The sequence below is a fragment of the Haliotis cracherodii genome, unplaced genomic scaffold (genome assembly GCF_022045235.1).
Source record: "Haliotis cracherodii isolate W230 unplaced genomic scaffold, xgHalCrac1.p SCAF_6, whole genome shotgun sequence".
Lineage (NCBI taxonomy): Eukaryota > Metazoa > Mollusca > Gastropoda > Lepetellida > Haliotidae > Haliotis > Haliotis cracherodii.
The window spans coordinates 28,372,175-28,444,263 of record NW_027266319.1 but is presented as its reverse complement, the minus strand read 5'-3'; the positions used below and the strand labels follow the sequence as shown (position 1 = coordinate 28,444,263).

The 72,089-nt window shown below is 39.6% G+C and overlaps 1 protein-coding gene across 2 annotated transcripts; it reads left to right on the top strand.

Moving 5' to 3' along the window:
- Positions 1-20,278: 20,278 nt before the first annotated feature.
- On the top strand, positions 20,279-59,670 carry LOC139446088 (serine/threonine-protein kinase PAK 1-like). 2 transcript variants are annotated; one of them, XM_071227366.1, is made up of 7 exons: positions 20,279-20,367; positions 50,029-50,239; positions 52,768-53,017; positions 55,908-56,058; positions 56,902-56,965; positions 57,579-58,058; positions 58,800-59,670. In XM_071227366.1, exons 2-7 carry the CDS (start codon positions 50,058-50,060, stop codon positions 59,116-59,118), a joined length of 1,446 nt encoding a protein of 481 aa, XP_071083467.1. In that variant the 5' UTR covers positions 20,279-20,367; positions 50,029-50,057; the 3' UTR covers positions 59,119-59,670. The 2 variants fall into 2 exon arrangements, with proteins under 2 accessions (XP_071083467.1, XP_071083468.1); XM_071227367.1 differs by lacking the exon at positions 20,279-20,367 and adding an exon at positions 28,746-28,884.
- Positions 59,671-72,089: the final 12,419 nt, after the last annotated feature.

The following is a 72,089-nucleotide window of genomic DNA, read 5'->3' as shown; positions in this document are numbered from 1 at the left end:
ATTGTTGGAAAGGTTTACTCTCACTTTGCCAGCAGGCTGGGGAGATTAACTTGTACGGTCCAGTGACTTGCCAGCTATAGTCTGTTCTGATTATCTGAGCTCCTTGGTGACTTACCTGTGACCCACTGTGAGCCAAACTAAACTTATGAAGTAAACTGTGTTCAGCTTAACAGATATGGCGAAATTATTTGATGTGAACATAAATCACTGATTACTATACTTTTCCAAACAGACAATTTGAGTGAGTTTAAAATAACTGGTATATACACTGTCTATATATGGAGGTGCCATTTGAGAATTTATTGCAAAATGGCAAATGCACAGGTAAACGTTAAATTCATCCCTAATTCGCGAGGTGGACAGAGTTTATTGTATGTTGGACATAAGTTCAGAGTCAAGACAAGAAGACGAGACACAGTGCACTGGAGGTGTTGTAAGGCCGGATGTCCTGCAACCATCAACACTGCCAACAATCTCATCACCACCTACAGGAACATCCATAACCATCTTCCCGATGAAGCCAAGTTGAAAGTCGACGTCTTCCTTGCCTCCATGATAGATACAGTTCAAGTTGACCCTAGGCCGGTGCCTAGTATCTATCAAGACGAGCTGAACAGTAAGAGTAACAAATGACATTTTCAGCAATTTTCAGTTTCTACTGTAACTATCTGGTGATATCTTTGTATTTTGTTTGTGTTGTAGCTTCCATTAAATCAATTATTGATTAAATACTTTTATTTTTAGAGCTGAGATGTTCCGAGGTCGATGAGGTACTTCAGACTGTATCAACCCTGTACAGTGTCAGTGCCAGTGCTAAGACTTTACCACCTTTACCCAAGCAGCGTCACAACACCAACCTGCCTGACATCTACCAACAGACCACCAGAGGCCAGAACTTCCTCCTCCATGCAGAAGATGACAACAAGCTCCCGATCGTTTCAACATGCGGACAACATCCGTCACCTTGCTACATCAGAAATCTATTACTGCGACGGAACTTTCAGCATGTGCCCAGTCCTTTTCCATCCATGCTTTTGTCAACGAGAAGATGTTCCCCTGGTGTATGCAATTTACGTACCAGAGACTGTTCCATATCCATGAACAACTAACCACGTCGAGGGATGACATTCCAAGATGTCGAAGCTCGCTGCCTGCCACCCGAACGTATACAAGTTCATCAACATGATCAAGAATGAACAAAACTTTACAGAAGTGACCATCATGCAGTTACATAACGGTGGCACACTGAGACCAAGGAAGAAGAAGTACCGCCAGCTGGAAGACAAACTAGACAGAGAGAAGAGACTGCTCGCAGCTGGTGTTAAATCTCCCATCGAGTATGGTGATGCTGTATCTCACCTTATCGGACTCTAAGTGATTTTGCTGTAGCCAGACAATTTTGCAAGCTATATTGTATTAGATTGTCTTGAAAATTTGTACATCTGAACATAAATGGAATTTTTAATTAATAATTAATAAAAACCTATACTCTTACATACATTTTTGGTATCAATACAAACTACTGCATTATATTGTCTTGAAAATATGTACATCTGTACATAAATGTAATTTTTATTTAATAATTAATAAAAACCTATACCACTACATACATGTTTGTGTGTTACATCTTGTGTTATAGCAGTCTGGCTATAGACAATGAAAGTGAAACAGTCTATAGTGTTAATCCCAATGTTGTAGGGATCATCACAGGCTACAGATTTTTTAAACTAAAACAATAGCTGCTGGCAAAGTGAGAACACCCCGTTGGAAAGTGTGTCGTCTGCTACCCCAGCTGGAGCCATCTGGTAACAATTAATCACAAGCTGTCAATATACAATACCTTATAATAAATCAAGATGTCAGTTTCAATGTAACGATTAAGTATTTCTAAGCAACTTAAAGATATGTACAATATCTATATATATGTATCTTTAATTTGCTTAGAAATACTTAATCATTACATGAAAACTGTCATCTTGATGTATTATTCTGTTTTGTATATATATTGACAGCTGGTGATTGAGCCGTGATTGCTGCCAAGGGCGGTCACACGAGATACTGAGTTCAAACAACGGGTTTGATATCAGATATTTGTAATAAGTTGGCTTCACAATCACATGCATGGTGCTTGCGGTGACAGATTTGAGCACAGTTCCTAGTAGTTCACTGTATGTAAAATATGATTCATACCGTCTCATACGGCGGTTTATGGTTCTGCATGGTTTATTGTATTGACAGTTGTTTTAACTTCCTGGAGAGATTATACACCAGTATAAGATCTTTGCTTCTGGATACATTAGAATTCAACATGTTGGCCCTTAGTTTGCAATTATTCTCCTGAAAAATAATTCGGTTGCATGATATATTCACGATGTTTGGCTTGAACATAGTAACATTCTTCTAAACATACTTCAAATTTAAGCCGGAAGTAATCACAACACAAACCCAGTTAACTAAACGGAACCGTACACAAGAGTAGTGAGTGAGTGAGTTGGGTTAAACGCCGCCTGAATAGTATAATTCCAGTTATATCACGGCGTGTCAGCTTGATGTGGAAGGAAAGCCCGAAGTGATGCAGGTATTAGACGTTCACAACTTTGGTGAACCCATGAGCACGGGTATAGTGCTGACAACATAATCGGGGCGAACCAGGATTCGAACACACTGTCATAGGTTTCTGGCGTGCCCAAGGGACACAACTCTGCATAGGCGAATTGCAGCGTAAACGGCGACTTTGGCCAACCGTGCCCCCGTACACAACTGAAACAAACTATTTGTAACCAACTGCTCCTGTGACAGTGATGGAATTGGTTGCATGTAACTGTTTTAACAAGGGCTTAGAGGAGAGCTGTACCGGCCTTCAGTATAACATGAAATAAACATACCTTTGCAAATTACAGACTGTAGCAATCACCAAGTTAAGGACGAGGTTGAATTTGAAGCGAGTGATGTTGATGATGGTCCAGATGATGAGTAATCAACAGTGTCATATGTGACCACCCTTGTTTCGGTCTACAATAATCAAGACTTAAGTTTCTAATACTAATGTGATAAAAAAAGTTTTTGTGTCTAATTGTGTGATCTTATCAAATATTAATATTCATTATGCAATGCAACAGATAACTGCATTTTATGTTATTGCGGTTACCATATCCTATTTGACCCCTATTTTATCTTCAGTTTAATCTTGTGAGCCAAAAAAACGAACAATGTATCTTCAAAACATCTTCTGACTAAATCTAGCACATGGCCTTTATAATTTGGAGTTGAGAGTTATAAATTCATGTGAACCTATTTCAAGCAGCCCAACCTCATACAATTTTTCATCTTTTTAGCGCATGATGACATTCTTTTTAAGATGTACCAAAAACAGTTCTGTACCACACCATAAAAAAAGTTCCTTTTATCAGACTTTAAACAGACTTAGGTACTGCTTGGCTTCAATCATAGCCCATTTGGGTTAAGAAAGTCCCATTGGTGTGGCATCTGCAATATGTTTTCTGGTAGGTCGTAATATTTTAAGCAGAGGTCAAATGTTGTGACCTTTAGACCTCTCGTGACCTACATTTTTACTTCTTAGTCCTATATTACATACCAACATATAGAGCATCAGGTTACCAACATTTTGAGTGGTCATACTTCACCATATGACTATTGCTTGTAAAGTTATTCCACTTTCTTGTTTCCCCTACCCTGAAATCTAGTCCCGTGGATTCGACTCTGGGGTCCCCCTTTATGTGGTGATTACTACCACTAAGCTGTGAGTCCCGGATTGCTTTCAAAGTTTTTTTTCATCTATTGATATATGACTATCAAAAAATCATACTGAGATTTTGCCACCCCAGGTGGTACCAATATCTGGTCTGGCTCATGGACTAATATATTCTGTACAATGTCCCTCATTCAGTCTTGCTTGACAACGGTATAAGGATCTATACCGAAACGTTTTATTTACAGTATTAAAGAAGATGTTATCCATAAATTGTGTCTACTTTGTCATTCGTCAACTTCTAAGTAATGCCTGTCAAACAATTCATAACATGATGAATTGAACTTTTTAAAGATCTTAAAATTTTCCAGTAGCACCTCTTTGCTTGTAAACAAGCGCTTGAAAGGAAGAAAGAAAAACATTACTCTGGAAAGGAGCTAGAAAAATGATGGTGTGGGATTTGTCACAGACTGTTGCTATTGAAATATCGATCGACCGATCGACCTACCTGTGGTTTGAAGTATGTCGGTCACAAGGATTCATGAATTTCCTATCGACAATTTTACTGGAGAAAATTTCGAACGAAAACAGTAAGTTCGGATTTGTTCTAAGTCCAATGATGGAATTCAAATATGAGCACGTGACTTCGTTATAATGATAATAACGAAGTCTTCACAAAATATCTAATCCACACAAAAGAAATCATATTGAGAAAATTCTATATGTGCATCTTCTAAAATAACGAAGTGACGCTGCGTTTGTTTTGTCAACACTGCTCCAATGATGCATATTACATGAGACTTGCATATCCATATCCACGGTACTCGATATGGAGTCTGTATTAGGAAAGTTCTTTACACTTTAGAGAGGTAGAGGGAAAACCATTTCTTAGTTCAGATTTAGCGCGAATTACCGAACTGCCCAAGCTATGAGGTTTTCAATTCATACCATCAAGTCTAAGGATTGATTAACAAAACAAAAATGTTTAAGGGTGGTCTCAATAACGAAACCGGGGCGTAAACGGATATAGTGTACAGTGGGTGAGTGAGTTAAACTTTAACGTCGCATTGGCATTATTTCAGCCAGATAGCGACAAATATAGTGTACAGGCTTTATGAGCAGAAGGTAAACCCGATACAGTTAATGTTTCCCGGACTGCACTAAATATTGCCGATTTTTATAAACTGCGCGTGGCGATGACCGAGCAGTTTTCAGGGGAAAATATTCCATTCATATGTGCTGGCGGCACAACACGGTCACGTTGTCTTAAGTACGCCAGTCAGATATTGTGAGCTCAAACCTATTGTGCCTATCATGGCTAACTACGAAGGGTTTGTGACAAGACAACCCAACATTCAAACTCACACATGTCAAAGGGAGGATCAACGCAGTCTTTGCTAGACATCAGCCTTGTTCAAACCAGTTACTATACCTTTGGGTGATAGTACAGATTCATCTCCGACATCAGGGGAGAAGATAGCTGTTACCTCAAGAAATCATCTCTAGAACAACAAATACTTCTTGATTCAACACCCCAAACTTCCAATACTCATCCCATTTCACAGCGTTTAACTATTCCATCATTTTTCCAAGCTAATACAATGCAAGGCATATCCTTAATTGCTACCCCATCAACGCACATGTCAATAACAATAACAAGTACAATAACAGAAAATATTTTGAGACTTGGGTGACATTTGCACCTGTGAGAATGCAAGGGCCGGTGTGAGGTCATCACCTCGGGACAGATGATGGGTAATTACGTCAGGTTATAGGCCGTTTCATACATGCATATCATCATTTTACCTGTAAAAATACATTTTAAGGGTAATCACAGTGTCAGTTAGGATAGGCTAGATTAGGTCAATTTACGCTACTTTGATATATGCTATTTTCATAGCCCTATGACATGTATTTATTAAATGAAGCCAGAAAAGCATTTTTCTAGCATATCCGACAGTACTTTAAATAATGAGTGATTGTGGCTCGCATTTCGGCAAACCTATGCTAACCCCTGGTTCTCGCAATCTCAAATTATCCGCACTTGATTTCCTTTAGCCACTTTGATTGGCTACGCAACTACACAACTGGGTCTAAAATCAGAATCTAAACCAATCAGAACGCGAGTTACAAACCAGCCTCAATGTCGGGTTGGCAGTATCAACAGCAATGCGGACAGAACCGTTGATTATGACAGTGTTTGCAAGAATTCAACGTTGAAAAACTTTTTGACACGCAAAATAAAAGCCCTCAAAAACCATTTTGATTGAAAGGATGCCTTCGTGTCCATCAAAACTGGCGGTGCCTTTGGTTTCTTGGCGATACGAGTTACCTCCCTTACCAATTTTCGTTTCCCTGATCTCGGCGTTTGATGGGTCAGTAAAATGTTAATGAAATCAAGGGCAGGTAATTTAAGATTGCGAGAACCACGGGGATGAGTTCAGGGTCAGTATTGGTTTACCGAAATACGAGCCCTGGAGATATAAAGTGAGGTCATGTCACTTGTATTTGCTTCAGATAAATTGGCGTCGCCCAGTCTAGACGATCTGATCGATAATCAAGATATATGTTGTAATAAAACGGGTCTTACTTCGCAAAGTGCATCAGCCACGTGAACACCTTTATTAAAAACATGACTAGATCTGGAAAATATATGTTGAAGCTAAGTTGTCGGCACACGTGCTTTGCAAGTCCTGCAATCGACCGAAACCCGCATGGCAGTTGACGAACCGGATGTTATGCATTAACTAGTTATCCAGCCAAAATATAACTCCCCAATTCGAGCCTTGTTCGGCAAAGGTGGAAACTGGACTTTCTATAGTCAGTTAACGCCCCTGCCTCAGGAAGATGCTGACCATAAGTATAAAATTGACAGTTCAGGATCAAGACGATGTTGCAATGATATTATTGGCTCACCTGAGAGAGGGCATCTGATAAAGTGTCAAAGCCTTACACAGTGAGGGCCTTTCGTAAGGTATCAAATAAAGCGACAAAACCCTTTCCATGTCCAATAGAAATCTCTGCATATAGCAGAAGTGTAGTACAATTCCGACCATATCATGAGCATGTGTTTATGAATCACTATCTTATAGTTGGTTGGTTGGTTTGTTGTTTAACGCCGCACTCAGCCATATTCCAGCTATATGACGGCGGTCTGTAAATGATCTAGTCTGGACCAGACAATCCAGTGATTGACATCATGAGCATCGATCCACGCAATTGGGATAAGATGACAAGTATCAACCAAGTCATCGAGCCTGACCACCCGATCCCGTTAGCCGCCTATTACGACAATCATAGTCAACTTTCACGGCAAGCATGGGTTGAAAATAATTCATGTTTTCACATCAGCCATATTTCAGGCAATAATGCACCCAGGTGCATGTCATGTTAATAGCCACCAAACCTTTTCACTAACAAGAAATAGTAAGTGTAAAAGAATTACCTATTCAGATGCTTTTCGATAGATTTCCCAATGAGAGTGTGCAAACTATTGAACGCCTCTACCTTTAAACGGGCAACGGCTGCTTCATTCGCTTAATGTTGTAACAGATGTTTGAGCCGCTACAGCGTCCGTGACGTTCGGTGTTAAACATACATTCGCTTCTCAAAATTGTAATGTGGCAAATAACAACTTCGAGATAATTCAGTCTGCCATATTTGCTTCTAATCTTAAAGTGCACGATATAGCTCCCTCTCAAGTGTTTTGATCACCTCCTTGGCAAATGGTAAGGTCAGAGGTATATATACATATATATTATGTTTAACTAGTGATAGTCACGATATGGCTGAAATATTGTGTGACTTAAAGGTTTAACTCACTCACTCACTTCGAGATAAATGTACAAAATGCTATAGCAAAGTCACAATTGTGACCGAGTCCAATTTTTGAGATAGCACGATGTCTTTTTATCTCGATTTCGAGATAAGTGGGCGAATTATATGTTTTTAAATAGTGAGGCGTTCGGGACCGGCAGATAGGTTCGAGATATCGGTACATTCGAGATATTGGTCTTCGACTGTGTTTATGTTCACGAAAATGTGAAAATGGATTAGTAAACAAAAGAATCACTTATATCACCGCTCCATGACACATTATATATGATACTATTAATACATCATTGAAATTTGAATGTAATGTTTATGTGATAAATATATTTGCAGCTTATATCAATCAATGCATTTACTTTTAAATGAAAATCTGTCAGTCTTTATTAGGTTTGTTTTTAGTAGAATCTAATATTACCAACTTGGTACTTGGGATGCAAGCGTGACATTTCAAAAGCGAGGTTCGCATATTTGCCATGTATTTTCTGAATCTTGTCAATCACATAAGTGTCCAAAGGGACAGAAAATTCAATGATATAAATCATGATTTCATTGGATTTATCAAAAAGGACAAGATCAGGTTTGTTGGCATGGATAGGTCTGAGGCTGTAAACGAAGTTTGTATTTATTATTTTCCATGAACCCCATCTACATATTCCGGGTCGTACCTCTGATGGACCTCTGTGTCAAAACCACAAGCACTGCGAAGATGGTAATAAAATGATCGAGCCACGCCATCATGTTGCTTAAGATACTGTGTCTGTGCCAAACCTGGGCATCCACTGACAATGTGTTGGACAATCTCATTAAATTCATTGCATTATCTACATTTTAAATTTACATTTTGATGCAAAATCAACACATTGACATTGAGTGGGAAGTGACTGTTCCTGAGGAGCAAAAAGAAAGCCTTCTGTTTCACTTTTCAGGCCAGACGACTTCATCAAAGCGAAGGACTCTGCAGGGTTGCTTACAACACACTGTACATTAACTCGATGCAGTGGTCGTTTAGATAGCCTCTCCTTGAAACGCTGAGTCTGGGCAGATTTGATTCATTTCTGTACTGTCAACATTGACGGTAAATCAACATTGACATTGAGATAATGTCCTTCATCCGTCGGGCTCGATGACTTGGTTGATACATGTCGATTGCGTGGATCGATGCTCATGATATCCATCACTGGATTGTCTGGGCCAGACTCGATTATTTACAGACCGCTGTCATATAACTGGAATATTGTTGAGTGCGGCGTTTAACAACAAACAATCAAACAAAAAATATTATTAAACACCTTCCAACAATGAGAAATTAAACTTTTATTTTCTATATAGTTAGTTTTATTCATAAAATAATTTGATTCATAATTTAATCATTGCGTTGCCTTTTTGTCTGTCATTCAATGCACATGTTCAAACCCCTAAACTTTTAATATATGATTTTTCACAAATGGTTACGTTAGTGAGTTGCCTCGATCTTTTGTTACCTACTCACACGAACAGATTAAAATAATTTGTGTGTACTATCATATTTCAATTTATTTAACTCATAATACGAAATTAATAATTCATTTATCACAGTATAGGTCATATTCGTAAAATATAATGAATTCAAAATGTAGAAAGATACAAAATTTGCCATGATTTGAAATGCAATATTTCTCAACTTTTAAACTATACAAAGTATAATATAATGATTTTATGTAACAGACAGTGTTTAAGAAAGAAATATTAGTTGATTATTCCCATTTTTCAGATATGCCCTTCAGTTGTGTTATTGTATATCTCCAGATAGACGTTTACATTGTAGTTCTCATTATTTGTGGATAATTAAAAAAAGCAACATAGAAAATATATATTCTACCATAACGAAAGAATACAGAGTATACAATAACTCGCAATTGTTCAAAAAGAGATTTCAAATCACAATAACATATCTGATATAAACAGTGGTAGTGATGCTTTAATCTCTACATTGTGCTCTTGTTTGTGAGCCATTGTTCTATTCAGCAAACAGCCCAAACTTGAAACTCCACAATATATCCGATTACACTGACCCAGGCTTGCCCCAGCTGGATTCTCCCAAACGTCAGTTCTCCATGCGATACTGACACCCTTGTACGTCTCCCAGACCATAGAGAAAAAAGTTAAAAGGAATCCAGCTCAAGTCTAGAACGATTTGGCAAGCCCAGATTGCCTCAATGCTATCCATGGAAGTAAGCATTAATAAAACAATATTGTTCTTAGCTCCTTTAGATTATATTTTGTAGATACATATTTTTAACTACGAAACTTTTACCGACACCGGAAGCTATTTTCTAGCTTGAATAAGAATTTCGAAATGTCGTCCATTGTTCAGTGTCAATACATTGATGACAAGTAAGGATATCATATAGTAATCGTTGATGTCGTGCTACACTATAATAAACATTATTATCAAGTTGACTAGTATGTACATTACAACAGTGAACATGTACCTGATCACGCCCTTCGTAATATCAAATACTAATATGTTATTGTGTGATGAATTTAACTGGATCATTGGTGACATGTGATATTAATATTCAATCAATTTCTTTCCTGGTTGGTCTATCCATGTCTACAAAATAGAAATTAAAAATTAAAAAGGAGGACAGAACAATTCTTAATTTCAGGCTAGAGCTGTGGAAATCTAGACTTTCCAAATCATTGTAGCCTTGCGTTGGTCTCATTTTTTACTTTATTTTCTTTGGTCTATGTCACAACTCATACCACACAACAACAAGACCAGTTTGGACTCGCTGACTGTTTTCAATTCAAGACGCACATGTATCAGGTTGAACTTCTACGACAGATATAACTTGGTTACCGCTCCCTAACTGTAACATTAACTGAACTTTACGCCTTTTATACATATTTGTGATGGGGCGACAATGCTAGACATATTTTGACATTGAAAAATGTCGCGTTAAGGCATTGTAGCCCTTTTGTAAATATAGAAAAAGATTATTCAAAGAGCAAAAATGCGACAACGCGACAATGCGACAAATGGCCAAAATGTGGCGTTGTCGAATTGTCACGCTTTGGTTAATTTTGACACGTTTTGCTTGTTTTTGTAAGGGCGTCAATGCGACAATACGACTACGCGACAATGTCCCTTCCAAGATTCCATCGTGATCCGTGCAAATAGTTATGAAATAGAAGTTTAACATGCCAATTAAAAGATAAAGTGTAAAAATGCGCTGATGAGTTCTTCTGCATGCCGAGTCTATACGCTGTGATAAACAATAATGCTCTGAGTCAATACATTTTGTCAAGTGTCGCAATCTTGCATTCTCGCATTTTTGAAAATAGCTGCATATGACTGTATAGGCACGAGAACGTCACTAAAGTAAGCAATAACAACTTTATCGTCAGTTTAATCAGTCAGTGAGATTATCTGTGGTTGCTAGAATAGGTATAAATACGGATGACAGACAGTAACATATCATTCTGTCCTGCGGAATTCGGCGTCATTTTGCTTGTAACGCGTTGGCCAGTTGTTGAGTGTCTGCGGCGGTTCTGACGTTGACGTACACGTCGATCGAGTTCATCCCAGAGTTGTTACATTGGGTTGAGATCTGGAGATCTCAACGGCCAGGGCAAGACGTTGATGTTGGCATAAGGAGGTAGTCTACCGTGACACAAGCTGGGTGCAGTGGAGCGTTGTCCTGTTGAAATAGCTCCCTCTGGCGGTCAATGATTGGAAAAAGGTGAGGTTGAAAAATTTGATTCATGTAGCGATTTGCTGTCAAATTTCCCTGAACCACAACCAAGTCAGATCTCGTGGTGTATGTATATTTATAATTTATATAATTTATGATGTAGCTAAGGTATGTGCACGTGTAAAAACTGTATTTTGCTGTCAACCAAAGAAGATCTTCAACACCTTATAATTCTAGACTGTTTTGAAATGTCTCACCTCATGAACACGTTCCTTATTTCAATATTGTATTCAGTTCCACACATGGCTGTACACAACATTTATATAATTTACATGTATACGATGGCTACATGGGCAAGCATAACGGTAAACACAAACGTGTGTTTGTTTAACATTTTTGTGTGTTGAAACACGTATTATTTTAAAGGGAAATATAAATATTTAGTCTGGTTCTTCATGTGTTCTTCACTGACTTTGTTGCAGGCTTCAATGCAGGGTTGGAGTACGCAAAAACTATTCAGAGACAATCAATTCAATTAATTAATCAGTATAACTACCAGCGCAAATGAAGAATGTTTATCATAACATGTCATTGTGTGTATATATGCGAACTCTGATTGGCAAGCGCTGCATGTTTCGACTCAAACCGTAATAAACGCGACAATGCAAGTTCGCAACACCTGACCAATGTTGCTATCTCGCGATCTCGCATTCTCGTGCTTTTGTGTCAATTGCCTTTTCAGTCATATGCAACTCTTTTAAAAAACGCGAGAATGCGAGATTGCAACACTTGACCAATGTCGCGATCTCGCGTTCTCGTGCTTTTGTGTCAATTGCTTATACAGTTAGATCTAAGGGACATTTACAAATTTTCGGCAAAAGTGACAAATTGATGTCTGATACAATTCCATTGTTTGGCTTGTATCATATGTTCCCGTATTTTATCAGGTAAACACACGACTTGCCTTTGCATGTGTTTGTTGCGGTTGCCACAAGTAGGACAACGCTTGATATCACCACTAATTGACAGGGATTCATAACAGATGTTTATGATATACAGTCAACTGCGTTTATAACGAACACGTTAAAAACGAACTGTTTTTGTGGCCTGTTCATTTGCTGTGTAGAGGCTGTATATATGCTTATAACGAACTACTGTTATAACAAACTAAAATTAGTGGTCCAGTTTAGTTCGTTATAATCGTAGTTTCCTGTATGTGGAAGCGAAAAGTGGACTCTACTTTTAGCAGAGATTTTTTCTGATTATGGAAATGGGTTTCTCGCTTTAACTTAAAACGAACAACGCGCCAATTTTCGCTTTTGGCGTTAATGTCTTTGTATGTACTTTGCAGTGACCAAATGTCTTGAAATCTTTTGGAAACATTGAAACTATGCAACAATGTTAAAATAACCACCATGGTGTCGCGCATGCGCGTGCGGTAACACCCTAACAGAGGCCTCTGACATCAATTTGGACGCTTTCAAACGCTTGTCTTTCCCTAACGACCCCTTATAGGTGTATCGGATGTGGTATCAAACGTCTTAGAATTTGGAGAGCTTTCCAACGTTCCATCATGCACTAATCTCACTTGAGATTTAAGAAACGTGTGTTCTCAAGCAAAAGTACATCCAAGTCAACAAACGGAAAAAACCTTGTTCTACATAGGTATCGTCTGGAAGTTAATTTAAGGTACCGACGTTTACTACAATATCTGAAAAACTATTGGACCTACTCCAGTCAAAGTTAGTATGAGATTATTAAACAGTCATACATAACTGGATATTACATTTAAAGACAATCGGTGCATGAATATAAAATCTGTCTATTTAGCTATCACTATATTTCATCAACAACCAGACATGTTCGTCACGGGTGGAACGAGCATTCATTATAACAGCCATCTGCATAATGCTACCCCTGCGCCACCGGGCCATATGACACAGTTGAACGAATCAACTCAACTCGAAAGGTTGCACTGGAATCACGCACGCATGAATACGGTGTTAGCGTTGGGCGTCTCAAACAGTTATTTAATAATTTATCCAATTATTTTTGCATTCTTTTTCAGGTCAGTGTTATTGACTTGAATGTATCATTCATTGCAACATTATTATATTTCATGCATCATGTTATTAGGTGTAATATATCATACGTAATTATTCATTTAGACAAATCATTGCTGTATGGTTTCGAAGAAAATATTTTAATATTTTCGTAATGATTCGAGACTTTCGGGGCTGTTTCGGGTGAAAGAGAATCAAATTCTGAGCCAAGAATTGCACAAAGTGGACAAGATCCGATTACGTCATGTACTGCAAATACAAACCTGAAATTCGTAGACGATTCCTAGAAATTCTTTGATAAACAATTTTTTTCTCACGAATCCCACGAACTACAAGAATGTTTGGGAATAAAATAAGATATATCTAAGATTCTTAAGAAATGATTAAGAATATGTACGAATATGTAAGAATTCATATCCGTGGTACGAGGGGATATCAAAAAGTTTTGAACCTCACCCAGTATTCCCGGTCGAATGGTACAATGCGCTACACCTGATGTACATGAATGTCTTAGCTACTGATGCTATGTAGAAACATATTGCTGGCTGCAAATATTTTGTCACAACACTTCGTGGAAGAGACCTACCCCTAGTGAATTGGCAAAATGGACAAATCTGAGTACAGAGCGGTGATAAAGTTCCTTGTCCTAGAGGCTCAATCTGCCAAACAGGTGGGAGAGCGATTGACTGCAGTTTATGGAGAGTCTGCCCCATCGTCTGCAACTACCAAACGGTGGGTGAAGGAATTTCAGCGTGGCAGAGAGAACTTTACAAGATGATGCCCGGTCCGGACGGCCATTAACCAGTACCAGCCCTGAAAACATCATATGGCCTATCATCAGGATCCATACATAATATAATTCATGGCAAACTCCACATGTCCAAAGTGTGTGCCAGATGGGTCCCGAGAATGCTTACAGATGACATGAAGCTATCAAGGGTCACCATCAGTGGAGCCTTGCTAACTCGGTACAACGCCAACCCAGATGATTTTCATTTTAGGATTGTAACCAGTGATGAAACCTCGTAATTCGGGCTATTACATGTCGTAGTGAAACAGGGGTATATGTATTGCACTATTCTTGGTCCCACGAAATGCGTTTCCAATTCTCTTCCTCAACTTTGATAACATGTTGGACACAGTTTGCCCAACGTACATCAGTAATTTCTCCCATCCCTTTAAAGACAATCTGCTTGACGTCGGCAAGCTTGAAGGTCTTATTTTGCCGTGCGACCATATTTTTCAAATCACCCCAGATTAGTTTGATTGGATTCAAGTCACAATGGTAAGGAGGAAGTCTAAGCACTTCGTGTTCTCTCAACATGTTGTCAATCAAATAAGAGGGCGGGGGTTTGTTCTGAAGAACCAGTTGGTAGTAGTCAGTTTTTTTTACTCTCGTGGGCCGAGCAATGCGGTTGTTGTCCAACCACTGACATATCTCACCTTTGGTGGAATTTGAGGTTGGACAACGGTTAATAGGATCTCGACAACTGTGATAGGGAGCATTGTTCATAACCACCAAGGATTTATCAGGCAGTGCTAAGAGGAGCTGCTCCTCAACATACGCAGTGAAAACCTGACTATTCATCTCTGTATGGTAGTCTCTGCCATCTGTAGATCTGGATCTGAACACTAGATCACACCCTACTGAGGAAACCTCTGTGGGAGCCTGCATGGAGGACAATCAGGCGCTCCCCTTTACCAGGGGAGAGGGGGGGGGGGGGGGGGGGGGGTCTTGCGCTTTGGCTCTCTGGTATCTGGGTGAGACCATTGGTAAGCCGCTGTGTGGCAGGCGTTAACCCAGGTTTCGTCCAAATAGACAGGTTCGTAGCCTTCTTCTCGTTTCTTTTTAATAGTGCGCAAATAATTGATACGCAAACGAATGATATCTGGTCGTTCACACATTGCTAGTTTCGACCCTTTCGTCTTTTTGTACTGATACCCAAATTTGGAAAGGAGTTTACAAATGGTCCATTTGGAAATATCTAAGTCATGCTCTGTAAGGAGAATTTGTTTTAGTTTTCGTGTTGAAATAAATTCATTTGCTCGTGTTAACCGCCGAATCACGTCCCTGACAACTTTCTTATCAAAGGAATCTAACTTTAATTTCCTATCCTGTTTTGAGATGCCCCCTAAGGGATGTGCAGGGGAGCATGTGTTTTTATGAGCGTTCAAAATCTTAACTACGGTTTGTTTGGGAAGCTGTAACGCATGAGTTGTTCTTTTCATGTACTTTGAAATGTCAAAGAAGGGCGAACGTCTTTCACTTTCAGCCTTAAAGTATTCAAATATTTTAACAACGAAACCTTTCGCATCAGCGGAAATATGCTTGCGCTCAGACATTATGAAATCTAATGCTAACACCGTATTCGTGCGTGCGTGATTCCAGTGCAACCTTTCGAGTTGAGTTGATTTGTTCATCTGTTTCATATGGCCCTGTGACGCAGGGGTAGCATTATGCAGATGGCTGTTATAATGAATGCTCGTTCCACCCATGACGAACAGGTCTGGTTGTTGATGAAATATAGTGATAGCTAAATAGACAGATTTTTTCTTCATGCTCCGATTGTCTTTAAATGATATATCCAGTTATGTATGACTGTTTAAAAATCTTATACCAACTTTGACTGGAGTAGGTCCAATAGTTTTTCAGATATTGTAGTAAACGTCGGTACCTTAAATTAACCTCCAGACTTATAGATAGCTTGGTGTGTTTATTTCACAGTGACCCGAGTATTACAAGTGTATTATATGCATACTGATCTGTTGACTGTGGTTAAAAAACCTCCTACAATTTGAGATTTCTGTTAGATTTTCTTTGCGAATTGAAATTGTAAACAGGTGATATGTGTATACATACCTACACCGTGCGGCGATACGGTTCTATGTATAAATGTATGGTATGTTAAAATATGAACCGATATTCAATAGTCTTCCCCGTTGTTTGTTAAACTGTCTGAAGCGTTAATAAAATAAACGCCATGTGACCTTCGCGAATATGCCTGGTTATTTTTTTCTGCGGAAATAGATACCTTGTACTTTAACTTGACACTGGGTTGTTTATTCTCGTGAAAAGACCTTGAAGGTGACAGTGTGGCCTAGTTCGTGTACACATACAGTTGTTTAACGCAGGCACTACAGTATGAAGAAAGTATTGGCTTGGTAAGATAGCACAAGGAAATACAAGATAACGTTTTATCATGCCTCGAGAACCTTTGTTCAGTTAAATCAATATCTATTTATAGTTTAATCCATGTACATACAGGCACAAACACACGTGAAATATGTGTAATTGTCATTATTACAGCACATGTTATTTGTTATCAACACAACCATTATTCAATCATTTGCCGAATGCTATTTGAAGGTCAGCTATTGACGGGATTGTTAAGTATGGGATATATCTGGTACTGTGTCTGGGCTGTGTTTGGCGGTAGTCAGTAGCCAAGGGGCGGGAAGTCAGTAGCCAAGGAGCGGGGTAGTCGGAGGCCAAGGGGCGGGAAGTCAGTAGCCAAGGAGCGGGGTAGTCAGAAGCCAAGGGATGGGAAGTCAGTAACCAGAAGCGGGGTAGTCAGAGGCCAAGGGATGGGAAGTCAGTAACCAAGGAGCGGGGTAGTCAGAAGCCAAGGGATGGGAAGTCAGTAGCCAAAGGATGGGTAGTCAGTAACCAAGAGATGGGAAGTCAGTAGCCAGAAGCGGGGTAGTCAGAGGCCAAGGAATGGGAAGTCAGTAACCAAGGAGCGGGGTAGTCAGAAGCCAAGGGATGGGAAGTCAGTAGCCAAAGGATAGGTAGTCAGTAACCATGGGATGGGAAGTCAGTAGCCAGAAGCGGGGTAGTCAGAGGCTAAGGGATGGGAAGTCAGTAACCAAGGAGCGGGGTAGTCAGAAGCCAAGGGATGGGAAGTCAGTAGCCAAAGGATGGGTAGTCAGTAACCAAGGGATGGGAAGTCAGTAGCCAAGGAGCGGGGTAGTCAGAAGCCAAGGGATGGGAAGTCAGTAGCCAAAGGATAGGTAGTCAGTAACCATTGGATGGGAAGTCAGTAGCCAGAAGCGGGGTAGTCAGAGGCTAAGGGATGGGAAGTCAGTAACCAAGGAGCGGGGTAGTCAGAAGCCAAGGGATGGGAAGTCAGTAGCCAAAGGATGGGTAGTCAGTAACCAAGGGATGGGAAGTCAGTAGCCAAGGAGCGGGGTAGCCAGAAGCCAAGGGGTGGGAAGTCAGTAGCCAAAGGATGGGTAGTCAGTAACCAAGGGATGGGAAGTCAGTAGCCAGAAGCGGGGTAGTCAGAGGCCAAGGGATGGGAAGTCAGTAACCAAGGAGCGGGGTAGTCAGAAGCCAAGGGATGGGAAGTCAGTAGCCAAAGGATAGGTAGTCATCAACCAAGAGATGGGGAGTCAGTAACCAAGGGGCGGGGTAGTCAGAGGCTAAGGGATGGGAAGTCAGTAACCAAGGAGCGGGGTAGTCAGAAGCCAAGGGATGGGAAGTCAGTAGCCAAAGGATGGATAGTCAGTAACCAAGGGATGGGAAGTCAGTCACCAAGGAGCGGGGTAGTCAGAAGCCAAGGGATGGGAAGTCAGTAGCCAAAGGATAGGTAGTCATCAACCAAGGGATGGGGAGTCAGTAACCAAGGGGCGGGGTAGTCAGAGGCTAAGGGATGGGAAGTCAGTAACCAAGGAGCGGGGTAGTCAGAAGCCAAGGGATGGGAAGTCAGTAGCCAAAGGATGGATAGTCAGTAACCAAGGGATGGGAAGTCAGTCACCAAGGAGCGGGGTAGTCAGAAGCCAAGGGATGGGAAGTCAGTAGCCAAAGGATAGGTAGTCATCAACCAAGGGATGGGGAGTCAGTAACCAAGGGGCGGGGTAGTCAGAGGCTAAGGGATGGGAAGTCAGTAACCAAGGAGCGGGGTAGTCAGAAGCCAAGGGATGGGAAGTCAGTAGCCAAAGGATGGGTAGTCAGCAACCAAGGGATGGGAAGTCAGTAACCAGAAGCGGGGTAGCCAGAAGCGGGGTAGCCAGAAGCCAAGGGAAGGGAAGTCAGTAGCCAAAGGATAGGTAGTCAGTAACCAAGGGATGGGGAGTCAGTAACCAAGGGGCGGGGTAGTCAGAGGCCAAGGAGCGGGGTAGTCAGTAATAAAGGGATGGGTAGTCAGTTACCGGGGGATGGGTAGTCAGTTACCGAGGGATGGGTAGTGAGTTACCGATGGATATGTAGTCAGTTACCAAGGGATGGGTAGTCAGTTACTGAGGGATGGGTAGTCAGTAACAAAGGGATGGGTAGTCAGTTACCGAGGGATGGGTAGTCAGTTACCAAGGGATGGGTAGTCAGTTACCGAGGGATGGGTAGTGAGTTACCGATGGATATGTAGTCAGTTACCAAGGGATGGGTAGTCAGTAACAAAGGGATGGGTAGTCAGTTACCGAGGGATGGGTAGTCAGTTACCAAGGGATGGGTAGTCAGTAACCAAGGGATGGGTAGTCAGTTACCGAGGGATGGGTAGTCAGTAACCAAGGGATGGTTAGTCGGTTGCCGAGGGATGGGTAGTCAGTTAACAAGGGATGGGTAGTGAGTAACCAAGGGATGGGAAGTCAGTTACCAAGGGATGGGTAGTCGGTTACCGAGTGATGGGTAGTCAGTTAACAAGGGATGGGTAGTGAGTAACCAAGGGATGGGTAGTCAGTTACCAAGGGATGGGTAGTCGGTTATCGAGTGATGGGTAGTCAGTTAACAAGGGATGGGTAGTGAGTTACCGAAGGATGGGTAGTCAGTTACTGAGGGATGGGTAGTGAGTAACCAAGGGATGGGTAGTCAGTTACCGAGGGATTGGTAGTCGGTTACCAAGGGATGGGTAGTTAGTTAAAAAGGGATAGGTAGTCAGTTACCGAGGGGTGGGTAGTCAGTAACCAAGGGATGGGTAGTCAGTTTCCGAGGGATTGGTAGTCGGTTACCGAGTGATGGGTAGTCAGTTACCAAGGGATGGGGTAGTCAGTAACCAAGGGATGGGTAGTCAGTTAACAAGGGATGGGGTAGTCAGTTACCAAGGGATGGGTAGTCAGTAACCAAGGGATGGGTAGTCAGTAACCAAGGGATGGGTAGTCAGTTACTGAGGGATGGTGTAGTCAACCAAGGGATGGGTAGTCAGTTAACAAGGGATGGGGTAGTCAACCAAGGGATGGGGTGGTCGGTTTGCCAATGGTTGGCCAGGTTTGGTCAATGCTGCAGTCATATCAGTCCCTGTATGGAAGTCAGAGATCAATGGTACCGGTTCCGCATAGGCCTACAAATATTCAGTCTTGCCTTTTTTTCTGTTGTTGGCTATTTGCAGCGTTGTTAACTGCTAAATTAAACACCTCCCTTATAAGGGCTGACACAGTACAGTACGTCTGTAGACGTGAGGGAGTGTCATCTGTGGGTATCCGTTGTAGGACAGGGTCTTGTCTTGATTGATTTAACATACACGGCTAGCAGTACAGGTGTCTTATTTTACTCCGACGGCAAGTCACAACAGACTTGTTAACTTCGTTGTCAAGGCGCCAGCAGAAAGAAAGGTCCAGTAGGCGTCATGTGACGCCCTGAAGAATGTTTCTCCATAAGTGTGATGCATCGCATAGTGTATAGAGGCAGTGAGGTGAATTAAAAAATCCAACTAGTTTAACTATGTTTACTAACTTCCGCGTTAGAAAATGTTTCTATACGTAGCCTTATCTTCATCAAACATAGAGCCTAATACAGTTAATTTAGTTTTTGAAACAAAATCAGATTATTAGTGACGACTTTGAATTGCTGTAAAAATTATGGCTTGAATAGATACCTTGTGAGACTCTATAATTTCCTGTTAAAGCATCTTCCGCAAGCAGCAGGTGTGTGTGGACGTGACCGCCAATACAGCTCAATTGGGATTATATATATTACGCATGGGCAAACGTTTTATCGGTACATGGTTACTGCATAATGGTGTTACCTCCCTTGAGTTCGCATCATTGAGCCATATTTTAGTGTTATACTCTGGATAACTGAATTCCGAGGGGTTGTATTTCCTGTTGAAGACGGATCATACCGAAATACTTATGTTGTCTTAACAGAATACTTTTCGTAAGTATTTCACGACTGCATGCCTGATACATTTGCCATTTTACGTATTTACAACTTTTTATGTGGTTTATTTCTGTTGAGAAACGCCCTCCGATCGCAGCAAGAACTAGTGTCCAACAGGTGCCCGTCCGATGGACGGAAGTGCAAATACGAAAGTTGTCAGCTAGGTTAATTCATCAGATAGACGTGTTTAAGGCATATCTTCAGTAAATGTCCGATTTGTCTAATTCACCAATGACCATGTCACACTGTATGCAATTTAGAGTATAATGGAAATTAAGATCTTGATCAAATGTAACTGGGCATCTTGAAATAATTAAATGATGTTCTTATTCCCAACACGGAAGTTAGCGGAATGCTGATGATTAATTATGAAGTCACTATTTATGAAGAAGGATATATTAAATTTCATGATTTTGAATTATTCTAATAAAATATGTTATATACATAATTTCTATTGTATAATTAATCTAATTTAGAATGTTCTTATCACAGTAAGTGATTACCATTATTTTATCCACAAGAAGTTCTACTCATAGCTGAGTGTACATATGCAAAATATAGATTTTGAAAACTCATATCTTTTACCATTACTTCAGCCACTAGTCCAAAGCCTGAGTCTAGTAAACATGGTAAACATTTATGAGGTCTAGTAACCTTATCCACATATCAAAAAACCCTAAATTCTACTGAATATTATGTTAAGATCAAGCCATGTGTGTGCTAGTAGACTAAACCATTTGGCAAAGACTGTTTCATGTATGCCTATGTTGGTGCATCAGGAAGACCATGTATATTTCAGCATGTTTAAAAAATTAAAATTTTACGCAGAGAGTTTTTCACAATCTGGTAATCATGATACTTATTTCCTATCTACATGATCTAATTCTAGATGTTGTGATTTGTGCCATGTGTGAAATAGTGACTGTCATCTTCCCGAGGCAAGGGAGTTAACTGACTATTAAGTTTCCACCCTTGTCGAACTTAGCTGGAATTTTGGAGTTTTGCTTTGGCTGGACTATCAAGTCTATGCATAGGTCAATCAAAATGTTGTAAGGAAAATGTGTGGCTCGTAAACTGACATACAGATTTTGTTCGATTGCAGGACTTTCAAAGCATGTTTACTGTCAACTTTGCAATGACAGATTTTTTCCAAATCTTTTCATGTCTTTTAATCAAGGTGCTGAAGTCATTTGATGCACTTCACAAGCTGAGAACCGTTTTAATACAACCTGTCAGTGCATAGCTGGCACATTGCCAGGTTACTTGTACGACCTCCTGACCTTATACCAGCAATTATTGTTGTTGTTGTTGTTGTTATTATTATTATTATATATCTTGATTATTGATCAGATCGTCTTGACTGGGCACTGCCATTTTGTTTGAAGCAAATGCAAATTATATGATAGGTTGAATCTGATTGGTCAGTAGGAGAGACATAGAAGGGACCTAACTCATAATAGCCACTAGTGGCACTACAATGAAGCCACAAGATTCCAGCATATTTCAGCATGGGTGGAAACTGGACTTATATAGTCAGTTAACTCCCTTGAATCAGGAAGATGAGTGACATAAAATTAACTAAAGCAGACGCTTATCATGCATATATAACTGGTATATAATGATGTTGGAAACATTAAGTGTGTGTATGTTTGTTTGCCTCACTCAGCAATATTCCAGGTACATGACAAAGGTCTGTAAATAATAGAGTCTGGACCAGACAATCCAGTGATTGACATCATGCATCAACCGAGCCTCTGAGCCTGACCATCCGATCCCGTTAGTCGCGTCTGAAGACCATTTCAGACAATCATGGGTTTTCTGAAGATCAGTTCTAACTGCGCTTTTCACAGGTCTATAAAAATTAAAAAGTTTGGAAATGTCAGCTTCTTGAAATATATGTTGGGTTTTGTAATTGACCATATTCACAGCAAGATCAGTTATTGAAATTGAGACTTACATGATCAATGTGACAATTAATCCCAGTGCAGACTGCCTGTATAAGTTGCAATACAGGGTCCTACATTTTCGTAATTCATTTAGCTCCAGTTCACACCGTTTACCTTTTTCATGGTTTGTTTATTATGATGCTTTAGTTGGGGGCAGTTTCAAATGCTACTTTCAATAAACTATCAACTTGAACATACTGTGGGCAAGGTCAAAGTTACCTGAGTTAGTTGGGTTAAACACCGCTTTTAACATTATTCCAGTTATATCACGGCGTGTCAGGTTAATGTGGGAGGAAAGCCCGAAGTGATGCAGGTCTCAGACGTTTACCACTTCGGTGAAACCCATGAGCACGGGTATGGTGCTGACACACCTAGAAACATAATCGGGGCGAACCGGGATTCGAAACCACAATCATAGATTTCTGGCGTGCCCAAGGGACGCAACTCTGCACAGCGAATCACGGTGCCTTAGACGACTGGGCCACCCGTGCCCCCCCCAAGGTCACATGAACACAAGACATCCTACACTATGAGATCATAGGCAGGCAGTGTTCCAAATTAAGTGCACTTGGCAAGCAAATTGGGACAAAATCATGATATTGTTCAAAATTTGATTATTTTAATGTTCTTATTTTGAAAAATTCTAAAGAATTGGGAAATGTTTAATTTAAACTGTGAATTTTTACTATCATTTGTTGCAGGCTTTGGGCCGAATATATAACAAGTATTGCCCTGAACTGTTATACAGTCGTGCCCCGCTTATACGGACTTCAGATATCCGGAAACCTCGGTTCCCGGACGATTTTCATTCAAAACGAAATAATTACTATATAAATTTACCCGTATATCCGGAAATTCAGTTTCCGGAACCGGACGGTCATTTTCATACACAAAACACTGAAATGCACTCAAAATTGTCTCACTTATCCGGACAGTACACTTCCGCTGGTGGTAATATCTTTGATTCGTGAGAAGTCAATTAACCAGTGACACTGAGTTACGTTGTACTTCATTACGTATTACGAGAACATTACGAGGCATTGTTTTATATCTAGGGATTACCTTGTGTATTTTCTCGTAAACTAAGCCGGAAACAGCAATCAGCTGTACACACGTTTTCTTGGAATCGACCGGTGATTCGGTAAAGACACACCCAATGATATAACTTAAATGGATTTTTAATGCAAGGATCGACAACAATTGTATCTGAAACTATTTTTTTTTATCAGGAATAATATATTCCATTATTTTCTTAATTATATGCAGCCTTTACTAAACATATTTAAAATAATAATAACCCTAAGCGAAGCAGCTGATCGCTATTCTCGGGTATTATTTTTTACATGGAACCAGTCTGACCAGTCACCGTCAAGGCTCACGCGCACGTGATCGCGAGAATTTCATGTTGACATAGAATCGTCAAACAAAAACAAATATGACTTTTAACGAGTCAAAGTATGTCATTTATGATATATGTATCCATTCTCTGTCAACTAAAGTTCGTTTCAAGGCGTCAATAGCGGTATTCTGACCGTGGTTGCTGTTAATAACGGTGAGTTGTGCGATCTTCAGATCGCTTCACACACGATTTCGCCGAAATTAATAAAAACAATATGTATAAGGAATTTTGTCATGAGTTGCATAATTGAAGGGAAGTAACTCTTCCAGTAAGAAGCTGGTTTCAGTTATACGGAAATTCGTTTATACGGACGAATTGTGAAATGACGCAAGTGTCCGTATAAACGAGGCACGACTGTAGTTAAAACATGAGTATGCGTGCATCTAAGTGCATTGACGTTATAATATTTTAAGGCAAAACTAGGCTTTTATTACACTACACATAGGAGTAGAGCAACCTTTACTACTTTTCTAAGATGACGAAGACTAGCCTTGGGATATATTGGAGCTGGGTTTAAGTCAAACCTGTAATGACCTGTGATGTAAATTGAAAATCTTTGAACAGGGCTAACTGACGCGCTCTTCCACTTAATTGCTGGCACCCTTGTGGTAAGAGACATAGTTACATTTTAAGCATAATACAATCCATAAACTTGGTAGATTATTAAATATTTAAATAGGTCACATTTCATTATCTGTTTAGTGTGTGGTTATTCGTAATCCCATGCACCTATAAGTAGAATTAAAATTTAAGTTTTTTTATTAATTTGCTGGAGTTTAATCATGCGACTCAAAACATTCCACACATGCATTGTGGGGCTGAGGTTACGCATGTAAATATGGCCGTAGTTTGGTATTGCTGGTTATTGTGAGTTGAAGTGTTTTCTGTCATCCAAGTTGCAACTTTGTTTCCACACTAATGTTAGTAGACTGGTGCAACTGCAACCCATGAAATAGAGTGCTTCCTGAGATGGTCCCACTACAAATGTCGTAACCGACCTGAATCGAGGGCCTGGGTTGGGATATTGCGGCGCCACGGGACGTAAATGGCGGAGGAAGAGCAACAGCGGTTTTGTTTGACCGTTGTATATTGTTAAATGCTGTACGTTGAGCAACAGGTGAACATGTGGTTATCATGGTGTTGCAGCATTTGAAGGAACGCTCATGCCTGTGTCCATAGACAAACCAAATTCTTAGGGCACCAACGTCCGCCTCAGGCAATTTTGTGACTGCTGTGCCGTGCACGTAGTGGTTTGAATATGTTTGACACCATCTTACCGATTTTCTTCTCAGGTAAAACATATTCAAATTGTCGACAAGTTAAAAGAAACCATTTCACCAAAGGTGCCAGATTCGCCATCTTGCGTGACAGTAATGAGTGAGTGAGTGAGTGAGTATGGTTTTACGCCGCTTTTAGCAATATTCCAGCAATATCACCGCGGGGGACACCAGAAATGGGCTTCACACATTGTACCCATGTCGGGAATCGAACCCGGGTCTTCGGCGTGACGAGCGAACGCTTTAACCACTAGGCTACCCGACCACCCCTTGACAGTAATGAAAGAGTGATGTTACCAAGGATATGTTAGATCACGGGGGATGTAATTTGAAAAGCGCTATGATGTCAGTCCATTATGATGTAACTCAAAAAGTGTACTTTATCGCCCGATAATGTACAGTCGCACCTTTCATCTTTTAGTGAAAGATGTTAGTTAGAATCATCAATAACATCATCATGTTCTTTAATCATCATCTTAATTATGTAAATTTTAAAATTGGGTGGAAGAAAGTGAATTTTTTTTTAAATTGAGATCATTTTTCCCTTGCCCTGTTTATGCCTATGTTCTTAGCATAACTTTTGAAAATCAACTTTTCGTAGCATTAAACTCATCCCCATCTCAATTTGGACTAGTGGATTACTTAACATGACAGATTGGACTGACAGACTAGTGCCTGTATCTAACCCTGCTTTAGCTTTGATAGTTGCTAGTGAATAAAACAGGTACATAAGTAAACGAATATTCATTGTTAGAAGATTTTGTAACTGGTAGTGGTTGCAGACATCAGTAACAGTAAACAGCCTCTGCAAGAGAGACATTCACCTGTCACCAGGTGTGTAGATGAGATGAGTTTGCATTATCCTCACAGGTGTGTAACATTGCTGTCCCTCCTTACTACAGGGTCTCAATGAGAGATGGGTTGCCACCAGGTAACACTAATTGCCGTTTTATAGGGTATATAGAACAAGCTGGTGTGTTGTGAGGGGGGGGTTTGGGTATATCAACTGTATGAAGGGTCATCTCCAGTGATGTGTTGGTCCCCCAACGCCACCTGACCACACTATTCATTCAGTTGCCTCTTACGACTGCCATTTTCGTGTTGCTTGGGACCTGTTTGAATACCTACACTTTCCAAATAGCTGCTTCTTACGACTTACAGTTGATAGCTGGGGATGTTACCTAATCATCAGGGTTAGAAGTGTGCCCAAGTCCAGGGTTAGAAATTGGCACTAGTCCTATAGTCCTTGCCAAACTGCCAATAGTAAAGGTATCCTAAGGACTAGTAGAAATTTGCCATTTTTAAAGGTTTTGCTATTTGTTATCATTTTAAGGACTAGTGGACTGAAACTGTTAGTTTCTACCGCTGCAAGTCACTACTTCTTTTCCCAGTACAGGCCTGTAGAGTACCTCAAAAGCTACCAAATTTAGAAAGTTTTAGGACAGAATGTGGTTGCTGAATGTGGTTGCAGTTTCATGAATCGCAATTTTTATTAATGTATGTGTGTTGACGTGACATAGTCCTACTGTATGGCCCAAATACTTGTCATCCTGAACTGCCCAGTATTAGAAATTGGCACTAGTCCTATAGTCCTTAACAAACTGCCCAATAGTAAATACTAGTAGAAATTGGCCCATTTTAAGAGTTTTGCTATATATGTTATCATTATAAGGACAAGTGGACAAAAACTGTTAGTTTCTAACCCTGCTGCCACATGTTTGTTCAGCAAAATATTTAAACAGATGCAAATACATATTTAGTATGTTTAGATAAGGTATTCTTTTTCTCCTGAACTATGTTCTAAAATAAAGTTAAGGATCAGCCGATTCTTTCATATTTTGACAGTAGCGGTTGACCTCACCTAGATAAACAACAACCTAACTCAGTAACTGTCGTTCCTTTCCCGATGAATGTCAGTATGTCATGTGATTACGTTATCAATTGAGTGAAAAGATACAGAACAACTTCAGGGAGTACAAAAGCGTCAAATAGAGACAGAATCATTAAATGACATTAAGTTCACCGAATGCTCTACTTTCTCACCAATAGAAATCTATAAGCTCCACACTGTTGTGTGAAAAAAACATGTTGTGATCTAAATACATCTTCCCGAGGCAAGAGAGTTAACTGACTTTAAAAGTCCAGTTTCCACCCTTGCCTGACTAGGCTGGAATTCCTGGGCTCGATCGTAGCGCCACCAGTGGCTATTACGAGTTATGTACTTTCTATGCCTCTCCTATTGACCAATCAGATTCCACCTCTCGTATCACTTGCATTTGATTCAAACAAAACGGTTGCGCCCAGTCAAGACGACCTGATTGATAATCAAGATCTATATTGTGATAAAACGAGGCTTACATTGCGAAGTGCATCAAATCACGTGAGCACCTTGATTAAAAGCATGAAAAGATTTAGAAAATATCTGTTGACAACGAGTTAGCAGTGCACATGCCTTGCAAATCCTGCAGTCTACCGAAATCTTCACGACAGTTTACGAACCGGATTTCGATTTCGGTGCGCTATTTGGATCATGTTGGATTGGACTATGCATAGACTCGTTAGTCCAGCCAAAATGTAATTCCATAATATCAGCCAAGTTCGGCAAGGGTGGAAACTGGACTTTTATAGTCAGTTAACTCACTTGCCTCGGGAAGATGTCGAAATATGAATGAATGAATGTAGTGAAAGTAGTCCTGTAAAGGTCAGCCAATCAAATGCTTAAAATAAATGAAAATGATATGTCATTTTTTCTTGTTCCCCACCTATCAATCAGGATTTTTTACTCAAAATCCTTCAAGCAACAGTGACCAAGAATTAAAAATAAGTGTAGTCTTGAACTAAGGGACTGCCCCTTTGATATTTAGGCGCACAGTTTTAATTGAAAGATATCTGGTTTTGCAGTTTCTAAACAGAATCACACACCCCTCTTCCCACTCCAGAATATCAAATGATCTGTCCCTAATGTCCAAGTGGCCATGTTGAACCCTGAAAGGATGAAGATGAAACTTGATGTACACTCAGACCATGTAGACAGCTCAAGATTGAGCCAACTGAACATCTGTATGCCTCATCAAATGACCTGATCCTCTCATCCCTACATCTCCCCCTACAGATCTCTCTGTACCCCTTCAAGTTCCTATTTTTCTATATCTCACCTACCACTATGCCTCCTCCCCCCTTGCCTCTCTCCCCCCCTCTCCATCTTTCCCCTTCTCCATCTTTCCCCCTCTGCCTCTCTCTCCCCTTCTCCATCTTTCCACCTCTGCCTCTCTCCCCCCTCTCCATCTCTCTCCTTCTCCATCTTTCCCCCTCTGCCTCTCTCCCCCCTCTCCATCTCTCCCCTTCTCCATCTTTCCCCCTCTGCCTCTCTCCCCCCTCTCCATCTCTCCCCTTCTCCATCTTTCCCCCTCTGCCTCTCTCTCCTCTCCATCTCTCCCCTTCTCCATATTTCCCCTTCTCCATCTTTCCCCTTCTCCATCTCTCCCATTCTCCATCTTTCCCCCCTCTCCATCTTTCCCCCTCTGCCTCTCTCCCCCTCTCCATCTTTCCCCTTCTCCATCTTTCCCCCTCTGCCTCTCTCCATCCCCCCTCTCTATCTCTCCCCTTCTCAATCTCGCCCCCTCTGCCTCTCTCCATCCCCTCTCCCCCTTCTCCCCCCTCACTCTCTCCTCAGCAGACTTATCTACTGTCTACAGCTTCCTGATCAGAGTAGGAGTAATGCTGCTTAGGAAAGTTCAGCTGGATGTTGTTCATGTTGTTATTGTCTTTCATTAACATCGCAAATCACATTCATGTTCTTGTATGAGTCGCAGATAAAAGATAACAGAATGTGAGGATATTTAGGCATGCTTTAGTTCATAATGAGTCATTAATACAAGAATGGATGGGCAAGGTAAGGATTTGATAGTTTGTGTTGCTAACACTGGTTGTGATGGATGCTTGTCATTGTTGTCCGAATATACCAGTCCAGTGTCTGTGAGAGGTTGGCCTGTATGCTTGTCTCCGTACACCACAGAGAGCCAGTACTGTGCCTGTGAGAGGTTGGCCTGTATGCTTGTCCAGGTTGGCCTGTATGCTTGTCCAGGTTGGCCTGTATGCTTGTCTCCGTACACCACAGAGAACCAGTCCAGTGTCTGTGAGAGGTTGGCCTGTTGGCCTGTATGCTTGTCCAGGTTGGCCTGTATGCTTGTCTCTAAACACCAGAGAGAACCAACAGGTTGGCCTGTTGGCCTGTATGCTTGTCCAGGTTGGCCTGTATGCTTGTCTATATACACCACAGAGAACCAGTCCAGTGTCTGTGAGAGGTTGGTCTGTTGGACTGTATGCTTTGTCCAGTTTGGTCTGTATGCTTGTGTCCATACACCACAGAGAACCAGTCCAGTGTCTGTGAGAGGTTGGTCTGTTGACCTGTATGCTTGTCCAGTTTGGTCTGTATGCATGTCTCCATACACCACAGAGAACCAGTCCAGTGTCTGTGAGAGGTTGGTCTGTATGCGCTTGTTTTATAACACTTTTATCAATATTCCAGCAATATCATGACAGGGGACCTTTGCAGACTAGAACCAGGCTACATCATTTAACGCTATTTATGAATTGGTCGGATCACTCTTGCAATGTACTCTTGCGTGGTTTCTGTTCTTACTTCAGTGAGTGAAATTACAAACATGGATTATATTAAGAGTGACATTATATGATAAAGATAGTAATACCTTTGTGTGCTCCTGAATGCACAAATATGATATATGATATTGATGGAGGCCTAGGAAACTCTTAATTACACATGCTCATCATACTCAGCTACTAATCTCCACTAGAAGCATAGACAGAATGAAAGCTAAATCATTTTTGTTTTCATTTTACATGTCATTTGTCTAAGATGCAGCATTTATTTTTTTCTCTTTTCTTTCTTCGGACTGCTGGTCCATTCAAAAGCATAACATAGCAAAAATACTGTCGAAAACCCCGATTTCCTCTTCACTTTGTTCCCCATGTTTTTCCTTTATATCAAACTGATAACCTGTCTAAACCCCACAATGTGTTTGTTTCTGGTAAGTGATAAGTGAATTTCTCAGCATGATGACCAGACCCGTGAAGATCCGGGTTTGAATAGGTCTTTGGCAATCCATACTTGCCGTAAAAGGCGACTAACGGGATCGGTGGTCTGGCTGGCTGACTTGGTTTATGCATGTCATCGTACTCCAATTGCTTGGATCGATGATCATGATGTCAATCCCTGGATTGTCTGGTCCAGACTGGATTATTTACAGACCGCCGTCATATAGCTGCGACTGCTGAGTGCGGCATTAAACAACAAACAAACAAACATCATGTCCATTATAATGTTAAGTCCATGGTAATTTCCTGTGCTCTTTGTTGTGTTCATAACTCAAATTTATGTATTAAGGACATATGCATAAAGTTTGTCAAGTGGGACACAATAATTTGTAGCAGTATCATGATGGGTATATTTGGTTTTATGGTTTTATGTGCCAAACTGCAAGAGATTTATTGTCTTCAAAAGTCCACATACAGCCTGTTTCTTAATGGCGGGGCAGGGATATAAGGGATTTTTTCTCCCGCTCAAAAATGTACTTCCCTGTTCGTAGTATTATATCAATATCACATGAACGAATCAGATCTCAACCTTCTGACATGGAGGTACGATCATATGCATTCAACCTGTTTAATATGTTTAATATGTTTCAGTTTTGTAAGATGGATTCATTTCCTAAATGTATTATCATACGTCCCTATTGAAACTGACCAAGCATGGTGATAAGTGTTGATACGTCATCTACACTTGATGTGAATCGCCACTGTTAATGAGGACATGAGGTAATATACATGTGACCATACATGGCAATAAGTTATAGACCTATTCCACGTCACCTGGCGCAATCCATGTTGACAGTTACACTGTTACCATGGTTACCCCCCTTGTTTCTACTTTCATCCCAAAGCCAAGGTGCTTTCATTATTCATCATGTACATTTGTGTTAAAACATCATCTTGATCATATCGGGCTAGGACGATATACCAACTGTGCAATCCGATATTTATCACGATACCTTGCTCACGATCCGATACTTATCGCGATACCGTGCTCACGATCCGATACGTATCACAATACCTTGCTCATGATCCGATACGTATCACGATACCCTTCACGATCTGATACATATCACGATACTTTGCTCACTATCCGATACGTATCACGATACCTTGCTCACGATCTGATACGTATCATGGTACTTGCATGTGCACTTTTCTGTGGTGCATGAACCATGTTTTTCATAGACAGGATGGCCAAATACCTGCCACACTAATGATTTACAGTTGGCAGTGTCAAGTATAATGCAATGGATGAAACTATTTACGTTTTTACTACTCATTTTCATGAGTAATTAGAGTTTGGTGTAACATTCATTGAAGAATACATTTAAGGTAAGAATCTATACTTTTTACTTTGTGTGCGATTGTGATGGATATATGCATCAAGAAGAAAAAAATCATGATCAACTGATTCATTTGTGTATCGTTCCACTTCTAACAAGGTATAATAATTATAGTATTAAGGAAAATATCTTCTTTCAGTTATCACCTGGTTATAGATCCATGATGTCTTAGCAGTGTAATATCGTGGCCTTTCGTATTGTTGCAACCATACACCCCCTGCTTTTCAATTGGCATCTATCAGTATGTTTGTTGCAGAAGCTTTTTCAAATGTAATTGTTGGTAAGTGAATTTGGCGTTTGGCTGATACACAATCATTTTATTTAACAGTTGTAATATGCGCAATCATTGTATCTAAAAGTTACTAATTTCATTTCAATAGTGTATTTATAGTTTTTGTTATGTATTTGATACGCCAGGATTTGATTTGTCTGCATAGTTCAGTTTTTTTTATGCTTAGTTTACGCAAATACACAGTGTCCCAGAGGACTAGATTTTTATGATGAGCTATGACCCCGACGTTTTAAGATAAGCAGACTAAAGCTATGTTGCAGTAGGTTCAGAATAAGCTACCATATAATATCTCTTCAGGAAAACATGGTCATAGATGGCAATGGTGATATCAGTTGACAATACATCCTTGTTGCTCCCTGAGTGCCTTACTGACATGCTGCAGATGATTTATCTGAAGGAAACATTTTCCTCAACATGCTGAATGACAACAGCAATCTGATACCGTGTGACACCCTGGTGTATGTTTAAAAGATTCTGAAGCTGTCAATTTCCAAGTCATTCTGCATAAAGGGTATGATTTGAGGAAGGAACACGAAGTATCTTAGATCCTGAGTCAGAGATACACGGTCATGTTGATGGTCTCTTGTTGCAGTAGCTTTTATCCAAAGCTTTTTCTGTTTGTTCACAGAGGATATTGGACTGTTCAAACATCAGTATGGATTATTATTAAGGATATGATATCTATACAGCTAGTCCAAACAGTTTATGTGACTATGTACATAAAAATGGTTGGTACATGAACATGCTTTGAAAGAATGTGAAAATATGTTGTCATTATGATATCCTTATGCATGTTGTGCTGGTCACGGGAGCCATGGACTGTTGTGTATGTGTATTTCTTGGTAAAGATCTCAAAGGATCACATTATGTTACAGCATAGACATGTTACCATGGTTACTTGCTGGGTAATAAATTAATAAAAAAGGATGCATTTCTGATGTAAATTATTTTCTGAATGATAAGTTGGCTGAGTCTTAACGTATTATAAATATTATTTTCATGTAGCTATTCACATTAAGGTAGTGTGGATTTCTGGTACTTTCAGATCCATGAAGATCCAGGGTTCTTCAGCGACCCATGCTTGCTGTAAAGGGCGACTAATAGTGCTTCATGAAAGTAGGGGACTGGTCATTCATTATTTGGGGGTTGGGAGGGTTGCAGTGAGATGGGACTTTGGTCTGTATCATATTTTGGTGACACCACCACCCCATTTTGTAACATTTTGTTAAACCCCCTTATATGAAATCACCAGTCCATAAACAATTTTCAAATCTGTAATTTTTCTATGTATAAAAATAGAACTGTCATTGTATTGTACCTTTGAGAGAAAAAATTGGCAATTTTTAAAAAATAAATGATGTTTTTGATTTTTTTCTTCTATTTTCTTGGTATTTTACATGTTTTAGGTCAGGGATCTGTAAACCAAATAAAAAAAATGGCTTTATGGCATTTACTTGTACAGAGCAGATAGTGAATATATTTCATAGTTTGGCCTACAGTGAATACATATAAACTGACCTTTCTAATAACATCTATCAGGAAACTGTGCTGAGTTGACTGCTATGGTAGTGATATGACTGAACATTTGAGAACTGTCTGTCTCACTTCTATATAAGGCCTCTGGCCGCGTAACACAAGTGTCCTATCCAGGAAGTTCTTGTTTTTCCCCAGTAAAGGCAAACATGCATAACAAAAGTTTGTACTTGTCACGAAAATAAACGACACATTATACGTGTAATATGTATCACATTTTTTATCGGTTTGGTCTGGCTTATTGTTTTTGTTGTCCCCATTGTTGTGTTGACGTGTACGTGGTTTGGTCATGATTGAGGAAGTGAGAAATAATTTGAAAAAATCAGAAAAAATAGTTTTATTATTGATGTAGATTATTTTATATGCTTGTGTGTCACAAAGCGAGAATTCTTGCATTTCTAAATGAGGTGAGGTGAGGTGAGGTGAGGTGAGGTGAGGTGAGGTGAGGTGAAATTGGGTTTAACGTCGCGTCCAAGATTATCGCACTTACCGGTATATAGCGACGTGCATGCACGTGTGTGTGTGGCTGCTTGTACTAGTCCGGGCTGATGCCGATTTATAGTGCTAGCACACTGAGATACCATGCCGCAGTTTAACATGAATACCCCACTCAGACACAGTAAACTGACTCCGAGCCGACCAGTCCTTGTTTTATCCCCTTAATGCCGAGCGCCAGACAGGGTAACAACAAATACCATCTTTTAATGTCTTTTGGTATGACGCAGCCGGGGATCGAACCCTGGACCTTCCGCTCTCCGGGCGGATGCTCTACCACGAGACCACGGAGGCGCACGCATGCACGCGCACACACACACACGTGCATGCACGTTGCTATATAAGTGCAATAAACTTGGATGCGACATTAAACCCCATTTCACCTCTCCTCACCGATGCTCCAGAAAGGCTGTATGATTGTGTAACTTAGGCAGACTTAACAATTACAATCCAGTCAATGTTGAGCTGCTTGAGTACAAATACACATGAAGAAATTCTGTAACCTAATGATAGAACAACATGGTGAGTTGATTACCCAGTGTACCTTGTCGGGCAGGGACGGGTAACTAGGGTACTCGGGTTGTGGGTCCTCAGTAGGATCCGGGTACCTACAGTACTACATGGACCCGTGGTTAGTCACGTGATATATTGTTTAATGACTAAAACTATAGCTCAGTGGTTACACTACAAGTCGCTAATGTTTGCATTCCTTTTGACTTGTATTGGTTTTGAGTAAACGTTATGCTTCAGTCAATTTCAGCGTACGCATGATCTGATCGTTTGGTACATGTATCTAAATAGTTTTTGCCAGGGCTGAGGTAAAACAATTCCCTTTTTTATGGCCCAACTTTTTGTTCCCAACTCTTGAGACCTACAGTGGGTACCCGGGTACTGCGAGTAATAAGGGATCAGGTACCTGGGTAGTAAATTTCAACTCATCCCAGCCCTAGTACCTTGTTCAACTGGCATACACGTATGTCAGTACAGATCTTTTCTTGCTGACTGAATGCAGGCATCACGTAGACATGAACTCTTCAGCAGTGAATAATGCACAGATGGGCAACACCTCACTGGCAACTTTAACAGGTGTCACTGTTAGGAGGTTATGTGACATTATTATAATGACTCACTTGGTAATTCAACTTAAATGCTTATTTTAATTTACTTTAAACAGCATCAATCATGTTAAAAGAGAACTATTTATAAAAAGACTACTCGGTTTACAAAACCCAAAAGACTGGACTCAATGTCAGTGATAGGAACTAACTTTTATAGTTCATACAAAATGTACTAGTCCTTATAATGATGACTTATTGCAAAACCTTTAACAATGGCAAATTTCTACTTGTCCATCTGATACCTTAACTATTGGGCAGATTGACAAAGTACTATGGTATTTCTAACGCTGAAAGGAGTAAAACTATATTGAATACCCAAATAAAACTATCGACAACCAACGTGAGCGATAACATATGAGTAAATACAATGACTCAAAATATTAACTGGAACCCTGGCATCCTGCACTCTGCAATTTTGTAAATTGGATGATTCAGACATATTTTTTGGTGTTCCACAATTATGAACGCCTTTCCTCAGTTCGGATGCATGTCTGTATGCGTTTAACCCTGAACTTTTATTGAGCCTGGGCAAGATGTTGATGAGGTAAGTTCTGTCCAGCATCCTGCTGTGCACATGTTGGTCAGGTCACAGTGATGAATGTCACCGGGATGGGAGGGGGGGGGGGGGGAAGGAGGAGTGCTGTATCATCTGTACATGTGAAGCCCACGACGGATATCCTCCCCATTGTCACGCCAGTTATTTGGGTTGGTTGGGTCATAGTGCCAAGCCTGTGTTTCTATGGTATACACACACCATAGGGGCAGCAGGAGGCTGAGGTTTGTAGTACTATGAGTATTAATTAAATTCATTAATCAAGTTTAAAGTTATGTAGTTGTTAATGGATTCCGATGGTTCATCTTTTCGAAAAAGGCCATACCAATTCATGTTCTTGTTTTGCAAAACAATCTGTCCTCAACTTTCTGGAGCAATACAAGAACAAGAATGATTGATTTGCTGCTTAACCATGTTAATCTTTTCGGGTTTTTTTTTTTTTGTGTGTGTAAAATTAACAAGTTCTTTTTTTTATTCCCTTCCTCTTGGCTTCATAGTTGCAAAAAAAACCAATGAAACAGAAATATAATTTGGTATGGCCAAAGTGTTCTTTGGTATTTCTGACATGATGACCTAGACTTGACTGATACAGTGTACACATTTTCAACACATGTCATTTTGTTAATACCGCCTCCTCCGTGGTCTAGTGGAAGAGCGGAAGGTCAGGGATTCAAACCCCGGCCGTGTCATACCTAAAGATGTTAAGAGATGGTTCTTCTTGTTACTCTGCCTGGCGCTCCACGTTAAGGGACTAAAACAAGGACTGGTCGGCTCGGAGTCAATATACTGTGTCTGATTTGGGTATTCATCTGTTCATGTCAAAACTGCTGCCTCAGTGGGCTAGCACTATAAAATTGGCATTAGTCCGGACTAGTCATCCGGCAGCCATATACATCATGGACATACACATGCAGGGGGGAGGATTCATTTTCAAAAGGGGAGGATTCATTTTCAAAAGGGGAGGATTCATTTTCAGAAGGGGAGCCACATGCTACTTAGTGATCTTAAGCTCAGGGTGTTCTTTCAGAATTTCTTAGTTTATCCCATGAATCAATTTGATTTTTTTAATGCACATTCAAAAGTCAATGATTATTTCTGTCAAAACGTAACCAAAAGATTTACCCAAACACTTCTCTTGGAAAAGTACAGTTGGTCCATGACAATGTTAAATGCTTGCTCTTCCACTTGCTATTGGGTTTGATGATCACCAGATTCTAACCGAGAGTCTGCTTTCAACTGTCCCAACACAAGATTCGTTGTCTTTTTCCATGTTTTGTGTCAGTAGAACATTTCAATAGCATCTTTAAGAGCATTAAGGGGATAAAACATGTACTGAATTCGGTATTGAGGCTGAGTATACTGTGTCTGAATCAGGTATCTATGTTAAACTGTGGCATGGTATCTCAGTGGACTAGCACTATGAAACCGGCATAAGTCCAGATTAGGAACATCAACTCGAAAGGGTGCACGGGAATCACTCATGTTGAGACACCCAAAGCTAACATCGTATTCGTGCGTGCGTGATTCCCGTGCACCCTTTCGAGTTGAGTTGATTGGTTCAACCGTGTCATATGGCCCTGTTATGCAGGGGTAGCATTATGCAGATGGCTGTTTCGATGAATGCTCGTTCCACCCATGACGAACAGGTCTGGTTGTTGATGAAATATAGTGATAGCTAAATAGACAGATTTTTTCTTCATGCACTGATTGTCTTTAAATGTAGTATCCAGTTATGTATGACTGTTTAATAATCTCATACCCACTTTGACTGGAGTAGGTCCAATAGTTTTTCAGATATTGTAGTAAACGTCAGTACCTTAAATTACCTTCCAGACTATGCAAGCGTCACACTTATATCATTATATTGGGCAACACACTACACTTTAGCGATGCAGGATGTATTATCTATTTGCAGGCCATCAACTATAGTGTGAGTCAAATATCCGGAAAATGAGTCCGGTAGGACAGATGCTTACAATGGACAGGAAGTCACTTGAGAAGTAGCTGTTCTACTTGTAAAACTCAGTTCAATTATTCGCTATTTCTATCTCTTTCCCAGGACATCCTAGTCTGGTCTGCTCCCAGATCCAAGCGTAGAGAATAAATTAAAAATGGAGTCCAACTCAAATCTAGAATGATGGGGCAAGTCTAGATTGCCTAAGCCCTTGACCTGAAATTAAGCATTGTTCTGGGCTCCATTTGGATTTTTATTTTTTTGTTTTATATATATATATATATATATATATATATGTATATATATACTTATATTTCTAGATACTAAGTTAATATATATATATTTACTTATATTTCTAGGTTTGTCAGCACCATACCCGTGCTCGTGGGTTTCACCGAAGTGATAAACTCACTCACTCGAAAGTTTCAGGGAATACCCTATTTTCCCTATTAAGAGAGCATGACAAATTACGCACAACCCAGGGATCAGTGATGCAGTATGGTAAATAAAGCTAAGAGGTAATTTGAGTGTGTTCAAAGATAAATTTTGTGGGGACAATTAAGGGCCAGTAAAGACACAAGTTTGAATTTTTTTGCCATGCACTTGGTGCATGTAGGTATAAATATTAGGTTGCATTTTTCAATAATAGGTTGCACTGGTGCATGTTGAATGTGTATACCTGTCGGCCTGACATTGATACCAGCCCAGTTACATGGGTGACACCTGGTCCTTTTGACCCTGGCGGTGTGGTTTGTTGCTCACAATATCAATCACTGGATTGTCTGGTCGAGTATTAGCAGGTCATCGTCATTTGTTGGAATATTGCTGAGTGCGGCTTTGAGCAACAAACGAACAAATATCACATCAGCATTATGGAGAAATGTATGATGATGTAACTTCCTGCTACAAGGCACAAGTTAGCCAAGTGATGTGATAAGCCCTGCAGTTCACTGCACAGTTACATCCCTTAACTGTGCCAGGATCTGCTTGGTCCTGGGTTCAAAATTCAGACTTGGCTCTTTATTCTATTTACCCTTGGTAAAAGATTGTTAGCACTATGTCTGTTCTCATGGGTATCACCAAAGTGGTAAATGTTGGTGATCTGTGTCAGTTTTACCCTGCACCTCACACTGAGCTGACACTCCGTGCTGAAACAGAAATACTGTACCGAGCAGTGTCAAACCCAGCTCTCTCACGTACCGGTAACTGAAATATTGTGAAGACCCTCTTATCATGCTGAGTTAACTTAGCATCTACATTGACAGACCCCAACATTTCTAAATCCTGGTTAAATGGATATTTAATGGTTGAATGGTTTTACTGTAAACAATTGTAAACTATGCTATTTTCATGCTATTAATGTTTGATACAGACCCAGAAGTCGAAGGTACAAAACTTAATTGTGAAATCAGATAATAACCACAGATCAATTAATAATCCACCCAATAACTAATAGGTATAAATATTCATAAAATATACAAGATAAATCACCATTACCCAATAAATTAGAAATTTTATTCAAATTGGACATTAAATAAATACTGAATAGTGGCTTAAGCTGCTATGGTTAGTAAGCAGCCCTTTGTGTCTAAATCAACAGCTCCTTGAAACACCACCGTAGTTTGCAATTCATGATTCTCTTTCATGTGAATGGATGACCTTGAAGATCAAGTCTCGGTGATAGTCCAGGTACAAGATAACGTGAATATTAATATTTGGAATTTGATGAAACTTAACATACGTAATCTCTAAGACGGGTTATGATCGTAGCAATTTTCAGGCGACATCTATGTGAGGTCAATGTGTCTGAAGGTCAAATTATGAAACATGTTTCAGATATAACATGTATAAAAGATAGTCTTTTGCAATCAGTTAAGATGAGTTCAAAGTAACCAACTCAACACCTATCATGTCGATTGTGTCAAATATTTCTTACCTCAATGGTTCTTTGTTGTTTTTAAATCATGCATGAAATAATATTTGTGTGTGACGACACACCTTGCGTTCATGCCTGATTCATTTCTTAAACCAAAACAATAGAGCTCCGCACAGCAAAACTGATGAGCAAAGTGCTGTGCAGAACAAACTGTTCTTTTTTATTAGAGGCAAATGGAAGATAAAGCCAAGATTACAATACAAATGCCTCAGTCTTGTGAAGCCAATCACTCTCCTACCCAGAGTTTCTTGCGGCCTTGAGACTTCTGTATCATCATCACATCTTACGCTGTCCATTCATGTGTTTTTCATCTGTTTCATTTTGGACACATTTAGATAAACATGAAGTTTCATTGAGAAAATATCCTAAAATGAAAAATTTTCCATTTGCGTATTTGTCCTCCACCTGGTGTCGTCGAAGCCCTATGAAGAGCTGGCAATACGGTCACTTTAATGTGTAAAGCTTTATTGTCATACACCTCACTGTTGCAGATGTAGTAGCATATCTATATTACTATGTAAATTAATACATAAAGCACTCCACTCAAGCTTGCATTATGCCTGCCTGTACTTATGCCAGAATAAGTGCATTTGTTTACAAACAAACAAACATTTGGTCACGGTTTGGTTTACAAACGATGCTTCTGAATGGCTGATGTTCTCGCCCTTGTAAGGTCATTAATGCATGAAATGCTTCGTAAATTAAGTTTCATTCAGGAAATATATGGAGACTTCTCATAGTGCAACAAGTTATGCTCTTCAGATGTGATTAAATGTAATTAAACGGGAAATAATTAAATCTTTGTTATGGACATGATGTAGGTAACCATGGTAACTAACTCTCTGTTTCAAAGTTGTACTGCTTGGTCCATGTGTTTATCAAAGCCAAAGTGATGTAACTAAACTGGAAGTGCTATATATCCTTAAGGTAGCCAGAGGTGTGGAACTTTTTGAATAGCACTCTAATGAACAAAATTCTAAATTTCTTAGACCTTTTTACATGAAGATGTTTCAAGGAGTTGTGGTTGTTTTGTTTGCAGTGTTTTTAAATCCTCAAAAGCTTATCATCAAGATCACGCTGATGAAGAGTTTAGGATATGTTTATTATCCCTACATCCTTGTAATACTACGCCACATGTTCACCGCTTATTACACAAATGCATATTTTTCCTTCCATGTTGTCGTGATTGTAAAGCTGGAGGGATTATTTCACTTCCTGATCTGACCTAGTCTAACATTGTACGACATTTGAACTTGATGGACCCTAACACCACATGAACCTAACAAATGATGAGCCCTAGATATCAACCAGGTATGTCGTCCATTTTTTATCCCCAAGATTCAGCCATTGGTTCTGTTTGTTGATAGGGTATCCATTCATATCTGGGGAGTTGCATCTTTTGATGTGAGGGTGCAGGATGCAGTGGGATTGGTTCGTGCACTAGATGTCGGTGAATTTAATAAATTCATATTATCAACCTCAGGGGTTTCTGTATCACATAATGAAATAGAATTGTATTAATTTGGCCGTCCATTGACAAGCATGTACATATCTTTTATTCCTAATATACATTATATGTTAAAATTATCATAGGGAAACACACTCAGGTCGTAACATCTTTATCAGATGTCATTCTTAAAATAATCGATGTTTAAGATGCGGTTTCACTCAATGAAGTAACTTCAGAATCAGGGGCGGTGGGGTGGTAAACATGTTCGCTCATCATGCCGAAGACCTGGGTTCGATTCCCCACATGGGTACAATGTGTGAAGTTTATTTCTGTTGTCTCGCCGTGATGTTGCTGGAATATTGTTAAAAGCGTCATAAAACCATACTCACTCACTACAGAAACAGTGTTTGAATACAGTGTTTGAGTGAAAGGCCCATTTATCGTATTGTGCCAAAAAGTGCTGCCATGTTTGTCAACAGAAATCACACATATGGCGAAACCTCTGAGTCTATTGAGAATGTTAGTGAGTAGTGTTTTGAGCAAGCAGATATTACATTGATGTATTGAGCTTGAAAGTAGTTCTTATCCAGTGTCCTCATATGCATGTTTGTCACATATACGCATGGTACCAACTACATCAGATCAATTTAATACTGAGCCCGTATCAGTGTACCTTGTTCGGATGCTGCTTGTCACATGCACTGACTAAAACATCCAGATTATGATCCTTGGTCTCTCAGTACCATACCTGTACTCATGGGTTAAATCAAGCTGGGTCCCTCACCACAAAGTCATCATAAGCGCTACATCAGTCATATATCTACTGGGGGGCACGGGTGGCCCAGTCGTCTATGGCGCCGCGATTCCCTGTGTGAGTTGCGTCGCCTGGGCACGCCAGAAACCTATGATTGTGGGTTCGAATCCCGGTTCTCCCCGATTATGTTTCTAGGTTTGTCAGCACCATACCCGTGCTCGTGGGTTTCACCGAAGTGGTAAACGTCTGAGACCTGCATCCCTTCGGGCTTTCCTCCCACATTAAGCTGACATGCCGTGATATAACTGGAATACTGTTAAAAGCGGCGTTAAACCCAACTCACTCACTCACTCACTCATATATCTACTGGTGTAGTAAGTATGAGAGTTGTAATCACCTATAGCCTGGAAGGTAATTTAAGGAACTGACATTTACTACAATATCTGAAAAACTATCGGACCTACTCCAGTCAAAGTGGGTATGAGATTTTTAAACAGTCATACATAACTGGATATTACATTTAAAGACAATCGGTGCATGAATAAAAAATCTGTCTATTTAGCTTTCACTATATTTAATCAACAACCAGACCTGTTCGTCATGGGTGGAACGAGCATTCATTGAAACAGCCATCTGCATAATGCTACCCCTGCATAACAGGGCCATATAACAGAGTTGAACCAATCAACTCAACTCGAAAAGGTGCACGGGAATCACGCACGTTGAGACGCCCAACGCTAACACTGTATTCGTGGGTGCGTGATTCCCTTAAATTACCTTCCACACTATAGGTGCTCAGTAACGATCGCTCTGTGGAATGGAGCACATAGGTTTATGTTACTAAGGATTCAAAACAAAGTTTGGCAGGCAATTTTGGAATTTGTTTTTGCTCAAATTGGTCAGTAAAATCCAAGTCACTTCTACAAAGCACTATTTCACAGAAACTGGAAAATTGGTAATTCTAATTTGGGAATTTTTTGCTGCAGATGTAGGCCGATTATAGACCTCTGAGCAAATCTAGACAGGTTCCTTGTCAAGGTGGTAAAAGTTTGTTTCTTTGTTTCTTTGTTATTTAATGCTGCACACAGCAATATTCCAGCTATATGACGGCGGTCTGTAAATAATCAAGTCTGGATCAGACAATCCAGTGATTGACATCATGAGCTTCGATCCACGCAGCTGGGATAGATGACATGCATCAACCAAGTCAAGCCTGACCACCCGATGACAAGCATAGTCGCCTTTTATGGCAAGCATGCATTACTGAAGACCTATTCTAACTGGGATCTTCACAGGTTAGGTGGTAAAAGACTATGTGATCACATTGGCTTTTGTCCCACAGTAAGCTGACTCTGCTGTGTGAGTGAATTAATGTTACAAAATAACAGTTGCGTCAAGGTCACAGGTAGAAATGCAGTGCATGGTCTGAATCTGTTTGTTTGTTTGTTTGTTGTTTAACGCCGCACTCAGCAATATTCCAGTTATATGACAGCGGTCTGTAAAATCATCTAGTCTGGACCAGACAATCCAGTGATTGACATCATGATCATCGATCCATGCAATTGGGCTACGATGACATGTATCAACCAAGTCAGCGAGCCTGACCACCCGATCCCGTTAATCACCTCTTACGACAAGCATTTTACCTTTTGTGACAAGCATGGGTTACTGAAGACATTTATGACTGTGTGTCATGTATGTTCATCATCTGTCTGCAGTGGTCTGTGAGGCGACTATTCTGTTTGTCAGGTGGTCAGACTCTGTGTCCTGACTGTGTGTCATGTATTATTAGCATGTAGGGGGACTATACTGTTTGTCAGGTGGTCAGACTCTGTGTCCTGACTGTGTGTCATGTATTATTAGCATGTAGGGGGACTATACTGCTTGTCAGGTGGTCAGACTCTGTGTCCTGACTGTGTGTCATGTAATGTATTATTAGCATGTAGGGGGACTATACTGTTTGTCAGGTGGTCAGACTCTGTGTCCTGACTGTGTGTCATGTATTATTAGCATGTAGGGGGACTATACTGTTTGTCAGGTGGTCAGACTCTGTGTCCTGACTGTGTGTCATGTATTATTAGCATGTAGGGGGACTATACTGCTTGTCAGGTGGTCAGACTCTGTAACTTGGTTGATTGTGTGTCATCATTTTCCGATGACATGGATCGTTGTTGTTCCTGCTGAACAGACACTGGTTTGTGTGGCCTAGATATGTACAGGCGGCAGTGATATGGCTGAAACATATCCCTCTCCTCCTCATCTAACATAGTCAGTGAATAACAAGAGGCCCATTGTGAACAGGTTTTGTACGAGTAAGTCAACCAACCTGAGCCCTTTTTGATCACAATCATCTACTATTACCACAAGAAAATATCTTATGCAAAGATCATGAAGGTATTGGATTTCTTTTATGATCATGATAGTACATATAGTGAGGCTGTGGCATAGCCTATTGGTTAAGCATTTCCTTATGCCACAGGCCCGGCTCTATTTCCCACATGGGTACAATGTGTGAAGTCCATTTCTGGTATTCCCCTCCATGACATTGCTGGAATATTGCTAAAAGTGGTGTCGGACCATACTCACCACTGGTGCACACACCATGTGTTACCATGGTTACCAAACCATGGAACTGACGCAAATTCATTACATGTGTTGGTTGGATCTTGATGATGAAATGGCATGGTGCCCAGTCGTGGATTCAAATCCTGGTTCCATCCAATTATGTTTCTTTGTCAGCACCATTACCCATACTTGTGGATTTTCATCAAAGTGTTAACGCCTGAGACCTGCATCACTTTGAGCGTGAGCCCCAACTCTCTCCCTCCTGCTTAATTACGCTTTCTATACAGTATCTTAGCATGGTGTTGGTGTGTCGTGTACTATGTCATGTATCATGTTGAGATGTGTATCGTGTCAAGACACAGTGTATGATCATGATAGTGACAATCTGACCTCATGGTGAAAAAATGTCCTGTTTGAATATACATACAAGATAACTTCGGCCGTCATAAGTTACCGTTTGATTTTCACATGGTAAAACATTCACATCCTTCAATCATTTGTCACCACTCGCCCCTTTCCATAACCTGCAAGAAGACTCGTCCTCGATGAACCAATATTGTATCGATGAATGTTATGTGCGAAAAAAACAAACCAATCAGAATGCACGTATGATTTCAAGTTGTTCATCAAAGAATCCCTCAGAAATAATTTTCGATTTTACATATGTCTTGCATCTAAAAATATACCCAAGACACAGTTAAATGTGTTCAATCATACTGTATAATTCCGCATGTCCAGATGTGCTTTCGATTGCGTCTGAAATATACATAATATGTGGGAAAATATATGTAAACCATTACACAATGAGTTGACAATTGTTTTAGGTATGCCCGTTTGCGCTAAGACGGAACCCAGTCGCAAAAATGGCCACGAGAAAGGCACAAGTCGCTATTCGGCTGGTCATGGAATAACTCGAGTTGGTCACGATTGATCCTTCGATACTAACTGGTGAAGAACGCAAATGCCTTGGAAGTTTTGTTTGAAGATAAAACATAGAAAATATGAGCATGATAATGCCTCAAGTCCCACATGCAAACATTGTGTAAAACTTTGGATGAAAATCTAATAGTTTATTATGGCCTTGTTAAAATCATGATAGTAGGATTTTAGGATTAAGATAATTAGTTGTGGAATGTCTGTGATGCGCCACGCCATTTGACTGGACTGTAGATGGAGATTGAATTTTGAATTGAAAAATGATATGATCTTGACTGTGTGACTGTGTTAAGTTTGGGAATCATTACACCTCTCTTCTAAGGGTGGTCCTAATTCTGTCTGTATCATACAGATAATTGTTTTATCATGGCAATTGTTTTCATGATCCGTGTACACGGTGTAGGGCCCTGATAATGAATGACAAGTGCTTGTCTACTTCAAGTGTGACCCAGTGGGAAATCATGCTTGGCAGAGGCTTGTGATTCATGTGAAGAACACATGCTGATTATCATCATGATCATCATGATAGTTTAGTGTTGTTGACTTTATGAATTTCCAAAAACTTCCCTCAAGAAACAGTATTTCAGTGTTTCCAATCTTCAAAACTTACTGTTTAGTTTTTCACGAACACCTGGTGTCATCACTGATTTTCATTGATCCATTCATATTATTTTCACTGCTATTTTGTCTATTACGGCCAATTGAATCTGTGTTGCTGGAGAATAGAGACTGGTTGTTCTATGGCACTGACATTTTATATTTACAACTGATAATCCACCTATTTCAGTAGCCACAACCCCTATGTATCTTAGCACTACAGCTTGCTTAAGCCTATGTTAATGTATGGGAGTTATGATCATCTCTGTGTTAAGATTGCTTTGTGGACCTGGGGCCTGGACTTTGGTCTGAAGGCATAGGATTTGCCAGTTATTATGACATTTGTGACACTGGGCACACACTGGCTCGGCCATTTGATTGCCGGATCTATTTTTTTCTTCTCCATCGATACAGGTATCAATTACAGTCCAACACTAAGTAAGGAATAGCTATTCTTACCTTAAATATATGCTTTAACAACTGTTACACCAAACACTTATTAGTAGTTTTGTTTTTGTTTGTTTGTTTGTTTGTTGTTTAACGCTGCACTCAGCAATATTTCAGCTATATGACGGTGGTCTGTAAAATAATCAAGTCTGGACCAGACAATCCAGTGATTGACATCATGAGCACCGATCCACGCAATTGGGATCGATGACATGTATCAACCAAGTCAGCGAGCCTGACCACCCGATCCTAGTCGCCTTTTACGACAAACATAGTCGCCTTTTACGGCAAGTATGGGTTGCTGAAGACCTATTCTACCCCAGAATCGTCATGGGTCCTTATTAGTAGTGAAAGAAAGTAGTGAAAATGTAAATATTTTCATCCATTGCCACATATTTGACACTGTCAACTGTTAATCATCAGTGTGCAAGGTATTTGGCCATCCTGTCTATGAAAAACATGGCTTAGCACATGCAAGTATTGTGATACGTTTCGGATCATGAGCAAGGTATAGTGATACGTATTGGATTGCACAGTTTGTGTATCGGCCTAGCCCTAAATTGACGATTGCCTGTTTTGTAGATCACATGGCACAACATGGCAGCCATATTGAAAACAATTATTTGGGGCTTTTGCTCAGCTATGCTTTGCCAAAATGTACTGAGATCTAGTATAAGTTTAGCTAGTAGTCATGGTAATGGGGCTGAACACATATGTACCACTTTCAGCGATTTATAGTATTATAGTAAAGTTTGTCCTTATTTTGATTGTTGTGACAATAAATCATCATATTTTGTTTCTATAGAGTTTTATGTTACATTATCACTCTTTATAATCTTCAATATTTATGCAGCAAATGACAGCACCATTTTAAGTACTGTCTTGGGGATATCAGGTTTGCTGACTTGGTTGATGCATTTCATCGTATCCCATTGCGTACATACATGCTGATGATGTCAATCACAGGATAATGTTTGGTCCAGACTCAATTGTTTACGGACCATCATCACATAGCTGGAATTGTGCTGTGTGCATGGTGTGCTCTGTTAAACAACAAACAAACTTTATTGATATTTTTTACTACATATCCAGGTGGACTATTTGCTGTAGGTCTACATGAACATGAATGCAAGTTGAAGTAAAATAGATTTCTGAAAATAGGAAATTGTGTCCATGTTTTTGTTGTTGAACAAGCATCCCAAACAACTCTGCATAAATAGGTACTAGGGCTTGATTTAATACAGGGCTTGATTTAAAGAACTTAATTTAACATGCACCAGGTGCATGGTGACGTGAAATCCTAGTTGCACCCTGGTGCCATCAATTTATCAAAGTTGATATATAGATGCATTAACAACTCAAAATAACTAATATCTCAAATCTCTGATGACTCAGTTGACAGGCCTCAAAGCTGCAACTAAAACGGTTGCCAATTCCACCTAAATTTCAATTTGTCTACTGTCTAAAATTCAGAGGTAGCCAAATGACTACCTTGAACATGTTGAAAAATAACTTGTGGCAACTAAATTCTACTGTGTCACATTTGAAGACACACAAATAAACAATAGCTGATTGTGGAAAACATGTCTGCTAATAATTGTACTTGCATATAATGCCTCCTAAAGTTGACAATGAACAGAAATGCATAAATATTAATGTCATTATTATGATTAGTATTTTATTTCAGTAGACAATGCTCATTGGATAAGCAAGGATATACCTAAATAATCTAGTAACATACATTGCATCATTGTTTGAGTCACAAATAACAAACATCAAGTTCAGTATCCAGTAATATACAATTTCAAGACTACTGCTATGACTTGTACATATTATAATAGTTATTTGATCAAAGATAATTTCAAATGCTTTTGGCCACCTACAATATTGGCTTGACTTCTTGATTTTACCAGGGGCGGTCGGGTAGCCTAGTGGTTAAAACGTTTGCTCGTCACGCTGAAGACCCGGGTTCGATTCCCGACATGGGTACAATGGGTGAAGCCCATTTCTGGTGTCCCCTGCCATGATATTGCTGGAATATTGCTAAAAGCGGCGTAAAACCGTACTCACTCACTTGTTTTTACCACTGGCTACTTGAAAAAAACAACAAACTTTTAGGCCTGGTTGACTGTGTCATGATTTTACATAAATTAACGATGTATTGCTGTACAACATAAGCAGATAAGAGGAGCATATGTACATGATCTTGCAGTACCCAGTTTGCAGGCCTCAAAGTTGCGACTATAATGGTCGCCAATGCGACCTAAATTTTTATTTGTCGACTGTCTAAAATTCAGAGGTAGCCAAATGACTACCTTGAAAAATATCTTGTGGCGACTAAATACTGTTGTTACACATATATAGACACAAAAATAAACATGTCTGCTATTACTTGTACTTGCATATAATTCCTCCAAAAGTCAACAATGAACCGAAATACATAAATATTAATGTAATTAGCATTTTACTTTGGTTGATAGTTTATAGGATAAGCAAGGATATACCTATATAATGTAGTAACATAAATTGCATCACTGTTCAAGTCACAAGTAATATAACACAAGTACAATTTCCACTAATAGTTATTTGATAAAAGATAATTTCAAATGCTTTTGGCTACCCACACCTATGGCTCGACTTCCTAATTTTACCACTGGCTACCTGGATAAAATACTTGTAGCCATATGGCTACTTGGTAAAAATTTAAACTTTGAGGCCTGGTTTGATGACTCAAGATAACATGACAAATTATACATAACAGGGCTTAGTGATGGTGTAGGTTACATAAAGCTTAGAGGTATTTGGTGTGTTCAAAGATCGATATTGTCTGGTCAAACACAAATTTAAAATGTTTTTACATGCACATGGTACATAAAGACATAAATATTAGGTTCTTTTAAATGAACCATTAAGTTGCACTGGTGCACGTTTTGTATAGTTAAATCGAACCCTGCAATAATCCTCCACTTTGTGTAAACGTGGTCAACGTCATGGAAGAGCCTGAGCTTCAGCACTATGGTATCAGGTTTAATCATCTGAGCTTTTAGATCCTCCCTGAACAAGTTTGGATATGATGTTCCTGGCCACTGTAGCATCCAACATGTCCAACATCCCATATTCACTGATTCTTAAGGTTCATAGAAAGCAACTTCCAAGGCACTGTTGCCTTGCATAAACAATCATCTGCCATCTCTCGTTTACAGAGTGATAGCGCTTCCTTGGATGAAGGCATTAGATCCTCCTTGGCATATATATATGCTTTGACTAAGTTGATGCTTTGCAACTTCCAAGACACTATTGCCTTGCATAAACAATCATCTGCCATCTCTCGTTTACAGAGTGATAGCACTTCCTTGGATGAAGGCATTAGATCCTCCTTGGCATATATATATGCTTTGACTAAGTTGATGCTTTGCAACTTCCAAGACACTGTTGCCTTGCATAAACATTCATCTGCCATCTCTCGTTTACAGAGTGATAGCGCTTCCTTGGATGAAGGCATTAGATCCTCCTTGGCATATATATATGCTTTGACTAAGTTGATGCTTTGCAACTTCCAAGACACTATTGCCTTGCATAAACATTCATCTGCCATCTCTCGTTTACAGAGTGATAGCGCTTCCTTGGATGAAGGCATTAGATCCTCCCTGGCCATGCTGGCATATATATATGCTTTGACTAAGTTGATGCTTTGTATCGGAGGAAGGACGGAGCTCAAGTAACTCAGTGGTCTAAGTTGTCACTCCTTCCTGAGCTGCATCCACTTGTCCTGAGTTTGAATCCATAATTTACCCTCAGGCCTGCTATATACATACTTACTCTGATAATCACGATCTATTTCATTGTCGGCTATGTTATGCTAACACACACGTTTCCCTTTCAAAATTCAAGTGCAAAAAGTAGATTGTTGTGTTGTTATAATGTCCTGATTTGTTTTCTTCTATTTTTCAGCTAAATTAAGTTCTCCATAGACACATAAAATGCCGTTCTTTACGAAAAAGAAGAATAAGAAAGGCTCCGAGAGCGATGCTGAAGGAGCCATGAGCATCGGCACCCCTTTCAACGTTGTCCGCAACTACCATGTCAACTTTGACAGCTCAAACGGAGAGTTTGTGGGTCTACCGCCAGCATGGGCACAGTTGCTGAAGGACTCAAACCTGACGTAAGTACACCGTATACTTACAAGCATCTGATTCAGAAACCAGATTGCAAGGAATCATTGGGTTGCGCTGTGGTGAACCTACACTCAAATTAAGTATAACTGTATGATGAACCTACACTCACATTAAGTGTAACTGTATGAAGAACCTACACTCACATTAAGTGTAACTGTATGAAGAACCTAGACTTACATTAAGTTTAACTGTATGATGAGCCTACACTCACATTAAGTATAACTGTATGATGAACCCACACTCACATTGAGTGTAACTGTATGATGAACCTACACTCACATTAAGTGTAACTGTATGATGAACCTAGACTTACATTAAGTGTAACTGTATGATGAGCCTACACTCACATTAAGTGTAACTGTATGAAGAACCTAGACTTACATTAAGTGTAACTGTATGATGAACCTACACTCACATTAAGTGTAACTGTATGAAGAACCTAGACTCACATTAAGTGTAACTGTATGATGAACCTACACTCACATTAAGTGTAACTGTATGAAGAACCTAGACTTACATTAAGTGTAACTGTATGATGAACCTACGCTCACATTAAGTGTAACTGTATGAAGAACCTACACATACATTAAGTGTAACTGTATGATGAACCTAGACTCACATTAAGTGTAACTGTATGATGAGCCTACACTCACATTAAGTGTAACTGTATGAAGAACCTAGACTTACATTAAGTGTAACTGTATGATGAACCTACACTCACATTAAGTGTAACTGTATGATGAACCTACACTCACATTAAGTGTAACTGTATGAAGAACCTACACATACATTAAGTGTAACTGTATGATGAGCCTACACTCACATTGAGTTTAACTGTATGATGAACCTAGACTTACATTAAGTGTAACTGTATGAAGAACCTAGACTTACATTAAGTGTAACTGTATGATGAACCTACACTCACATTGAGTGTAACTGTATGATGAACCTACACTCACATTAAGTGTAACTGTATGAAGAACCTAGACTTACATTAAGTGTAACTGTATGATGAACCTACACTCACATTGAGTGTAACTGTATGATGAATCTACACTCACATTAAGTGTAACTGTATGAAGAACCTAGACTTACATTAAGTGTAACTGTATGATGAACCTACACTCACATTGAGTGTAACTGTATGATGAACCTACACTCACATTAAGTGTAACTGTATGAAGAACCTAGACTTACATTAAGTGTAACTGTATGATGAACCCACACTCACATTGAGTGTAACTGTATGATGAACCTACACTCACATTGAGTGTAACTGTATGATGAACCTACACTCACATTAAGTGTAACTGTATGAAGAACCTAGACTCACATTAAGTGTAACTGTATGATGAACCTACACTCACATTAAGTGTAACTGTATGAAGAACCTAGACTCACATTAAGTGTAACTGTATGAAGAACCTAGACTTACATTAAGTGTAACTGTATGATGAACCTAGACTTACATTAAGTGTAACTGTATGATGAACCTACACATACATTAAGTGTAACTGTATGATGAGCCTACACTCACATTAAGTGTAACTGTATGATGAACCTAGACTTACATTAAGTGTAACTGTATGAAGAACCTAGACTTACATTAAGTGTAACTGTATGATGAACCTTCACTCACATTAAGTGTAACTGTATGAAGAACCTAGACTTACATTAAGTGTAACTGTTTGATGAACCTTCACTCACATTAAGTGTAACTGTATGATGAGCCTACACTCACATTAAGTGTAACTGTATGATGAACCTAGACTTACATTAAGTGTAACTGTATGATGAACCTACACTCACATTAAGTGTAACTGTATGATGAACCTACACTCACATTAAGTGTAGCTGTATGATGAACCTACACTCACATAAAGTGTAACTGTATGATGAACCTACACTCACATTAAGTGTAACTGTATGAAGAACCTACACTCACCTTAACTGTAACTGTATGATGAACCTACACTCACATTAAGTGTAACTGTTTGATGAACCTACACTCACATTGAGTTTAACTGTATGATGAACCGATACTCACATTAAGTGATATTGGGGTGGAAGGATAGCCTAGTGGTTAAAGTGTTTGAACATCATGCCATCATGGGTTTGATTTCCCACATGGGTACAAAGTGTGAAGTCCATTTCTGGTGTCCCCTGCCATGATATTGCTAGAATATTGCTAAAAGCGGCCTAAAACCCAACTGACACATTAAGTGATCTATTATGATGAACGTACACTCACATTAAGTGAACGTAAACTCACATTAAGTGAACCTACACTCACATTAAGGGAACGTACACTCACATTAAGTGAACGTACACTCACGTCAAGTGAACCTTCACTCACGTCAAGTGAACCTACACTCATGTCAAGTGAACCTACACTCACGTCAAGTGATATCTATTATGATGAACCTACACTCACGTCAAGTGATATCTATTTTGATGAACCTACACTCACGTCAAGTGAACCTACACTCATGTGATATGTCTTCATTGCTCACAGTGCTAAGGAACAGCGGGACAATCCTGAAGCTGTCATCAACTCTTTAAAGACATACCAGAACTCTGTCAAGCGAAAACCATCAAATGCCAAGTTCATGATGGTTGCTACGACGATACGAGAGTCTGATGAACCATTAGAAGGGGCTGAAGATGAGGAAAGGAGTCAGAAGGAAGACTCAAATGGCCAGGACGTTATATTTGACAGTCCAAAGCATGAAGAAAAAAACGCTACCAAGGACGAGCAGATAAAAGTAAGACATGCAGTAACAGAGGTCACTTTCATGGAATGTCTGATTTTAATTCTGATAAATTTATATCTGTTATTCCATGATTAATATGCTCTTCTCATGCAATAAGATGTTTATACTTATGCAATAAACAATACAATGTTGTTCCAGAACTTCCGGACACCGTTCCACTAAACAATCTTAGTTCTAAGATGGTCGTAACGCTCATGCTTTAACATTGGCTTACGATGGTCATAGCGCAAAGATCGCTTTGGGGAATGGATCCCAGGCACCTAAATCATATTGTAAATATTCAACAAGAAAAAGATTTGTCGTATTTCGATTTTTGCAGGTCGTACCAATTGAAACAATGTTACATGTAATTCCACTTGGTTAAAACTGTAGCTGCAAGCTCCCAGTGTACACTGTGTTGACACCTTGTTTCACTCTGCCACCTTGTTACACTGTGTTGACACCTTGTTTCACTGTTGACACCTTGTTACAATCTGTTGACACCTTGTTACACTCTGTTGACACCTTGTTACAATCTGTTGACACCTTGTTACTATCTGTTGACACCTTGTTTCACTCTGCCACCTTGTTACACTCTGTAAACAAGTCCTAGATTTGTCGTATTTCGATTATTGCAGGTCTTACCACTCTATTGACTCCTTGTTACTCTCTATTGACCCCTTGTTACACTCTGTTGACACATTGTTACTCTCTGTTGACACCTTGTTACAATCTGTTGACTCCTTGTTTCACTGTGTTGACACCTTGTTACTCTCTGTTGACATGGTTGACACCTTGTTACACTGTGTTGACACCTTGTTTCACTGTTGACACCTTGTTACAATCTGTTGACACCTTGTTACACTCTGTTGACACCTTGTTACAATCTGTTGACACCTTGTTACAATCTGTTGACACCTTGTTACACTCTGCCACCTTGTTACAATCTGTTGACACCTTGTTACACTGTGTTGACACCTTGTTACTCTCTGTTGACACCTTGTTACGCTGTGTTGACACCTTGTTACACTGTGTTGACACCTTGTTACACTGTGTTGACACCTTGTTACACTCTGTTGACACCTTGTTACACTGTGTTGACACCTTGTAACACTCTGTTGACACCTTGTTACAATCTGTTGACACCTTGTTACAATCTGTTGACACCTTGTTACACTGTGTTGACACCTTGTTACTCTCTGTTGACACTTTGTTACTCTCTGTTGACACCTTGTTACACTCTGTTGAGACCTTGTTACTCTCTGTTGACTCCTTGTTACTCTCTATTGACACCTTGTTACACTCTGTTGACTCCTTGTTACTCTCTGTTGACACCTTTTTACACTCTGTTGAGATCTTGTTACACTCTGTTGACTCCTTGTTACTCTCTGTTGACACCTTTTTACACTCTGTTGACACCTTGTTTCACTCTGCCACCTTGTTACACTCTGTAAACAAGTCCTAGATTTGTCGTATTTCGATTATTGCAAGTCTTACCACTCTATTGACTCCTTGTTACTCTCTATTGACTCCTTGTTACACTCTGTTGACACATTGTTACTCTCTGTTGACACCTTGTTACAATCTGTTGACTCCTTGTTTCACTGTGTTGACACCTTGTTACACTCTGTTGACTCCTTGTTTCACTCTGTTGACACCTTGTTTCACTGTGTTGACACCTTGTTTCACTCTGTTGACACCTTGTTACAATCTGTTGACTCCTTGTTACACTCTGTTGACACCTGGTTTCACTCTGTTGACATCTTGTTACACTGTGTTGACACCTTGTTTCACTCTGTTGACACCTTGTTACACTGTGTTGACACCTTGTTACACTGTGTTGACTCCTTGTTTCACTGTGTTGACACCTTGTTTCACTGTGTTGACACCTTGTTTCACTCTGTTGACACCTTGTTACACTGTGTTGACACCTTGTTACACTCTGTTGACTCCTTGTTTCACTCTGTTGACACCTTGTTTCACTGTGTTGACACCTTGTTTCACTCTGTTGACACCTTGTTACAATCTGTTGACTCCTTGTTACACTCTGTTGACACCTGGTTTCACTCTGTTGACATCTTGTTACACTGTGTTGACACCTTGTTTCACTCTGTTGACACCTTGTTACACTGTGTTGACACATTGTTACTGTCTGTTGACACCTTGTTACAATCTTTTGACTCATTGTTTCACTGTGTTGACACCTTGTTACACTCTGTTGACTCATTGTTTCACTGTGTTGACACCTTGTTTCACTGTGTTGACACCTTGTTTCACTCTGTTGACACCTTGTTACACTGTGTTGACACCTTGTTACACTCTGTTGACTCCTTGTTTCACTCTGTTGACACCTTGTTTCACTGTGTTGACACCTTGTTTCACTCTGTTGACACCTTGTTACAATCTGTTGACTCCTTGTTACACTCTGTTGACACCTGGTTTCACTCTGTTGACATCTTGTTACACTGTGTTGACACCTTGTTTCACTCTGTTGACACCTTGTTACACTGTGTTGACACATTGTTACTGTCTGTTGACACCTTGTTACAATCTTTTGACTCATTGTTTCACTGTGTTGACACCTTGTTACACTCTGTTGACTCATTGTTTCACTGTGTTGACACCTTGTTACACTGTGTTGACACCTTGTTACACTGTGTTGACACCTTGTTTCACTCTGTTGACACCTTGTTACACTCTGTTGACATGTTGTTGCACTGTGTTGACACCTTGTTACACTGTGTTGACACCTTGTTACACTGTTGACACCTTGTTACACTCTGCCACCTTGTTTCACTCTGTTGACACCTTGTTACACACTGTTCACATGTTGTTGCACCCTGTTGACTACTTATTTCAATCTGTTGACACCTTGTTTACATCTTGTTTACATCTGTTGCAGCATGATGCCAGTGCTGGGGACCAATCAGTGGAAAAGTTGGCAGTTGGCGTTGCTGACACAACCGTGGATGATGATGAGGTTCTCACAAGACGACCAAAGTCAAAACAGAAAGTGGAGGCAAAGACAGATGAAGAAATAAATGATGAATTGCGTAAGAAAAATTATGATGTAGAAATAGTAGTAGTTTTGTCAAACTGTAGGAATATTGAATAGGCCAACAGGAAGTCATGCTTGTTATAAGATTGTCATGTCTGGTTGTTATATATTTGATACATTGTTAGAAGAAATTTGGTTAATTTTATCTGGGTGGGGAAATATCAAAATTGTGAACTTGTCTCTGGACAAGGAAATAAGCAAAGGTCAATTCTCTGGAGACAAAGTGTACTTGTATGGATTTTGGTGTTGGTGTGTGACCAAAATGGAGTTTTTATTACAAAATCAGAAACTTTACTGTCTGCAGTCTTTGTTTTGATATTGATGAATAAGTTTTTGTATCTCTTTGATTTTTCCCACCATGAATAATGAATTCATCCTCGATAGGCCGTCATCATATGAAAAATATACATTTTGAGCAGCCAGTGTGATCTGCCGTGGATACTTACAATGCACTGCCGAACTGGTGACGTAGAAGCCTGATCAACCAATCAGAGAGCTTGTTCTAAAGAATTATCAAAATCAGATCAAGGATATAAACAATACACCGTGCTCAGCTGGATTCCTCTTGCTAGCAATGTGTATTTCTTTCAAGTTATATTCAGTACAAATTCAGGAACATACTGTCAAAAATATTGCATCAAAATTGACTAGAAGTCTGCCAAATTTTAAATCTGAAGCTGATTTTTTTGTCTGGTGATCTCACATAACAAGTGTTTAATTTTAAGTATGGTGTGAAAGTTATGACCAGATCTTAAACCCTTTTTGCCTTATTGATATTGTTCATCCCTGTTAACAAGATCAGCTCTGAAACATGAGAATATGTTTGTGTGTCTTTCAGGGAAGATTGCCAGTGCAGGGGACCCGCAGCAGAAGTTTGAGATCAAGAAAAAATTAGGATCAGGGTAAGACCCAAAAAAGTTTCCTGATCTTTCCTGTGTCGTAAAGGGTCCTGGGCCCACTTGCACAAAGCAGTCTTAGTGCTAAGAGTAAGACTGATATAAGCCTATGTTAAAGTATGGGAGTAAAGATGGTCTTTGCGCTAAGATCTCTACATGCGAGTGAGTCAAGGTAGGATAATGCACTTGATAATCCAGGATACTGTTGAGGGTTTTTTCTTTCTTATGTCATACTATTTAATCACCTCTGTCTTCTCATGTAATGCATAGCTTCTCAAGTGTAGTTTAACAGATGCACACTGGTATGACAAACACCTGTGTCACAACTATGTACAGTTAACATGTGCGCACTGGTATGACACACAAACAGGATATTCTTCATGTAAGACTTCTGGGTGCCGTCATACAAAGCGGTCTTAGCGCTAAGGTGATTGTAACTTCATACCTTAACATAGACTTACGACAGTCATAGCGCCAAGGTTGTTTTGAGAAACTGCACCCAGGACATTTGAAAACTGTTGCCCATACTTTGGTGTCTCCCATGATAAGACTGTAACAACATGGTTCAGACTTGTGTTAAACTCACTCACTCACTCACTTCAACATGTTGTGTCTTCAGTGCATCTGGGACGGTGTGTCTCGCCCGAGAGAAGGCCAATGAGGATGTTGTCGTGGCGATTAAAATGATGGACTTGAATAACCAACCCAAGAAGGAGCTCATTGTTACTGAGATCGAAGTCATGAAAACATATCGCCATGACAACATTGTAAACTTCCTGGACTGTTACATGCTAGATACTGAACTTTGGGTGATCATGGAGTACCTGGACGGTGGCGCCTTGACTGATGTTGTCACAGAAACCATCATGAAAGAGGGTCAGATTGCAGCTGTATGTCGCGAGTGCCTCGTTGGGCTTAAGTTTCTTCATGAGAGGAATATTATTCACAGGGATATTAAGAGTGATAATGTACTGCTTGGAATGACTGGTGCTGTAAAGCTGACTGACTTCGGTTTCTGTGCTCAACTTAGTGGAGAGAAGAGTAAGCGTGACACTATGGTGGGAACGCCATACTGGATGGCGCCAGAAGTTGTCTCCAGGTAAGCTTCTCAAGGATTTATGTCTCTGTGATTGATAAACTGCATATTTATATTCTTCATTCATTTAACATTTATGATTAGAATTTCTAGGTAAAGTTTGGGAGAAATTGTCTTATCTTTCATTAAATGATGGGTGAGATATCTGTCCTTGTGTCTTCCAGGAAGTATTATGCTTCGCAAAGTGTGGGGATTCCATATCAAAATTGATCCCAGCGTCCTAGGCTTGTCGTACGAGCCAACTTACTGGTCAAGTTTGGTCACTTGTTTGATTGCATGCCATCAAACACCAACCGTGTGAATCATTGTCCATAGTATAGATCACTGGTTTGTCTGGTCCAAACTGATTATTACAGGCCGTGGTCATTTACTTATTTTAGGCTTAAAAAAATAAAAGAATTGGATCTCAGGCAATGGATTTTGAAAATATAGTGCATCGCAGGCGCTGTTTTTTTTTTCTATCTTTGTTGAAACTGGTATGTTACTAAATAAACAGTTGTGTACAATCAACCTGGGAAAGGGCCTCCCCATATAAATTTATTCCTGGATGAGTAAATTACTTGAATACAGTATTTGACTAAGTTTGGACCTGATATATGTAAGGAAATGTGCAGGGAACTTTATGATAATGCAGGCAGTGCCTGAGAACCATGCTGTTATTTTTTCTAGCCTTAATGAGTGTGACGGAAAACAAGAAATAAACAAAGTATGCTTCGCTCCCACTGTACTGTCTGTATCTTCCAGGAAGCAGTATGGCAACAAGGTGGACATCTGGAGTATGGGTATCATGATCATTGAGATGCTGGAGGGGGAACCACCGTACCTCAATGAAACTCCACTGAAAGCCATCTTCAGGATTGCCACCATCGGCAAACCTGAGATAAAAAATGAAGGCAAACTGTCCGAGGAGCTGCGTTCCTTCCTGCACGCCTGTCTGGAGGTGGATGTCGAGAAGAGGGCAAATGCCTCAGACCTGCTCGAACACGCTTTCCTGAAGAAAGCCATGCCGCTTACAACACTAAAACCACTAATCATTGCAGCCAGGCAGTCGACAGGTCATTGAGTTGATTGATTCTCATTGGTCAGTGTATATATCTTCATGGGCTTGAGCATAGGATGAATTTTGCACCCGCAAGTTGCGATATTTGCTTCATCACTGACTGTGTGATGACATGACACATCTCATGTACATATTGTAGTCACGTTTTGAAGTGACCATACCATTATTTAGAGACAGCTGACATTATTGCACATTGTTCACTCTTCAATATGCATCACTATCCTCACAAAATTGTGTCCTTTAATCTTCATTTTTAGTTCATGCTTGGAAAATGTCTTAACACTAAACTGAAATGGTAATTTACGTTGCACTCTAGCAAAAACCTAAAACAAACAGGTGTAAGGGCCATCCCTTCTATTAGTGTCTATGGATAGAGCACCCACAGCCTTGTTCCATGGCTTGTTCTTTGGTGCTTTGACTATCATTACCATGGTAACTCCTTTACTTTAAGAAACACAATATCTGTAGGATAAACAATAGAGGGTTTTGACCTTTGTCAATAAGTCAGGCTGAGCATCCCTGAGAGTTTTGAGATGTTTCAATCACGGCTTTATCTAAGGACCGCAATGTGATGTGTCATCCAGAGAGTTAATGTTCATGTAGACTATACTTGAGAACTGAGATCACAGATTACCATGACTAGTACAGAAGGTTATAAATACAAAACTCATACAATAGGTTATGGATACAAGACCTGTTCAATAGGTTATAGATACAAGACTTATTCAATAGGTCATGGATACAAGACTCATACAATAGGTTATGAATACAAGACTCGTACAATAGGTTATGAATACGAGACTCGTACCATAGGTAATGAATACAAGACCTGTTCAATAGGTTATGAATACAAGACTCGTACAATAGGTTATGGATACAAGACCTGTTCAATAGGTTATAAATACAACATTTATTTTTTAATAGGTTATGGATACAAGACTCGTACAATAGGTTATGAATACAAGACTCATACAATAGGTTATGAACACAAGACTTGTACAATAGGTTATGAATACGAGACCTGTTTAATAGGTTATGGATACAAGACTCGTACAATAGGTTATGGATACAAGACTCGTACCATAGGTAATGAATGCAAGACCTGTTCAATAGGTTATAAATACAAGACTCGTACAATAGGTTATGAATACAAGTCTTTTATAGACTTATTGCAATATTCAATATGCTCTGTGGTGTATAAATATCACCAAGGTTATAGTTGTCTGGGAGGCATCAATGTCTCAGTGGTTTAGGGTGCTCTTTGAGTTGTGTCTGCTGGGATCTGCTGGTCATGGGTTCGAATCTCAGAGTCACACCAATTATTATCATTGATCCATGCTTGTGTCACGGTGTGACGCAGAGGGAAGTTTAGGAAACTGTCAAGCCACACATGGTCCAGGGCCCACTTGAACAAAACGATCTTAGCGCTAAGACTATTGTAAGCCTATGCTAAAGTATGGGGGTTACGACCATCTTAGCGCTAAGATTGCTTTGTGCAAGTGGGCCCTGGAGTTGGGGTGTGGAGGAAGTGAACACCTGGGCTCCTTATGTCCCCAAGGCTTAGGGATATGCTTCAACTCTGTGCACATTTGTTAATATTCAAACAGAACAACATCAATAGACAGAACTAGGCATGTTACCTCCAGTTCAATAGGGTTAAGAATTAAGTAGATTGACAGAATAACATCAGTGGCCAGTGACAGGCAACAGGTCATGAATTAAGTAGATGTTGGGCATCTTTCACTCACTTTTTATTGTGCTTAAGAGATTTGCAACAAAATTACCCTGTGAAAACTAATTTCATTACTTAGAAACTTAAACTTTTTGTAAAAATACGGACACTCTTTTGTTGTTAAGTGTCTTGATATTGTTGAGTGACATTCAGGAGACTTGGAGAGTTAAAAGTTTGGGTAACATGTTTCTCTAAACAAATGGAAAAAATGTGTAAGGATCACAATAAGGGTCAAGCCATTTATTATAGGGAGTGTGGTGCAGGGGGTGCTTACATTGATCTTTAAAGTGTCCTAATTTGCTGCCCCCCCAAAAAAAATATTAAAAAAATAAGAAAAACCCACACACCCCATTTTTATGTAACAATTTTTCATTGACAAACTTTGGAGAGGCTCATATGTTTATACATTCATAGAGGCAAAATAATGCATAAAAGTATGCTTCATCAAAGTTTTTTTACAAAAAGCTGATCTTAGTCATTGTGGTGGTTGAGCATTGTGGAACATCTGGTAATGGTATGCCAAGCCCATGTAGATGTACACACACATTGTATCAGAGTATGAGTAGTGCTACTTTACTGTATTCAGTCATAACGAGCTCTGTCAGAACAAAACTGCCTTGAGGTATTGTTTCATCCTTCAGAAGGATTGGAACTGTTATGTTATAGGAAATGACTATGTCTGATTTATATATATATATACTGAAGTTGTGTATTTGAAGTACAGATTACTCTGGGAAGGGTCTCCTCAAGTCCAGGCAGTTGTGTGTGAAATGTGATAAAAAGTATCAACCCTTTGACTCTGAAAGGGAAGTAAACTTTCAGATTGAACCAGGACAGGAAATATTTCATGTTGATATTTGCTTGTTATGTTTGTTCACTGATAAGTTCGGATCACATCGCACACAGGACTGCTGCTAACTTGCCATTGAGGACAACAGCTGCTGGGGCGAAGCGTAGCAGTGTGTATACTGCTCAACTTGTGGTAGGGATATTCCCATGGGGACTTAATTAGACATTTATGCAAGATATAAATATGATATTAAATTGTATGTTGTATTGCAACTAACATAAATTGACAAGCTTCATTTCAAAACAAACAAACGTAAGTGCACATGTCTGTATTTTGTTATTCCCAGTTTTATTGTTACAGTATAAAATAGGCTGCGAAAAAAAGGAAATGTTTCTCGGGCATAAGTGCATCAATGTCTGTCATCTTTATTGCTGCTAAAAGTTATTTACAAAATTCCCTCATATATGAATGAGATGCTATTATCATAAAATACAGTTCAATGAGTGCAGTTGTGTTTGTTGGTATTCTTGGTGGAAAGAAATTATGAACTGTTAGTTCCTAATCAGTTTTGTTTTCATTAAAAAGAATCTGAGCAAATGTGCCTGAAAAATATTTTTCTTTTAATGCAACCTAACATAAGTTGAGTAGTATATATACTACTCAAAAAAGGTTAAAGAACGCCCACAATTTGAAGGCTGTGTAGCAATACCCATCAGCCGTATATTCACTTGTTCTTTAATTTCTTTTGAGTAGTAGATGTACCTAGGTAGAGATCGTGGTGGAAATGTGTTTAAGTTGACTGAGGAGATCCGTTGTCCTTATAACCAAGGTGGACAATGTGTGCCTGCTGTAACAGTCATAGTGGAATATTTGTATTGTAATGAAAGAGGTATTAGCCCTGTTCCTTTCAGAGTCAACTGGTACATCCTTACCCTGTATTCCACCTTGTTCTCATTTTCACGTGCATTTGTGAGGGATTGTGGAAGGATGTGAAAAATATAAACACTTTACAAGGGGTGGGGAATGTAGAAGGCGAGGAAGGAAAATAGACATTGTTGGTGAAATCCTGTAGGAAAGCCATTAGGATATTGACAAGCACTAGTGAAAGGTTCCCCTAAAATGACACACAAAAATATGTGACATACATTTGGCATGTTTAGGTAATTGTAGTTTGTAATTTCAACATCCACCCCATCACTAATCAATAACTAATCGTGAAACTCACCAGTTTTTTGTAATAATAACGACATATAGAAGTTATCTAAATAGATACTTTGTAACTTGAAGCACCTGTTTGGAGGAAGACATTGTATGGAATGTGTGTGAGTAGTGGACATGTTTAAGGTCAAGGTTCCAGTGTATTTGTCTTCTCATAGACAGTATCAAATTTTACTCCCCTACGACCTTGTCATCTTCCTGGATAGTTGCTGTTATTAATACACTCACCTCTTCAACTGTTGTGCATTTAACTTGTCTAACAAACAGGAAATGAATATGTATTTTAATGGTAAAAAATAACTTGAATTCCTTTTGAGATTTGAGTCCATTAAGGAAATAGGAAGGTAAATTGATTTCTTTATGAAGAGCCGTCCTGGTGAAGGAAATTCACCAGCTGTTGATACTGACAGATCTGTACTGGTTCAGCACAGTGTAGGCCCCATGGAAAAACTGTAGGCCCAGTGGAAAAACTTTAGGCCCAAACATTTTAGCTGAAGCTGAGAGACATATTCTTGGAATATTAATTACATAAAACAACCAGTCAACCCGAAACATTTACTGCTGTCACACAGAGTTCTCAGACTCAATGGTGATAGATGCAGCCTACATTTATAAGGAAATTATTAGCTTGTAAAACATCTTTGCGACTAGATGTCATGCACCATTTGAAGATCGAATCCTACTGTTTATTAATATGAGTTAAGTTATGTTTGTCACATTGGTTAAATAATGCCTGACAAATAATTACTTTAATAAAATGCGGGCCATAAGGGCCTGCTGAAATTTAAAACTCTCACTCCGAGAACAAATCTGTCGCCCTTGGGTCTATTTCAAACATGGGTGCAGCTGATATGTTGTGGACAAGTTTGCAGCAGTTCATCTTCCCGAGGCAAGAGAGTTAACTGACTTTAAAAGTCAAGCTTCCACCCTTGCCGAATTAGGCTGGATTTCCTGGGCTCGATCGTAGCGCCACCAGTGGCTATTGCGAGTTACCAGGTATGTCCTTTCTATGCCTCTCCTACTGACTTAATCAGATTGAACCTCTCGTATCACTTGCATTTGCTTCAAACAAAACAGTGGGACCCAGTCAAGACGATCTGATCGATAATCAAGATCTATATTATGATAAAACGAGTCTTACATCGCGAAGTACATCAAATCACGTGAGCACCTTGATTAAAAACATGAATTTTTTTAGAAAATATCTGTTGACAACGAGTTAGCGGTGCACATGCTTTGCAAATGCTGCAGTCGACCGATATCTGCATGACAGATTACGATCCGGATTTCGATTTCGGTGCGCGATTTTGATTGGACTATGCATGTACTCGTTAGTCCAGCCAAAATGTAACTCCATAATGCCAGCCTAGTTCGGCAAGGGTGGAAACTGGACTTTTATAGTCAGTTAACTCACTTGCCTCGGGAAGATGGCAGCAGTGGGGTGACCTAGTTACATCCCTGTTGCAAGGTGTGGCCATCTGATGTGTCAGTACTAACATGATTATTTGACATTCTGTTATAACTGATACGTTATACTTTAAGTAAGCTTAAAGTCCTGTGAATGTGAATATGTAGGAATATATTCATGCAAAGAAATAAGGGAACATGTGTGAAGGTTTGAGTGTGTTGTCCCAAGGATGAATGGAGGTTGTTAACACTGAAATAATGGACTTGATCCTGAGAATAAGCTCTTGTTATTGCTGATTGAGCTTATTTCTTGCAAACTGTGTTTTGTTGCATTGCTATATGTTACCTTATTTGTTTCCATGAGTATATGTAGTTGAGTTCTTGGCAGAGAATTGTTGATCAATTTATCAATATGAACAGAAATCAGATGTCATAATTTTATTAATTTTGGCATGGTCTTAAATATGTGCGAGGCACAAGATGCTGTACGAATTATGTAAACAAATGCTTGTGTTCCAGTGAATTATAGTATTATTATCACTCTGTGTGTGTCAATCATTTGATTGATTTTCGTTATGTACATCCACCTGGCTGTATATATCATTGTGTATCTTATCTACTCTTCCTTAACAGCTGTATTGTATGCATATTATTTCCTGATGCGAGTAGGTAAACCTTTTTGTATATTGCTCTGGTGTACAGTTCCTTTGTATTGAATACAAATATTTTTCCTACTGGTACAGCTGTAAGAGATTAATAGTGAATGCTTTGTAATTGTTCGGTCCATTGAATGTTGAGCATTTCTAAAAAATATTTTTTACAAAGTTTAATTACATCAAGGCTGGTAGCTATTTGTTGTTAAGAATTCTGTAATCTAGGCGACGGAGGGTTGTAGTTGATAAATAGTGTTTGTGCCAGTATTCTCTTTATATATATGACTATAAAGGAAGGTAGAAATGTCTTTGAAATAAGTTTTGAAGCCATTTCTTGACAAAAAGTTTCAAATGATTTTCAAATATTTTTCAAAAACATTCAGAGCTGTAAATGAAATGATGGTTATTCAGCTTGTACAGGTTTGTGTAACATGTTTATGTGTTGCCTGAATGTCATCTAGTACAGGTCAGCTGTTGGTGAAAGGTGGGAAATGCATAGCTCAGATGTTCTGGGTGACGGCCTTTCTTAGCTAAATGAGAAGTCAGTGACCTTGACTTAGCACCTGAAGCATGCTGTAATGATGTAGAGGTGACATAGCTGGCTTAGTGGAACACATTTGTCCCCATTTGTAGCCGTGTCTCATAGTTTTTCCCCAAAACATTACCTGTCTTTACTATTTCAGCATTGTTTGTTTATATGAATATTGTTTTTACACATTGACATATGACAAATCAATATGGTAAGTCAATAAGACTTAAGGAAGTTCCAATCAAACGATGCTTTAAACATCCAATCATGACAATCGACAAGCACAAACTCATCAATTGAGGTTGCTCATTGGTATCAGCTCCTTTTGTGTCTTGCTTTAGATAACTGTGTTTGGTATTTGTGTGAACTTATCAACATTATATTAACAGATGACAGAGAAATCTAGATGACAGAGAAATCTAGATGAATTTCTCATATCAATTTGAGCAGACATTTCATTTGAAAAGTAGTTTATTTGAAACTTTGCTGAAGGTATTTGTAAGGTAGACGGTCCAGTAGTATATGTTGCCACAGTTTACAGGATCTAGCATTACTGGTTGTCCTGATTGTGGGTTCAAATCCATGACCTCCCTGTTTACAATCCTTGTCCTGTCAGCATCATAGGCATGGTCATATTGTCATCAAAGGTAAGGGGGGCCGGGGGGCCCCTGGTCATCTAAGGCGCCTCTATTTGCAATGCTGACTTGCGTCCTTTGGGCATGCTAGAAACCTTTGATGATGGGTCAAGTCTAATTTGTCTAGACCTGCATCACTTCGGGCTTTCCTCCCACACGAAGCTGACAGGCCGAGATATAAATGGAAAACTGATTACAAAGGGGTGTTAATCCCAACTCATTCACTCATTCACTCACTAGGAGGCACAAAACAAACACTCTCACTAGGAGGCACAAAACAAACACTAGGACTTTTTGAATATTTTTTTTTATAAATCTTTGTATATTTTTTAAATATAATTTTCAAATAGTATAATTGAAGTCATCCCATACGTAATTGTCTATGTATTGATCAGTTTGGTTAAATTTGTATTAAACCTAGTACTGATGATAAGTTCATGAGGATATTTATTGATATGTTATTTCTTTTCATAAGATGCAGCATTCCAGATGGGACAAAATTATTGAAACTCAATTAATAATGTGGAGTATGTTACGAGTTTGTAACAGTCTAATTTGGACAGACGATGACCTTGGAAATATGAACGACTTGCTGAACCAAAATCATTATGAAATAGTCACCATGGGGAGGCAATTCCTCAGCAACGGAAATGGTTGTGTTAACTTTTGAAAACATGCAAACATCAGTAAATGTTTTCTTGATGAAATTAGTTCTAATGAATACAACACCGATTTGAAGTATTATCAGGAAAAAGAATGAAACGATCAAATGCTTGTTCTTGTTTCCTAGAGGAAAAAGAATTCTAGTTAACACCAGTTTCTTGACCATGGAGGTAAATGTCTAGTGCCTTATTTTGATGAACTTTGAAATGCAGTACTTTTTCTATAAAGTGTGTTATATATTTTGTTAAACTTGTCCAGTTTCACTATGTGCCTTTTCACAATGTGCCTTCAATTGTCAACAGTTTAGCTGCTGCTGTTAATACTGTTAATGATAGGAACAATGTGCACTGTAACTCACCACTGACTGTTACCTTCTATGCAATATCACTGCTGCAGTGTATTCAATAATGATTATGTGTATTCCTCAATTATTTGTAATCTTTCTCTTTAAAGTTTTTCCCTCTCAATTGTATTGAGCACCCCAGCTCAAATAAGCATCCAAGAATAAAAATAAAATGTTTAGTTTTTCATTTTTGAATGTTTTGTTGTCCTCCAAACTGTATTTTTTTATCATTCACAATTTAAAAGACATTTTGAGCTTGGTAAAGCAATGCGGAAAACATCTTTGATTTATCACCAACCAACTTGTAGTTGGTCTGGTGCTTATAGCTGTTATGAATTTGTTATTTTGAGAGATATTCCAAAGATGAATAAAAGTTCAAATCAAACAAATATTGAATTCATTTTCTTGTAATAATTAAGAAAAAGCATTCCATTTTGCCATATTGTTGAAATTCAGGCATGAAGATCAAGTTATATTTATACAAATATCTTTCTGTTATAAAAGGTTATCAAAAGGTGGACAACAGCATTAGTGTTTAGACCTGCCATCACCTGGATACCATCTTTAATTGACACAACAACCATAGTAAACTTTTTTATGCTTGAAATATTTGACTGAGGTGCCAGTGATGAGAATCTTAACTGATGATGATGATGTTGATCTTGTTCAATCAACTGTCATGTCCTAACTCCACCTATAACCATAAGGTCTTCAGCAACCCAAGCTTGCCGTAAAAGGTGACTGCTTGTGGTAAGAGGCGACTAACGGGATCGGGATCGGGTGGTCAAACTTGCTGACTTGGTTGATGCATGTCATCGTCTCCCAATTGCATGGATCGATGCTCATGATTGCAATCACTGTATTGTCTGGCCAAGACTTGAATATTTACAGACAGCCATATAGCTGGAATATTGCTGAGTGCGGCGTTAAACAATATGAAACTGAAACTATAACCATCAGTTTGGAGAACAGGCCAGTTTATCGTGTGTTACCACTTGGAAGAAGTCATGTATGTTCCATAATTTGTCTTGCCCTAACTCTGCTCATGTCCTTGAATTATGAGCTGGACAGTTGGTCTTGTATTACCATATTCTTCCATATTCTTCCATCAACTTTCTTGCCCTAACTCCCTTGATGACTTGGTGAGCTTGCCAGTTGGTTGTGTATGAAAGACGTCATGTTTGTTCCATCAACTGTCTTGCCCTATCTCCTCTATTGAGTTGGTGAGCGGGACAGTTGGGCGGGTATTACCACAGGGAAGACATCATCTTTCTTCAATCAACTCTCTTGCCCTAACTCCCCTGATGACTTGTTGAGCTGGCCAGTTGGGCGGGTATTACCACAGGGAAGACGTCATCATTCTTCCATCAACTGTCCTCCCCTTACTCCCTCAGGAGTTGGTGAGCGGGCCAGTTGGTTGTGTATGAAAGACGTCATCTTTGTTCCATCAACTATCTTGTGGTGAGCGGGCCAGCGGATTGTGTGTTACCACAATGAAGACGTCATGTTCCATTTATTGTCTTGCCTTATCTGTGCAGCACGTCATAAGTTCTATCATTAATATTACACTATCTTCAACCATTAATCACATAATGCTTTCCAATAAAACATGTTATGTTGTTAGATGTGTTCTTGTGTGAATATTGTACTTTTGTAGAGATCCATTTCATATATTATATATCAAACACCTGGTGAAAAGTTGCGCAACACCCCTTCTGTAATTTCACGTATAAACCTCCGATGACGTCATCCTATTGTTCTCCATTTGGGTTAAATCTCATAAACTCCGATGTTATACTATCCAGGGGATTTTGTTTATAAAATTTCCATTTAGATTATAACATATTAATGTTTCTCGGTAGTAATTTATTTTGCATTTTAACAAAATTGCATTTTAAAATGTAAAATCAAATGAGAAAAAAATGCTTTTCTTTATATTCCCAAACACGCAACCTTCGTATCTGTAGCCCAGTGAGTATACCACAAGGCTACACAGGCGCTGATAAATCACAAAGCTTTTACGAATGTCTTTTTCAAGTAACTGTGCGCCAGCAACAGATATTTTACGCCCGTTTCATAAGGTTCAAGGAAAGTATTTTGAAACAAAAAATGTTGATAAATGTTGTTTTAAGTTTCCTTTTTCGTTTTATAAGTTAGAAACACTTCCCCTCGGGTTTTATGATATCTAAAACCCTTATCCTACGGATGCGGGTTTTAAATATCATAAAAAGCCCTCAGACGTGCTTTATCCTAAACATATACCTAACTTCCATGTGTCTTTTGGAAAAAGGGGGCACGGATGGCGCAGTCGTCTAAGGCGCCAGAATTTGCGTCCCTTGGTCACGCCAGAAACCTATGATTGTGGGTTCGAATCCCCGTTGCCCCGATTATGTTTCTAGGTTTGTCAGTACCATACCCGTGCTTGCGGGTTTCACCGAAGTGGTAAACGTCTGAGACCTGCATCATTTCGGGCTTCCCCCCCCCCCCCCCCCCCCCCACATAAAGTTGACACGCCGTGTTATAACTGGAGTACTGTTAAAAGCGGCGTTAACCCCAAGTCACTCACTGGAAATATGTACTTGAGACATTGACCTCATTTTTTATAAATGGCTAGGATACCACTGACACCCGCTGAAACCTTTGTACAAGAACATTGTATGTTTCACCAGATGGTCACAAGTACTGAGTCGTAATTGTTTGATTGTCATTCTAGAAGTTGGTGAGTAAATCAGCCACACACACACGTGCACGTCTAGCACAAGCAGCCACACACACATGCACGTCTAGTACAAGTAGACCGCCCCCGTGGCCCGGGGTGCGGAAGGTCCGGGGTTCGATCCCCGACCGCGTCATACCAAAATACGTTAAAAGCTGGTCCTTGTTGTTACCCTGTCTGGCGCTCGGCATTAAGGGGCTAAAACAAGGACTGGTCGGCTCGGAGTCAGTATACTGTGTCTGAGTGGGGTATTTATGTTAAACTGCGGCATGGTATCTCAGTGGGCTAGCACTATATATCGGCATCAGTCCGGACAGTCACAAACACACACACGTACATGCACGTCGCTATATAAGTGCAATAATCTTGGACGCGACGTTAAACCCCTTTTCACCTCACCTCACCTCTAGTATAAGCAGCCACACACACACACACACACACACACACACACACACACACACACACACACACACACGCACGTCTTGTACAAGCAGCCACACACACACACACACACACACACACACACACACACAAACATGCACGTCTAGTAAAAGCAGCCACACACAAATGCACGTCTTGTACAAGCAGCCACACACACACACACATGCACGTCTAGTAAAAGCAGCCACACACACACACACACACACACACATGCATGTCGGTATGTAAGTGCAACAATGAACGCGATGTTAATATAAAACGTCAAAGCCAGATAATAATCAGACTTGATTATCCGATGAAACAGACCACTGGACTAAAATGCAAATGCGATGACAATCATCTGACGCCCCATTTCACCTCACCGCTCAAGATGCGTTTCCTTTCTCTTGGCGACAGGTGAATAGGAAACTTTTAGGCAGCAAAGTAAAAAATCTTACCTAAGATCTTTGTCGTTATAAAATATATCAAAACGAAAAATATTTATTGCATCAGTTTATTCAGTGAGTTTATCCAGTACTTGCACAGATCAAATCTCAATTATAATGAATGCGAGAAGTCCCATGAAGTTTGTTTGTTGTTTAACGCCGCACACAGCAATATTCCAGCTATATGACGGCGGTCTGTAAATAATCGAGTCTGGACCTGACAATCCAGTGATTGACATCGTGAGCATCGATCCACGCAGTTGGAATACGATGACATGCATCAACCAAGTCTGCAAGCCTGACCACCCGATCCCGTTAGTCGCCTCTTACGACAAGCATAGTCGCCTTTTACGGCAAGCATGTGTTACTGAAGACGTATTCTACCCCGGATCTTCACGGGTCCCATGAAGTGTTCAGAAGTTCCCTTGGCTTTCCTCACTTCGGCACACAGTTGTTCGTTCCGATCGTCTCTATTGAAAAGGCAGGGACAGTAAACGTCTAAATCAGTCAGCACCCGACTCTATTAGTATATGTGTCAGAATTAAGAAAATGCAAAAAAGAGCGGTGTTGCTAAAACAACTTTGTTGCCTCGAGATCCAAACGCACGCGTTTCCTGCTGGCAAACAGGAAAACAACTGAATCCGTTGCATAGATTGAGAGAAAAGAACATTTGGAAACAAATAATGTCGACTATCTATGATTTCGATAACAATATCCTTGTTTCACGTTCACTCTGGGAAAATGTTTTGGTGTGTGTTGTGTTACTGTGCCGGGTAAAGGCTGTTTTTTCTGTTGAAGAAAAAACTCGAAAAGAGGTTGTTCCAACAAAAATGTTCGCTGGCTATGTTGGATGTCCTGAAAACAATGTGTTGAGAAGAAGGAACGTGTTCACCACGGTTGATGATTGTTTTAAACATATATAGGTTATATGAACTGGGTGTTTGCTCAGTCTTCTGACTAAACAGCAAATCTCTTGTCAAAACAGATTAGGGTAACTTGATGTTATTTTATGTGATTATTGAGGTCACTCCACACATTTTCTTTTAAACGGGAATGGACATAACGAGACATTTCACCATAACTCTTTAAAAGTATTAATTTAATACAAAACTAATCAAGGTATGACTAATGGAAGAAGAACCTGTTGCATTCAGTGTACATTTTTTTAAACAATATGTCATACAGAATGGTACTCTGTCGTAAATCGGGACAGCAAAAGTGTATGTTTTTCACATATTAGAGCACTGTGGACTTCAAATAGATCTAATATCATGCTGATCATTATAATGTTTGATCAGTGGTCTGGTTTCGGGGGCATGATGTTATGGACACAAGAAGACACCAAACAAAGCCACAAGACTTCAAGACACATTGTGAAATACAAATAAAGAACAGCAAAACTGTCCAGTACTTGAATATATC

Bases quoted from the DNA above. Each gene is read 5' to 3' on its own strand.
- LOC139446088 (XM_071227366.1), top strand. From the start codon at position 50,058: ATGCCGTTCTTTACGAAAAAGAAGAATAAGAAAGGCTCCGAGAGCGAT. The intron at 56,059-56,901 runs GTAAGAAAAATT...TGTGTCTTTCAG, and splicing joins AGAAATAAATGATGAATTGC to GGAAGATTGCCAGTGCAGGG. The intron at 56,966-57,578 runs GTAAGACCCAAA...TTGTGTCTTCAG, and splicing joins AAGAAAAAATTAGGATCAGG to TGCATCTGGGACGGTGTGTC.